This window comes from Emys orbicularis, chromosome 18, assembly GCF_028017835.1.
Source record: "Emys orbicularis isolate rEmyOrb1 chromosome 18, rEmyOrb1.hap1, whole genome shotgun sequence".
Classification (NCBI taxonomy): Eukaryota; Metazoa; Chordata; order Testudines; family Emydidae; genus Emys; species Emys orbicularis.
The window spans coordinates 20,504,389-20,565,336 of record NC_088700.1 but is presented as its reverse complement, the minus strand read 5'-3'; the positions used below and the strand labels follow the sequence as shown (position 1 = coordinate 20,565,336).

Here is a 60,948-nt window from a genome sequence, read left to right as displayed (position 1 = left end):
GCTTTTATCTTCTGTAGGCCTTGAGCCACGAGGGGGCAGAGGCACACGTGCACATTAGCCAGTTTCTTGCAGCACAGTTAGATTAATTCTGTCTCTTAAAACTGAAATTATTACAGAAATAACAGAGCACTCAATATTGCGGGCAAGCAAATTCAGTGCAGGTTTATTGTGTATACTACGTAGTAATGATTCAAAAAGGAAACAAATTCCAGCTTATGCAAAATGGGCTGTTGGATCTCAGTGCAGTTCCTAGTGGACAGGTATATTGCAAAACAACCATCAGAATTGGCACTCTTCAGGCCAGTCTTAACAGCCAGGGAAAGTACTGATGCATGTAGCTTTGTAACTGTGATGCTTTGGATTCTGAGCACTTCAGGGGCAGCTGCCATTTTGTGAGGCGGACCTGACATGATGCAGCATGTTACAGAGGAGATGCATACACTGTGCTCTCTGAGGGAGACTTAACTTTTGTTCTTTCTTGTTTGGTTGTCCCCTACCCCCCAATCTTTAAAAGCAAAAACACTTGGATGGAAAGTGTATGGTTACTCTTTGTACGTGTGAAAAATGTAACAAGACTCCTCTCATCCCTCCAGGGAGCTCTTTCCAGCACTGGTCTGGGACATATTGGCTAAGCAATGTATGGAAGCTTGCATTGCTGCTGCCTGTGCTGGACCTATGCTGTGGATAGGTACTTGGCTTCAGTTCCCCATGTTTCCTTTATTCCCTAAAGAAAGAGCACAGGTTCATATCCTTGTTTCACTAGATGATCACACCCAGATCAGATTGCCCAGTTCAGTTATTGGTTTTAATTATGCACTGTTAGAAGAAAATACTCCAATTCCTCATCAAAACTCCATTATAAATATACTGTCAGTCACGCCAAAGCATGAACCTGGCACAGATGATAGAGTATGTAATTGATCTGGGTGATGTATTTGTTATGAATTTAATAAATTATTTGGTGTCTAAATCTGTTGCCTAGCAATCCTAATTTCTACACATGGATTTGTTCTTTGTAAGGGATTCAGTGAGTAGTTTGAAACAATTGTCAGGTGACAGATCATTCAATTTTAATATTTGTTATTTATGCTGTGACGGCTGGTCACGTCAAGTCACATGATATTGTTTCTGATCTTTAATTGGATGAATGAAATGTGAAGAACAGTCGAATGATGATCTGGGTTTTTAAAATATTTTACCAGCTGTAGTATGTAATATGGATCTGCCCTTTAACTTGTATAATAATAGTGTATTGAAGTAGTGCCTAGGAGACAGACAATGACAGGACCCCAATGTGCTAGGTGCTGTACAAACACAGAACAAGAAGATGATCCCTGCCCCAAATTGCTTATAGAGATCTACAGGAGCTATACAGTCTAACCTATGGAATAACTGAAGATCCCTGTTCTGTACATTGGAAATGTGCATCAAGAAGTCAGAATTTACAGAAATTTCATCTAGCTGTTAGGGAATCTTTAAAAACCACTCGCTGTATCATGATTGTTCTCTGCTAATGCTCTCATCGTCTCTCCATTGCAGTGAATGGCACCACAAAAGCAGGTGCAGATTCTGCAGTGAGAAGTATTAGCAGAGGTCTCTCACCTTTTGGTGCAGGGGCCCATTATCACCTTTTCCTCCCGATTGGAAGAAAATGGGAAAGATGCAGCTGGACTGGAGTAACCTGCTGGCTCGTTAGGAGAATGGAGGCTCTTCTGAGCTACACATTGTGTATATGTGCTGTGCAGAAGTATCACGGAGGCAATGTACAAGCAAATGGATAATGGAAAGAAGAGATAGCTAAGACACCTGTTTATACCGAACCCTCTTATATAAAAAAATCCCCATTCATCTAAATTGAGCTGGATCCACCAATGTACATCACGTGCAGTGGTGCAAGTAGATTTTAACTCTTACTGGTACAGTACCGACCCTGCCAGCCCTGCCCTGCCCCCTCACAAAAAATGTTCCATGACTAGAATCCTGCGGGAATGCAAATTTATATTCGCGGATAGAAACCGCAGGGCTCTCCCAGGAACCGCAGCGGCGAAAGGAGCAGAATGGGGGGCTGCTGCTCCCAGGAGCCAGCGCTCTGTGCTGCCAGCTCCTCCGTACCACGCCCAGCCCGTCCACACGGCTGCATCTCCTGTCTGGGGTCTGGACAGCCCTACTGGAGGACAGGGCTGGGGGCAGGGCTGCGGGTGGAGGAGCTGTTCCAGGGGAGCTGCTGGTGCAGGGTGCTGGTTCCTGGGAGTGGCAGCCCCACATTCTGCAGTTCGCCGCTGCGGTTCCTGGGAGAGCCCTGCAGTTCAGCAGATACAGATTTCTATCTGCATCCCCCTGTCTGTCGGAAGAAAGGAATGAATAATGAAAGTATTTTGTAAAGAGCTTTGGATCTGGAATGTTTCCAAGAAACATGTAAACTTGTGCATCTGTCTCTTTGGAACTTATTTTCCAGTTAAATGAGTCTCTTCAATTGAAGCATCAGGTGGATATTTAAAATGATCGTCAGTGTTCCATGTAGCCACCAGATGGGCCCAGTACGGCAGGGATGGGGGAACTTAACAAGTTCAACTATGTTTTAGAAATGGAGAGGAGACCAATGTGCAGAGAAATCCATGCTCACAGCAGGATAATACTGAGCTTTAAAGGACCAAGATACACGGAAACTGTGTGCCACAAAGTGTGAAGAGTCTCTTTTGAAAGAGGAAAGGGAGGCCACGAGATTGAAGGAGCGAGACAATTCTCAAAAGCAGGTAGGAGAATAGAGCCTGCTCCGTAGCCTGTTGAAGACAATGGGAGCCTTGCTATTGACTTCAGCGTGCTCTGGGACAGGCCTGTAATTCTAGATACCATCCATGGCTCTGGGGAGTGCAGGCCGCAGACGAGGCTCCACCACCCTTTAAAGGAAAGCGGGATGTCTTTCTTCTGCAGCAGCTCAGCTCTGCAGTCCCTTTAAGATCAGTGAGCCGGTCTTCCAGTGCCACCAGCCTGGAACAGTGAGGATGGTACTCCACAGGGCTGTGCTAATGGGTGGCTCCTGGCCCCTGACCCTCTTGACTTCAATGGGACTTAGGCACATGTTTAAACACAAGCACTTGATTAAGTGCTTTGCTGAATCAGGGGCTAAGCAGGGGGTTGTTATACAGTGGGTCTGAGAGTCCTGCTCCAAAATGTATTTAAAACATGAGGAACTAACCTCTCAACTTCATTTTTGGACACACAGAATCTCATAAATTGTGCATTTGATATTTCCAACGTGGGGATTAGTCAGATCCATGCAGTTAAAAGCTAGCAAGTTTGTCTCTCGCTCACCTGGGCAGGTGTCCTCAGCCTCTCAAACTGCTGCTGCTAGACAGAGGGTTTGCTGGGCAGCTCTCCCCAGGGCTGGGGCTGGTCTCCGCAATGGCAGCTCTGCTCGTCTTCTACTCCTTGTTGCTGTGTTAGCATCTCAGCCCTGTGAGTGGTTTTTTTTTTTTTCTTAAACTATATTTCAAAAATGAAATACACTTTGCTTCTGGACTGCCATCAGGCTCCATTCACTGGCGCCTGCTACCCAGCTGTTTCTTCTTCGCACTGTTGGATGGAAAGTTTCCCATCTTTAAAAGTGTGTAAACATCAGATTGTGTCACCTCTAAGATTCTTGCATAACTGTCAATGGATTAGGAGCCCGTATCTTCCTGAGTTCTCTTTAAGGGTTGGCTTCAGGGACTTTTTTCATTTAGATCCTGATCAAACTCTGACTGAGGTAAATGGAAAGACTCCCATTAACACTGATGGGAGTTGGATGAGGCTCCAAACTCCCTTATGCTGCGGAGTTAAGGTTTCATTCAGATGTGTCTGTGTGAAGGATCATTAACAGAACTGCAGTAATAAGGCATGGAAAGCAGGACACCAAATAACTGACCCCTGAAGAGAGATACTGAGGGATTCTGGGGCACACAAAGGGAGCTCTATACATGAGGTAACTAAATCAGGAAGGCCTTGTCCTTCAGCCAAATGAGGGGACACCTCAGACTTTAAGATTTCAGACCATGAATCTTGCCTACACCACACCATTGTAAGTCCCACTTGCCATGGGGACAACATAAATGAACTAATCTCCTTCAGAAGCCCCAGCATTTTTGCAGTAAATTTCCCCCCTTCCACAGGTATTTTTGTGGAAGTGCAAGTATACGACCAGGGGAAGAAGGAAAAATAGCTTCTCTTGGAACTCTGCGGGGTGGGACTCAGACTGCAGAATGGAGTTGGCCAAGTATGAATTTGGCCAGGTGCCAGGGATAAATATTCTGTGCTTTAGGAAGGAGCCAGGGAGTCATTTACTCAACATGAGCTACCAGGGCCTCTGGTTTTTGTCTTATCCAAAAGATGGGCCCTTTGGAAGTACAGTGATTCTTCAAACAATACTCAGGCTTTGGTTCATTTCTAGACGTGTGGTCAGTACAGATGCAGAAAAATAGTTCTCTCATGCTTGTGCTGTGGGGAAAACCCCCCTAACGTGTAGACAAACTCACCCATGTTTATTGTACCTGGAGTGTGATGAGGGCATCAAAAACACAGGACAAAAATACAGTCTTGATGATATTGTATTTACTGGTTCTTCCCTCCCACCATGTAATGCCTAGAGCTGGTTGAGAAATTATTTTGTCCACTCAAAAATGTTGAATTTTCCTTGAAAATTGTCATATTTTCATCAAAAACACAAAAACTGAAACTGAACACAGGAAAAACTTTGGTTTTGGGATTTGACAAAAAAAGACAATTTTGAAGAAACAGAAATATTTCCACCAAAATTTCCATTTGACCAAAAAGTCATATTCTGTCCAAAAACAAAAAAAACAAAAACCCCTAACATTTCCAACCAGCACTAGTAATTGCGTTGATATTGACAGTTACTCCTGATTTACACCAGTGAGGTGAAAATCCAGACCTATAGCTCAGGCCGGCCCTCACTCAAACACACCTGCTGGAGGGGTGTCAGGGGTTGGCTGTGTGCTCTGTGCTGGCAGCGGCAGTACCACCTAATGACGATACTCCGGGGAGTCATGCCTCATAGCGAGAGTCCAAGGGTCAATTTACCTTGTAGTTACAGGGGTTAAGGGGAGTGTCACCCACTGGTGAGAGGCCAGAGGCCGCCTCGCATAGCAGCTATGATTCAGGATGCTGCTGCCCACCAGCGAGAGTCCAAGGGCCACTTTGCCTAACAGCTATAGTTCGAGATAGTGTCGCCTACTGGCAAGAGTGCAGGGGTTGGTAGGGGAAACCTGGCCCAACCTATCCACCAGGCTCTGATCAACCCTCACACAGGGCTCCGGGCCCGATACCCCTAAGTGTGCTCCCTGGGTCACTTCTTACCCTTGTTCCAGTCCCTCTGCCATTGTCATGAGTCAGACTTGGGGTCCTCACCGTGTTCCCCTCTGATCCGTCTCCGAAGTCTCTTCCACTAGCCACAGCGAGTTATCACCTTCTGCTCCCGCAGTCGTCAGGCTTCCAGCGACTTGTCTATGAGGCTCGGTCCTGGCAGAGTGGAGCCCTGGTGGCTTCCCGGAAGGAGTCTGCTGCACTCTACTGCTCTCCTCTCCCATCAGCCCAGACTGAGCTGAATTGCTCTCTTTTAAATGCTCCCTCCACGGGGAGCATGCCCAGCAGTGGTGAGAGGGCGTGGCCTCTTGGGCGCAGATCAGTTCTTTAACCCTCGCTTCACCAGTGCAGGGTTGGTACATCTCATCACAAAAGTTAAAAGCATGAGGGAAAATAGGATGTTTTACACTCAAACACCTTTATCAGCTCATCCAGTCTGACAAGGGAACCTCTTCTCACATTTTCCTCAAGAGTCCTGGACAATGAGGACATTTTCCAGTTATTATCCCTTTGCTTTCCCCCCCCCCTCTAGCTTTACTGATGAATTGGTGATTGGTTGATTACTATTGATCTCTTAGACCCCAGTGGACCGTAAGGGTTTGGTGTCCTGATGGCTACAGCATCAGGAAAATTATTCTCAGTGTCATTAGAATGAAACCCTAGAAGCACACAAGAAACAATTGCAATTCAATCACATGTCCCTTTATTAACAAATCCACTTAGCAGGAAAATAATCCCACAAACACTGAAATACAATAGCAGAGAGAGGGCTAAACACTTCGAACTATGGCTGGCATCACTTGCATCTCCTGCTGGGGGACCATGGAGTTTGTTATTATCTTTCTCATCATCATCACTTTGGGTGTCATCCTGGCATCTTTCCGGGCATGTTTCCTCCACAGCACACAGGCCAGGCAACACTTTCTTATCCTGAGTTATGCTCAAGCCTACTAAGGCTCATACACATACATAAGAATGGCCGTACTGGGTCAGAGCAAAGGTCCATCTAGCTCAGTATCCTGTCTACCGACAGTGGCCAATGCCAGGTGCCCCAGAGGGAATGAACAGAACAGGTAATCATCAAGTGATCCATCCCCTGTCGCCCATTCCCAGCTTCTGGCAAACAGAGGCTAGGGACACCATTCCTGCCCATCCTGGCTAATAGCCTCCATGAGCTTATCTAGTTCTTTTTTGAACCCTGTTATAGTCTTGGCCTTCACAACATCCTCTGGCAAGGAATTCCACAGGTTGACTGTGTGTTGTGTGAAGAAATACTTCCTTTTGTTTGTTTTTTTAAACCTGCTGCCTATTAATTTCATTTGGTGACCCCTAGTTTTTGTATTATGGGAAGGAGTAAATAACACTTCCTTATTTATTTTCTCCACACCAGTCATGATTTTATAGACCTCAACCATATGCCCCCTTAGTTGTCTCTTTTCCAAGTTGAAAAGTCCCAGTCTTCTTAACCTCTCCTCATACGGAAGCCGTTCCATACCCCTAATCATATTTATTGCCCTTTTCGGAACCCTTTCCAAGTCCAATATATCTTTTTTGAGGTGGGGCGACCACATCTGCACACAGTATTCAAGATGTGGGTGTACCATGGATTTATATAGGGGCAATATGATATTTTCTGTCTTATTATCTATCCCTTTCTTAATGATTCCCAGCATTCTGTTCTTTTTTTTTTTTGACTGCCGCTGCACATTGAGTGGATGTTTTCAGAGAACTATCCACGATGACTACAAGATCTCTTTCTTGAGTGGTAACAGCTAATTTAGACCCCATCATTTTATATGTATAGTTGGGATTATGTTTCCCAATGTGCATTACTTTGCATAAGGGTTCCAATCCCTTTTTCCTTATCCATAGTTTCACACCCCACTAATTTAGGAGTGCCCCATTTCTCATGGGCTATCCCCTTAGTTCCACCTATTCTCATTAACATCTGTGTCAATGAGTTACCATAGAAACTTGAGGTTATTATAGAATCCCCATAAAATGTTACTACCGGCATATAGTGGTATTAAGTAGCACATTGCGGCATATTTTCCAGGCTATTGCTTCATAGTTTCCAGAACATCAGCACTTAACACATCCTTTACTGTAATCTTACCAGGGCCGGCTCCAGGCACCAGCCGACCAAGCACGTGCTTGGGGCGGCACCTTAAAAGGGGCGGCCAATGTTGGGGTGGCGGGGGGCGCTCGCGGTGTTTTTGTTTTTGTTCGGTGGGGCGGCGCTCAAGGTTTTTTTTTTTTGTTTTGTCCGGGTAGCACGGGGGGTGTTTCGGTGGCGGGGCGCTGGGGGCGGGGGTTTGGGCGGCCCAGTCCGGCCCGGTGCTGCGGGGGTTTGGGCGGCCTGGTGCAGCGCTCGGGGGGTGGGCGGGGATTTGGCTTGCCCGGCCTGGCGCGGCGCTGGGGGGTGGGGTGGGTCGACGGCGCAGCGCTTGGGGTGGGGGGGTGTTACATCGGGGCAGCGCTCTTCTTTTTTGCCTGGGGCGGCAAAAAAGTTAGAGCCAGCCCTGAATCTTACCCTACTGGTACAGGGTTATCTTTTGGTCAGGTAGTCATGCCAACCTGTTTCAGACCTAAGACATTGTGTGGCTAAGCTGTAGGCCCTGTGTTACCATATTCATTCTTATATTTAGGGTACAGAGATGAAATATACTTCATATCTTTTATTCTTGGCTACACCTCCTTGACTGGTTAACAGGGCTCCTGTGCTGACTCAGATTCCTAGAAGCATCATCCTCACTGGCAAAGTGAAAAGTGTAAATTAGGTTTGGCAAAGAAAGTTGAAAATTAGACTTTATTCAGTTTTAAAACCTCCCAGAATCCTCTGGAGTTCTGGTTCCCCTGATTTTGACCAAGCCCTTTTCCAGGTTTATACAGCTCTCCTTGCCTCATGTAAGTAGTGTTTGCCCCTTATCTGCCTCTCCTCCCATTCCTCCTTCACATCACAGGACACCACTGCAGACATGCTACTGTACAGCTTGTGGGCAAGTGTTTCCTTGAACGGATTCCCTGCTCTCGCGCTGATCCCAGGCCTGCTCTCTAATTGTACTTGATCCCTGGAAGAGATGGTATTCGAGCAAGGCAGCCCAGTCACTACCAGAACATCACAAGAGGAAAAGGGAAGCCTTAAACCATGAGGAATCCAAGAGGCATCCAGAAAAAGTGTGGTCTGAGGAGATCCCTGAGGAAGCTTGGTCAACAGCCATTGGGGGTAAGCAGGGGAGAATGACTATTGGTGGGGAATGTTGTGGTCCTCAGAGACAGGGTAACCACCCATGGCTTGTTTTTCCTGTGGGGTGCTTTCCTGTTGACTTCACATCTCTTCGATAACATCTGACTTTGTATGTAAATAGGCATCCATTGTCTTAGCATACAATGCTCAATTTACATCCCAACAGAAAGACACATTACTGACCTTCTGTCTGGAAGAAAACCTGTTCTCCACCTCTGCTAGAGACTAATGCCTTGATACAGACTTTAAAAACATATTTTCAGTATATATACTTAACTCCTTATATAGTATCTGCACATACCTTTCACAATGATATTAATGACCAGTGTGACCCTGGTTTTGCTTGAAGACCTCATATGACATTCTCTAGCCTACCGGAATGTACGTACCAGAATCAAGATATTTTTGTAATGCCCTTGCCAGTTGGCATTAGGGAGTTCTTGGGTCATACAAAATTGGGTTTCCCATACAGAATGGATCATTAAAGGCTCTCTTGGGCTTGTTACCTGAGCATGCTAACTGCCTGATGAACAACAATGTGAAGGTAATGCCAAATACATTGGAAGGGCTGGACTTTCCAGGGAAATTAGTGAAAGGGCAAATGGGGATAGTCAAGTCAAAGGTCACGATGGCCAAAGAGAAGATGCACTTAAAGAGGCTGAGGGGATTTCTGGTAGAATCATTGTCTCCTCATTTACTGGCCTGAGGCTGTGAGGGGCTAGAATCTGAGAATCTCAGGGGTCGCTGTTGACTGACTGAGGGACGGATTAACCATTTGTGTTACTCACTGTTGGAGTTCATAATGTTGTCCCCTGGCCTGCTCATCCTAAAAGCAGGAAGTAAAAATCTTGTCCCCACCTGTGTCTGGCCGCAATGTTCATAGGAGCAACGGGGCTCCCTGTATTGGATCTTTTTTATTGTTGCCACCCAGTCCCTAAGCAAATTACCGCACTGAACTCATCCGGGGGCTGTTGAACTTCTGCACAATGACACTGAGAACAATGCTCTGCTGCTGGAGGATTAGAAAGGTGGATAGTTAAGGAACTTTAACCATAGCGATGTGATATGTAACTGATCAGTGCAGAGAGATGGGAGGTGGGAAATGATCTAAAGGGAAATACATATCTCGTGAACGTAACTTGGAGAATGAGGCTTCCACTGCAAGTGTGAAGGCTGCAATCCAGGCCAACACACCCGGCACTGAAACAGGGACCTCCAGAGCTAACAGCACGAGCTGCTATAGCTTGAACTAATGAGCCAAGGCTCCCCAGCCACTGTTGTAACAGACTCCTATCCTCTGTGGGTTGGGCATGGAGAGGGACCTGTATCACACACTCACCAGTAGGTTACACAAGCACACATTGTAAAGTGGTTTTCAGTGAATATTCACTCACAATCCCTTTCTGAATGTTCCTGAGAGTAAACTCATTCATCATGATATTCGGGGAAAGCTAATAAATGAATTCCTTTCTAAATGCAATAAATATCTGTGAACATTTTTTTTCTCATTTCTTAATTTTCTTATTTTTGAAGAGTTTCCACTTTTTAACAGAAGGTGGCGCTGAGCTCACTTTGCTTACCCAGGCACAGCATGGAATGTGTCAATGATTCTCAAATGTGTCAGAGTTTAACAAAACAAAGAACAAAGCCCATAATACAGAGTGGACAAAAGATACAATCTTGGTTACGTTTCCATATCACCGCTTCCTCCTGTATGTTGACGTCTACTCAGAACCTTACATAATCTTCCATAAACAATGCCTGTCAGCATAATATTTGTAGTTTTTCCCCCCATTATTAAAGTAGGGCTTTTAAGCGATTAAAAAATTAATCGCACAATTTTAAAAAATCACGATTAATCGCGTGATTAATTGCACTGCTAATAATAGAATACCATTTATTTAAATATTTTTGGATGTTTTCTACATTTTCAAATATATTGATTTCAATTACAACACAGAACACAAAGAGTACAGTGCTCACTTTAGTTTTGATTACAAATATTTGTGCTGTAAAAAAACCAAAAAAAGAGTATTTTTCAGTTCACCTCATACAAGTACTGTAGTGCAATTTCTTAATCATGAAAGTTGAACTTACAAATATAGAATTATGTACAAAAAATAACTGTATTCAAAAATAAAACAAAGTAAAATTTTAGAGCCTACAAGTCCACTCAGTCCTACTTCTTGGTCAGCCAATCACTCAGACAAACAAGTTTGTTTATATTTGGAGGAGATAATGCTGCCCACTTCTTGTTTACACTGTCACCTGAAAGCGAGAACAGGCATTTGCATGGCATTGTTGTAGCCGGCGTCACAAGATATTTACATGCCAGATGCGCTAAAGATTCATATGTCCTTTCATGCTTCAACCACCATTCCAGAGGACATTCGTCCATGCTGATGACGGGTTCTGCTCAATAACAATCCAAAGCAGAGCGGACCGACGCATGTTCACTTTCATCATCTGAGTCAGATGCCACCAGCAGAAGGTTTTTTTCTTTTTTGATGGTTCAAGTTCTGTAGTTTCCGCATCGGAGTGATGCTCTTTTAAGACTTCTGAAAAAATGCTCCACGCCTCGTCCCTCTCAGATTTTGGAAGGCACTTCAGATTCTTAAACCTTGGGTTGAGTGTTGCAGCTATCTTTAGAAATCTCACATTGGTACCTTCTTTGCGTTTTGTCAAATCTGCAGTGAAAGTGTTGTTAAAATGAACATGTGCTGGGTCATCACGCAAGACTGCTGTAACATGAAATATATGCAGAATGCGGGTAAAACAGAGCAGGAGACATACAATTCTCCCCCAAGGAGCTCAGTCAAAATTTAATTAATGCATTCTTTTTTTAATGAGCGTCATCAGCGTGGAAGTATGTCCTCTGGAATTTTGGCCGAAGCATAAAGGGGCATATGAATGTTTAGCAGATCTGGCACGTAAATACCTTGCAATGGCAGCTACAAAAGTGCCATGCAAACGCCTGTTCTCAGTTTCTGGTGACATTGTAAATAAGAAGCGGGCAGCATTATCTCCCATAAATGTAAACAAACTTGTTTGTCTTAGCGGTTGACTGAACAAGAAGTAGGACCGAGTGGACTTGTAGGCTCTAAAGTTTTACATTGTTTTGTTTTTGAGTGCAGTTATGTAACAAACAAAATCTACATTTTGCAAGTTGCACTTTCACGATAAAGAGATTGCACCACAGTACTTGTATGAGGTGAATTGAAAAATACTATTTCTTTTGTTTATCCTTTTTACAGTGCAAATATTTGTAACAAAAATTATAATATAAAGTGAGCACTGTACACTTTGTATTCTGTGTTGTAACTGGAATCAATATATTTGAAAATGTAGAAAAACATCCAAAATATTTAATAAATTTCAATTGGTATTCTATTGTTTAACAGTGCGATTAAGACTGCGATTAATCATGATTAATTTTTTAAATCACAATTAATGTTTTTGAGTTAATTGCGTGAGTTAACTGCGATTAATCAACAGCCCTATATTAAAGTCGATAAAGTGCAGCTACTTTCCTGAGAGTTTCTTCTGCTCTCCAGATCTTCAGCACAGAGTGCAACCGTTCCGAGGCAGACAGTTGTGGCTAGTGGCTGGATCACAGAGCTACAAACCAACGTCTATCCCTGACTCTTTTTGATTCGATACATATAAATTTGGACAAATCATCTAAACTATCAATACATCAATTTCCCCTTCTGTAAAACAGGAATAATGCTACTTGCCTGCTTTTGTCAAGCCCTTTGAGATCTTCTGATGAAAAGAACCCAGTATTTATTTTCATTTGTTTTACGTTATTAATATAATAATCCCCGCCAATGACTGGGAGGGCCATGGTGAATAAGCCAGTAAGAAAACTAGTGCAATGCAAAAGATGTAATCATGCCACACAAAATGTACTTCACATGGCTGGGTAAACATACTTTATTAATTTATTGTGACATATGGAGTTTTCTTTTAACCAGTGAGGATTATGCTTCATAGTATAGCATAGCACTACTGCAGAGATAAAGGGGTCTTAGTAATCTAATACTTCACTATAGAGCTCTGGGTGCCATCCTGGCCCCACTGAAATCAATGGCAAAACCTCCATTGACTTCATTGGTGCCCGGATTTCACTCCTGGTATTCAATCTTTGCTGGGAAGTGGGGAGAGCTTAATATCCTTGGTGTAAATGCAAATTAGCAAGGGGCAAATATATTGCTTTCTCCAGGCTCATGATCTTAAAAAAACCAAACAGGTTAAATTTTTTTGATCTTTTGCAATTAACTGCAGACGCATCATCATGCTATGACCTCTGACGCAGTAATGTATTGAGTCACCAAGTGCCAAATCTTAAAACCTTTACTCAGCTCTTACTATGGCAAAACTTTCACTGAAGTCAGAGGGATTTTCCTTTAATTTAGCAGGAATGAAAAAAGGGACGTCAGGATGTGGCTCAATAATTGTGACAAATGATCAGCGGCCGCTCACAGCTTGGCCGCTGCCCTGCCTTTTGGCCACGCTCTCTCTCATCTGTGCCGGCAGCGCTGGCTCTGTTTTGGTTCTAACAGAAGTAGAATGGAATGGGCTGGACTGTAAGGTACCTGCCGTCACATTTGAACCGAGAGCTCCTGACAACTCAACGTGACCAGGAAAAGGAAAGGGTTGGTATTAAACGTCAGTGTGTTTGCTTGGGTGCTTCCAGCTATGGGCCTCATCTGATGTCAATGGAAAGACTCCCATTGACTTCACTGGGCTTCAGATCAGGCTCTAAGGCCCAGATCCTTTAGGCACGTCCATGGAACTTCCATGGAAATTAATGGGCTTTAGGCATCTAACTACCTGTGAGGGTCCATTCCCATACGTTGCTGGAGAGCGACCTCGCGCTGCACTTTCCTTGTGCTAAACCGGCCTGAACTTCATCTCTGAGACTTTGTAGGAGTAGTGAGCCCCTTTGCCTGTTGCCCAGATGACACTATCTGCGTAGCTCTCATGGGGCCCCAGCAGGTACAGCCCGTTCAGATTGGAACCGTGACACTTGTTGTACCACCAGCCTCCCTTGTACAGCAGAGCACAGTTCCCCAAATACATATCATTGTCGTTGTCTTTGGTTGTAAACGTCATATTTCTATGGCCAGACAAGGAATCACCTGTTAAAACACCGGAAGCAAGAACATGATTGTGTGTACAACGCACTGTCAGGTTCCGATAGATGTCCTGCTCCCCTGAATGTGACTATTAAGTAACAGGGATTCTCTATTCCACACTTTGACTCTACAACTATGATTCCTTTTGTTTAATACGTAATGTGCCTCTAATAGCTCCTTTTCCCTTCCCAAACAATATTTAAAAATAGGAGGCTAGCTGTGGGAAAAGACCTCCGACCCAGCAGGGCCTCACTTTATTAAGTTCCCCCAAACCAAACATCCTTTTTCTAGACTCTGGAGGACCAAGAATTCTGAGTTCAACTCCAGTTAACATTCTGATTCCACTGTGCACAAGTGTGGTGAAAAACATCATGCCGATGGCCTGCGTTGGAATGTCACATGGACTTTCTTCCCGCCTCCCCTTTCAGGTAGTCTCTGAGTTGGTAGAACTGCCAGAGATACTCTGCTTTTGATGGTTGTTCATGATACCTCCTTTGTACACAAGGTGCAGGATGGGCCCCAAACTTACCTGCAGTGCCTGTAAGATATTTTCCTAGGTTCAGTCTGTATTTGTCAGATTGTCCTGAAATGCTGAAGGTCTCATAGTGGGCGAAGGATTTATTGTTTTCCACATCCCTCAGATCGACACGAAGTTCACAAGTTTCTAGAGGCAAAACGGAAACACAAATGTCAATCACTTTCCATTAACGTTCTGCCTGATCTTTGTAAGGAGGGGTTGAGACATGGAATACAAGCAGATGAATCACTTTATGTATCCTGTCTCCAAGGAGATGGTTTGGCAGAGAACAAAAACCAGAAAAGAATCCATCCATGATTTTGTTACCAAGGGATGTTAACAGGTGGATATTGTCATTCCCCAGCCAGAATTCCGTCAGCTGGTTCCCAAAACCCTTCTTGTATGAATCCCAGTCACGGAAAAAATCCACCGAACCATCTGCGCGTCTCTGGAAAACCTGCAAGGAAATGAGAGGGTGCAAGGTGGAAGACTGCGCCATGGTTTCTATCCATCATAAAACAGCTGCCTGACATACCGTTACTTCATACCTGCTCATGCAGCCACTACACTTTGCATTCACGTAATGCTTTCCAATATATCTCCCTGCAATAGATCCTGCTCTACAAACATGGGCACCACTACCTTCATCTGTAGAGAAGGAGGAGGAGGAGGCTCAGAGATGTGATGTGACCTGGCCAAGTTCAAAGAGTGACTCTGGCTCCCATCAGCTCATTTAACTGGGCAAATCCATTTCTATCTACTTCTTTTAACTGCACGTTCGATGGATGGAGCTAACTCTTCAGGCTAGGAAGTGTTGCAAACCCCCTCTTAGCTGGTAACCTCTCTGCTCCATGGCCCCTCTCTCTTTCACTCCGTGGCTTGAAGAACATAAAAACCCTTCAGTAGTTGGGATATGACAGAGTTACGGCCTTGCAGTCTTTTGCCGTCACATAAGGGTCTTTCACGCCTCGGCCAGGCTGTCCGGTGCTGACAATGCTGTAGGCAATGTGCTTAAGCTCTGGAGATGTCTGCATGGCTCCAGCCAAGACTTGAGCTAGCCATCCGAGCTCAGACCTTGGGGGTCCAAGCTGCCACTTGAGCGACTCCGTCGCACTGCTAGTTGTAGGGTGGCGGGAGGCTCGTTCCCAGCTACTGTGTAGACATACCCTGGGAGTGCCCACACCTCATGGGCTGATGTAAGGAGTGACCAGCTCCAAAGGAAGCCAGGTCAGCAGATAAAGGAAGCCCGTTGTAGCCCTCCCAGCCACTAGAGGGAGACATGGTCACATGTACTAGGCAGGTTATTACACCTAAAGTCACCTGTAGAGTCTTCCAGGCTAGACAAGACCTAAATAGCAAATGTGAATAAACCAAAACCTAACAAATAAGGAAACTTCCAGGTTTCCACAAACCCAGTTTCTCCTCTTTGAACTGATGGGCTGGCCTGGATATGAAATCTGTGATGACATATTTGGGGCATAATTGGAGGAATTATTTCAGCTCTGTCTCAACATTTCCTCAATTTAGGACGGAATTACAGCTGCCAGCAAGTGGCAATCCTCGCACCTCTGATTAAAATCAAACGTGTTCTCTATACCACCCTCCTCCCCGCCACACTCCCTCTCACTTACAATCCAGCCTCCGCCATCTGTATCCATGTCACAGAAGACAGTGATGGAATCAACAGCAACTCCTGGGTAGATGGCGTACCAGCCGCTCAGCGTTCTCCCTTTGGCTAACAGCTCCTTGCAGTTTCTGGGTCCTAGACAAAATGGAAAATTAAACATGCATTGATTGAAAGCGCGGGACTGGATCTGATCGGGCAAGGGATGGGTGAAGAGTCAATGCGATCTTGGGGCCTTCAGAACTAAAAGCAGGCCCTGCTATGCTTTGAGCTAAATGGTCAAGGCCCCTGACACCAGACCCCTACTCCTATCCTGTGTGGCTCGGGCACAGAAGGGGACCTGTGACACGCACTCGCCAGGGGGTTAACTCAGCAGAGTTTGTGCTTTTTTAGACAGCTGATTTGTTTCATCTCTTTTCACTAGGGAGAGGCTGTGCCTGGCCCTGGCAGGTGAGTAAGCGAAGGGGAAGGCCCCTGGACCGTCATGCCCTACTCCTAAGCGCCGTCCCTGCCCCCCTGCTCCGAGAGCAAAAGGGCTGCTCAAAGCTAATGCCAACAGTGTCCACAAAGGGCGTGGAGAAGAGTGGGGTTACTCTGCCACCCATCAGTGGGAACGGGCTGGCACTTCCACACAGAGCGTCCAGGAGGCACCTTTCACAAGGGCATCAGGGACTGCTCCGGCCACCTTAAATAATATCATGACTTAGTGGGTCTTTCTGAACTATGACTCATTCTGTGCCTTGGGTCACTGTCCTACTGGGGCAGGGGAGGCAGCGTGGGAGCAGTAGTTCCGACACTGAAGAGGGAGAAGGAAATGTTTTGGTAATAGGTTGTTTTGTTTTGAAATAGCGGCTATTTGAGAGGTTAACCATCCTCCTGAAGGAGATGGATCGGAGACAGACTGCAGCTCACAGGTGCCTGATAACAGAATGTATCCCGTGGCTAACACAGCTGCTATGGTCAGTTAAATCATTCTTCTGCCATATGGGAGAGTGCCAAGGTTCTTACCTGTTGTTTCTGGTTCTCCGGGCTCTCCTTTCTCTCCTAAAATGGAGCACAGGGTCAAACCCTTGCATTAGTTGGAGATCACACTCTAACCTCAGCACTCATGGGGTGTCAGCCTGTCTTGTTGCAGGAAAATACCCTAATGCCTTTCCAACATCTCCAGAGCTGCATGAATTTGGCATTGATGGTACAATACAGAATATGAGGGCAGAAGAGGGGCATTACATTTAGAAGCGTGTGAAGTACATAGACATTTTTTTTAAAAAAGTTAATATTTGGGGGTTTATTCTCCGTTTGTACAAATTAATTCACTTGGGAAAACAAGATGAAAGTAGCTTGGTGCAGAATTGCTCCTGGCTGACTGTCCAGGGACTTCAGGCAGCCAGATACAATGGGTAACATTTTCAAAAGCACATAAGTAACTTACGAGCCTACGGCCCATTAAAAAGCAGAGCTGTCCGGAGCATGACAATTCCATTTCGCGGCAACTTTGGAGGTTTTGAATTTTGGTTTCGTTCCACGTTAGCATGAAAAAAAAACCTTTTGAAGGTTTTTTGTGAAAATGAAATTGTGTTGAGATGTCCATGTTCCGATCGAAACCTGAGCTTTTCTATTCGAGAATGTTTTGGGGTACAAGGCTCTCTGGTTACTTCTGACAAGAGAGACTCTCTCACACTTTACAGCCTAGTGGTTAAGACACTGGGATGTGGGAGAAGGGAGTTCAAGTCCCTTTTCTTCTTGAGTCAGGATGATTTGGGATGAAAAACTCTGCTCTTAATCAGCCAGAGAAGAGACTTGATCCTGGCTCCCCTACATCAGGGCTTAAATTCAGCTGGAGCTGTCCAGAGCTCTGCTCTGGTAAATATGTCTGAGCCCCTGTGCACCTTACAGGGCTTCAGCCCTGAGCCCCAGTGCCCCCACCCCTGTGGGGCTAAGCCCCGAGACCCCCCCTCTCCTCAGCTGAAGCCCGCAGCCCTGCCACTGCTCAGGGCAGAAGCCAAGACCATAACAGGGTTCAACAAAGAACTAGATAAGTTCATGGAGGATAGGTCCATCAATGGCTATTAGCCAGGATGGGCAGGAATGGTGTCCCTAGCCTCTGTTTGCCAGAAGCTGGGAATGAGTGACAGGGGATGGATCACTTGATGATTCCCTGTTCTGTTCATTCCCTCTGGGGCACCTGGCATTGGCCACTGTCGGTAGACAGGATACTGGGCTAGATGGACCTTTGGTCTGACCCAGTAGGGCCATCCTTATGTTCTTATGTAGAAGCCCTGAGCTCCCCCCCCACCAGCCCAGTGGCTGAACCCCCCCCCCCCGCCCCCGGGGCCTGGAGTTTTTATAGCATGTTGGGAGAGGGTGCGTAGGGGGCTCCGGGAAATAATCTATGAGAATATGAGCTCTGTCCCACATCACAGGCCAGTGCGATGATCACCAGCCTATGAGAGTCTTGCTCTCTAGAGAGCCCTGGCCAGTTTCTAAAACGTCATTTTGGTGAAAATATTCCAACCGGTTCTATTCCTTAGGCGCTTTTGAAAATTGTACCTGATGTTCCTTCAAAACCCAGAGCAAGTTCTAGATGCAGACTGGAATAAGGGCAGCTACATGAACCAAAGCAGTGGGTGGCTGCAAAGAAAGATGAGGGTAAAATGGTATTTATACCAAGCCTCAATCACAGTCCCCCTCATGTACAGGATTGGATTAGCTGAGCATGAATTCCTGTAAGTGCTAAGAAATATTTGTAAGGACACGCAGGCCTTTGTGAACCAGCGGGCACTACGGAACTATTGCACCATACGTGCCTGTCACTGTGGGTATGTCTCCACTGCTGTGATTTGCAGCTCGTGTAGACGTACTTGTGCTAGATTTTAGCTTGCTGACAATAGCCGTGAGGATGCAGTGGTACAAGATTCAGGATAGGCTGCACAAGTTTGCACGACCCCTCTGGCTACATACTCACATCTGTAGCTTAGCCCACATAGACATAGAATATCAGGGTTGGAAGGGACCTCAGGAGATCATCTAGTCCAACCCCCTGCTCAAAGGGAGACCAATCCCCAGACAGATTTTTGCCCCAGATCCCTAAGTAGCCCCCTCAAGGATTGAACTCACCTCCCTGGGTTTAGCAGGCCAATGCTCAAACCACTGAGCTCTCCCTCCTCCCATGTGTTCACTTCTGTTGTTAGCAAGCTAGCTAGATTAAAGCTCATGTGGGTACAGCTACATGAACTGCAAATCACCCCCCCGGCTGCAGTGTAGCCATCCCCTGTATGTCATTAAAGTACAGAAGGGCCACAGCTTTGCAGTGAGAAGAATTATTTGAGATGATCAATCACCTTTCAGTCCAAGGAGGCCAAGCATCACCTTTTTTCTCTTGGTTAAACAGCGGAAAGATTTATCTGAAGTGCAACAATTTCAGTGGGGGGCTCAGAACTGAGGTTCTACTGGGGTAAAAAGTTTTCACAGATGTAACCTGAAGATAAGCATGTTCAGAAACTATTACTGTGATGTAATCAAAGTGACTCGCTCTTTCTTGCTTTACCTTTCTCCCCTGCTGGTCCCATCTTTCCAGGGATCCCTGGAGCTCCCCGTTCTCCTACAAACACAAGAGAGTAAATATTTGACAGCGCAAGCCCTGAAAAATTCAAACATACCAACTAGAAGTGAACTGAATCCCCACATCTGCCATTTCTGATTTGACTCATGAGGCTGTAACTTAGAGTCCAGAGAGAGGATCCTGCCATTATCAGTGGACAATTGGGGTATCCATCCCAGAGAATGTATCAGACCCTGCTTCCACTAAGCCTTGTCATAGCTGCTATCTGAGTTGCACCCAGCTCTTAGTTTTAACAAACCTCTCTACATCAGCGTTTCTCAAACTGGGGTCCGTGAGGGTACTCCAGGGGGTCTGTGGGCCCTGCTGATCAACTCCTCCCCCTCCCTCCCTCAACTTCTCCCCCTCCCTTCCAGCGCCTTCTGCACGCCGGGGAACAGCTCTTCAGTGGTGTGCAGGAGGTGCTGGGAGGGAGGGGGAGGAGCGGGGATGGGATGCACTCGGGGCAGGGGGCAGAAAGAGGCGTGGAAGAGGAGGGGCCGGGCTGGAGTGGGGGCGGGAAGAGATGGGGTGGGCGTGGGGCCTTGGGGGAAGGGGTGGAGCGGGGGGCTTGGGGGTCCGTGAACATTTTAAAATCAAAATGGGGGTCCTCGGGTTGCTCAAGTTTGAGAACCGCTGCTCTATAGGGTCAAATAGTTTATTGGCACATGTGAGTCCTGGCAGATAGATCTGTAACCACAGGCGAGGGAGGAGGTCAGTGTGTTACAGCAGCAGATAGCGGCACTTGGCCCTTTGGCTCCTGCTCTATCAGCTCACACTCTTAACTCTGGAGATCCCTGGTGTGCTGGCCAAGGTGGTGGCCATCAAAGATACACAGCTGGCCTCCCTTCCACAGCAGCCCCCAGGCTACCATTGTTCTGGCCAGAGGAAAAAGAAATTGACAATGTTTCAGAGCCAGCTTCTTAGCTCTGGCCCCTCAATGTGGAGTTAGAGACTTGCATAGTGACCAGCCTGCTTGAGGCACCTTTTCCTCATGTTGGGGACTCATAAGGATCTCCAAGGGCTGAACTATTATAACATCAGTCATTCATTTTTCTGCCATCCAAAGCAGAGTCTCCCTCCGCCCCTGGGCACATACCTCTCATTCCTGCAGGTCCAGGGTCACCTTTGGGCCCCATGGCACCAGGAATCCCAGGGCAGCCTTGGAGAACAGCAAGCTTCTCTGAACCACTGAGACCCACTATTTTCACGTCTGGAGAAATAAATGACATGTGAGGAGGTCCATAGGATTGAACCATTCTGCAGATCCCTGAGAGAAATAAATCCTGCAAATGAGAATCTCCACAAGCTAGCTTCCTTTTCCTTTTCCTTTTCTAATACAAAAACCACAGCCTCAATTTGAGGAATTAAGAGGCTATTTAAAACGTTCATGGATTTGCATGTATTAAATTAACCACCAGAAGAGACCGGACGGCAGACACTGGAGAATCTCAACAAAGATTTTCAAGTGACACTAAAACTGGTGGATTAGCAAGGATCTGGGTGAAAACTAATCACACTGCCATGTGACCTGGATAGATGAGAGCAGTGGGGCTGCAAGCAACAAGAGAAGACTCAAGGCTTGTAAATGTGAAGTCAGTGGGAGTTTTCTCATTGGCTTCATTGGGAACAGGATTGTACCCCTACAGCTGGGGAGAGGAAATCAAGAAAGCTACACAGGATGTAACCAAGCAGCCGCACCTACTGCGTTAAACACAAGCCGCAGTCATTACTTTCCCCTTGTCTTATTAATACGATCCCAGGGACTTTTTCCTACAACCATGTACTGCTGCAAGAAAGGGAAGTAACCAGGGTTCAGGAGGCTGGGAAGAAAGTATCTTTGAGCAGCTCTTAAGAAGTGTGAAATAAGGGAACATTTGAGAAATGCCACAGTATTGTGCACGTGTGAATTTCCATAAACTTTAGAGACTTTCTGACTTTCACATTAATTCCAAAGATCTGAATAATATCTCCCTAGGAGCAAACCAAAAGTAGCTATGGGTAGAGGTATCTATTCTATTCTAGTTTACTTCTTATATCAGACTTATTCTGTTCTATTCCTTACATCAGATCTGTTCTATTCTCACTTGATATCATGTGCATCATATTCTGTTCCTTTTATTAGGTCTATTCTATTCTATCCATCATATTCTATTCCTTATATCATCTCCATCTCTGTAGTATCTGAGCTCACTGGACAGAATCAGTAGAGAATGGAATACGGCAAGATTTTCATTTAATCAGATTATTCTTTAACTGGAGAATGTTGCTGTTCGAGGACTGCCAAAGAATAAAATCATGGCTGATGTAATAAAAAGCATCTCATCTCTTCTCCAATCTAGTAGCTGGGGGTTTCACAGCCCCTTTGCTCTGTCTCATACTATGCCATGGAACAGCCCAACAGCAATGGAAAGGCATTAGTTATACAGTGCATATGTGAGCCGTCTTGTTTCTTGATTAAAAGTGATTTAATTAAGGAAGAAAATTAGAAGGGCTAATATTAAACTTCATATTCTGACTGATGAGGAATTCTGTGCATTCTAAATTCTGCATCTTAAAATGGGAACCAGTCAGATCCATGTTATTAAGACCAAAGCAGATTGTGAAGAACTTCAAAAAGATCTCACAAAACTAAGTGATTGGGCAATAAAATGGCAAATGAAATTTAATGTGGATAAATGTAAAGTAATGCACATTGGAAAAAATAACCCCAACTATACATACAACATGATGGGGGCTAATTTAGCTACAACGAGTCAGGAAAAAGATCTTGGCGTCATCGTGGATAGTTCTCTAAAGATGTCCACGCAGTGTGCAGAGGCGGTCAAAAAAGCAAACAGGATGTTAGGAATCATTAAAAAGGGGATAGAGAATAAGACTGAGAATATATTATTGCCCTTATATAAATCCATGGTTCGCCCACATCTCGAATACTGTGTACAGATGTGGTCTCCTCACCTCAAAAAAGATATTCTAGCACTAGAAAAGGTTCAGAAAAGAGCAACTAAAATGATTAAGGGTTTAGAGAGGGTCCCATATGAGGAAAGATTAAAGAGGCTAGGACTCTTCAGTTTGGAAAAGAGAAGACTAAGGGGGGACATGATAGAGGTATATAAAATCATGAGTGATGTTGAGAAAGTGGATAAGGAAAAGTTATTTACTTATTCCCATAATACAAGAACTAGGGGTCACCAAAAGAAATTAATAGGCAGCAGGTTTAAAACAAATAAAAGGAAGTTCTTCTTCACGCAGCGCACAGTCAACTTGTGGAACTCCTTACCTGAGGAGGTTGTGAAGGCTAGGACTATAACAATGTTTAAAAGGGGACTGGATAAATTCATGGTGGCTAAGTCCATAAATGGCTATTAGCCAGGATGGGTAAGAATGGTGTCCCTAGCCTCTGTTCGTCGGAGGATGGAGATGGATGGCAGGAGAGAGATCACTTGATCATTGCCTGTTAGGTTCACTCCCTCTGGGGCACCTGGCATTGGCCACTGTCGGTAGACAGATACTGGGCTAGATGGACCTTTGGTCTGACCCAGTACGGCCTTTCTTATGTTCTTATGTTCTTATGTTAAAAGGTAACAGGTTTGTCTGTGACTCACCTGGGCAGGTGTCCTGAGCCTCACAAACCATAGCTGCTAGACAGAGTAAGGCGAGGAGGGTTTGCTGGGCAGCTCTCCCCATGGCTGGTGCTGGTCTCTGCAACGGCAGCTCCACTCGTCTGCTCAGCTTCATGCTGTGTTAGCATCTCAGCCCTGGGAGCCTTTCATATCATATGAAAATACAAGAAATAAACTCCACCTCGGAACTCTAATCTCCCTTACACCCCAGTTCCCACGTTCCAGCTGTAAAATGGCTTCCCCTTGGCTTGTTGTGCAGACACTTTCCCAACTTCAAGAATCTGATAAGAAAGTTTCCTGTCACATTGTACCTCCTGTGTGACTCAGTAAATATTTTGGTGCCAGTGGTCTGCTTCCCATTAATTTTACTTGCTTTCCTTTAAGTGTTGGTGTCAGCAATTCTTCATTTAACTCCTTTATACCAAAGAGTTGAGATTATTTTCCAGCTAGAGCTTCATTCCACGGATGTCAGGGTGGAAGATCAATCTGGCCAAGAAGGATATGTAATTATTTTTCTTGACAGCCTAAGCATTGCAAAATCTCTGAGAGTATGTTTACACCTGCTCCAAGACAGTGGCGCTGTTAGATCATTAGATCCCGAGAAAGGATTTCACAGGGTTGAACACATATGTTCATATCCTGGTTTTTACTTGCTACCTAGTGCTTTACACGGTGAAGAACTGCAGGTTTGATATTGTTGTAGTCTTCAGATTGATCTCAGTTCTAACTACTTGTTTGTTGTTAAATTGTTCATAGAATCATAGAATATCAGGGTTGGAAGGGACCTCAGGAGGTCATCTAGTCCAACCCCCTGCTCAAAGCAGGACCAATCCCCAACTAAATCATCCCAGCCAGGGCTTTGTCAAGACTGACCTTAAAAACCTCTAAGGAAGGAGATTCCACCACCTCCCTAGGTAACCCATTCCAGTGCTTCACCACCCTCCTAGTGAAAAAGTTTTTCCTAATATCCAACCTAAACCTCCGCAACTGCAACTTGAGACCATTACTCCTTGTTCTGCATCAGGTACCACTGAGAACAGTCTAGATCCATCCTCTTTGGAACCCCCTTTCAGGTAGTTGAAAGCAGCTTTCAAATCCCCCCTCATTCTTCTCTTCTGCAGACTAAACAATCCCAGTTCCCTCAGCCTCTCCTCATAAGTCAGGTGCTCCAGCCCCCTAATCATTTTTGTTGCCCTCCGCTGGACTCTTTCCAATTTTTCCACATCCTTCTTGTAGTGTGGGGCCCAAAACTGGACACAGTACTCCAGATGAGGCCTCACCAATGTTGAATAGAGGGGAATGATCACGTCCCTCGATGTGCTGGCAATGCCCCTACTTATACAGCCCAAAATGCCGTTAGCCTTCTTGGCAACAAGGGCACACTGTTGACTCATATCCAGCTTCTTGTCCACTGTAACCCCTAGTAATCTCCTTTTCTGCAGAACTGCTTCCTAGCCATTCGGTCCCTAGTCTGTAACAGTGCATGGGATTCTTCCATCCTAAGTGCAGGACTCTGCACTTGTCCTTGTTGAACCTCATCAGGTTTCTTTTGGCCCAATCCTCTAATTTGTCTAGGTCCTTCTGTATCCTATCCCTACCCTCCAGCGTATCTACCACTCCTCCCAGCTTAGTGTCATCTGCAAACTTGCTGAGAGTGCAGTCCACGCCATCCTCCAGATCATTAATGAAGATATTGAACAAAAACCGGCCCCAGGACCGACCCCTGGGGCACTCCACTTGAAACCGGCTGCCAACTAGACATTGAGCCGTTGATCACTACCCGTTGAGCCCGACCCCATGGACTTGTGCAGCACATCCGGCCCCATGGACTTGTGCTCGTCCAGTTTTTCTAAATATTCCCGAACCATTTCTTTCTCCACAGAGGACTGGTCACCTTCTCCCCATACTGTGCTGCCCAGTGCAGCAGTCTGGGAGCTGACCTTGTTCGTGAAGACAGAGGCAAAAAAATCATAGAGTACATTAGCTTTTTCCACATCCTCTGTCACTAGGTTACCTCCCTCATTCAGTAAGGGGCCCACATTTTCCTTGACTTTCTTCTTGTTGCTAACATACCTGAAGAAACCCTTCTTGTTACTCTTAACATCTCTTGCTAGCTGCAACTCCAAGTGTGATTTGGCCTTCCTGATTTCACTCCTGCATGCCTGAGCAATATTTTTATACTCCTCCCTGGTCATTTGTCCAATCTTCCACTTCTTGTAAGCTTCTTTTTTGCGTTTAAGGTCAGCAAGGATTTCACTGTTAAGCCAAGCTGGTCACCTGCCATATTTACTGTTCTTTCTACACATCGGGATGGTTTTTTCCTGCAACCTCAATAAGGATTCTTTAAAATACAGCCAGCTCTCCTGGACTCCTTTCCCCCTCATGTTATTCTCCCAGGGGATCCTGCCCATCAGTTCCCTGAGGGAGTCAAAGTCTGCTTTTCTGAAGTCCAGGGTCTGTATTCTGCTGCTCTCCTTTCTTCCTTGTGTCAGGATCCTGAACTCGACCATCTCATGGTCACTGCCTCCCAGGTTCCCATCCACTTTTGCTTCCCCTACTAATTCTTCCCTGTTTGTGAGCAGCAGGTCTAGAAGAGCTCTGCCCCTAGTTGGTTCCTCCAGCACTTGCACCAGGAAATTGTCCCCTACACTTTCCAAAAACTTCCTGGATTGTCTGTGCACCGCTGTATTGCTCTCCCAGCAGATATCGGGGTGATTAAAGTCTCCCATGAGAACCAGGGCCTGCGATCTAGTAACTTCTGCTAGTTGCCGGAAGAAAGCCTCGTCCACCTCATCCCCCTGGTCTGGTGGTCTATAGCAGACTCCCACCACAACATCACCCTTGTTGCTCACATTTCTCAACTTAATCCAGAGACTCTCAGGTTTTTCTGCAGTTTCATACCGGAGCTCTGAGCAGTCATACTCCTCTCTTACATACAATGCAACTCCCCCACCTTTTCTGCCCTGCCTGTCCTTCCTGAACAGTTTATATCCATCCATGACAGTGCTCCAGTCATGTGAGTTATCCCACCAAGTCTGTTATTCCAATGACATCATAGTTCCTTGACTGTGCCAGGACTTCCAGTTCTCCCTGCTTGTTTCCCAGGCTTCCTGTATTTGTGTATAGGCACTTAAGTTAACTTGCTGATTGTCCCGCTTTCTCAGTCTGAGACAGGAGTCCTCCCCTCTTGCGCTCTCCTGCTCGTGCTTCTTCCCGGCATCCCACTTCCCCACTTACCTCAGGGCTTTGGTCTCCTTCCCCCGGTGAACCTAGTTTAAATGATACTGCTTCTAGAGCAGAGGAGGCTTTTGATTCCATGACATCAGAAGTCTATTCTATTCTATTCTAATACCCAGTAGTGCATTATGTGACATGACTGACATCTGTCACGTGTGGTTTGTTCTCTTGTATCCCTTCCCCGGGGGAGACTGCGTGCAGTGGAATGTTTTGGCAGTGTGTGGGGTGTTGTGGGGTGTTTATTAATGTACATGTTATTTCATATTTATATTAGAACAGGCAGGTTGAAGAAATGTACCTTGTATTTGAAGTGGAGGCTGATGACGTTCATGACGATTTTTAGTTGAGGGGGCGGGGGGAGGGAATTGACACAGTCTCGGCCTGCCCCCAGAGAAGGTTTTGTCTTCCACACAGAGGAGCTTTGCTGCTGTCAGTCTGAGAGGCATGTAATGTATACACCTCAGAGTGTGTGTGTGTGTGTGTGTGTGTGTGTGTGTGTGTGTGAACTCTGCATGTTTAAACTCAAGTAGCTTCCTCTTAATTGTTGTATGGGGGGACAAAGTTGAACTGAATCTCAAATAATGCTCACCTGTTGTTGCTGGTGACCCAGCATTTCCTTTATCTCCTAAAGAAAGAAGTTTCAGATCTTGTGTTATCTGGATATCGCATCCTGATCTGAGTGTGCAACCCAGCATTGGTATTAATCCCAGGCTAGGGCCCACGAATACTGATGTTCCCTTTCACTGCTCTATTAAAAACATCTAAGCAACATTTCCAGGGTGGTGAATTTGCCTCGGAGGCTCAGGCTGTAAGGCCAGCTTGCCTTTTAACCCAAGAGCTGTATTAAAATGCCTGTTACGTGCAGCATGTTGGGAATACGTGTCAGAAAAGCAAGATTTCAGAAGTTCCTTCCTCGGACCATGTGAAATGACAGGTACTATTATTACAGCCCAAACCCCGAAGAATCTCTTGGTGCATTGCAGCGAAACGGAGCCGCTGCCATCAAACTCCAGGATACAGCCCTGGGATGCTGCGTGACCCATTGGATGGATCCAAATGAGATGATAAGAAGAGATGGGGAAGAGGGAATAACTAAAGCAGCAGATGACTCACACAGGACACACAGCAGCTCCCCCACAGCACTGCATCATCATCAGGAAGCGATTGCAGGGGAACAGACAGCGCACAAGCCGCCGGGTATGGAGGTATTTGGAAAGCAGCCACCAATCCCATGACACTGAGTTCAGAGGCTCCTGCACGTTGCAAGTGAGGTATCAATTAATAGAACATTTGGTGCAATCTTTTGAAAATTCTAATGAGCCATTCTCAGCCTCACGGATGCGACGTGGGGTTTGTGACCGCTTGTCTTCTCTCTGTCCCTCTAGCCTGGAGCAGATGGCAAGGGCAGGTCACTTCTCCTAGGACGTGCATTTGCATGTGAGGGCCTGGTCCCGCCTTTGTTGCTCTGCTTGTGCCTCCCTTGTGGCACCAGTCCTCTGGGAACAATCCTCAGGTAATACAACCACGATGTAATCATTGCCTTGCATGCCTATCCTGTGCTGCCAGTGCCATGCTCCCTGTCTCTCTGGCCTCAGCTCAGCAAAGCACTGGAGAACGGGCTTAGCTTGAACCAGGTGCTTACTGATGTCAGTGGAACATAAACATGCTTAAAGTTAAGCAAGTGCTTAACTGTTTTGCTGAATCAAGGCCTCTCTCAATGTGAGTAACATCAGAAAAGCAGGTGCACCCTCCCCCGAAAGCGCTAACCCTTATGTCCAGGGAGGCCAGTAGCACCTTTTCTCCTGGTGAAAAAGGGAACTATTGAGCTGAGATGCAGTGGCAGAGCTCTGAACCTGCTCACCTGTGCAGGAACAGGAGGGGCCTGTATAAAGTCCGGTAGCTGGCTACGGATGCAGGGCTGTTGCTGGGAAAGGCTGCAGTCGCTCCCTGAGTGGAGGGAGTTGGGAGGCTGGCAAACCCGCCTGGGGGAAAGCCAGATATGGAGGAAGAAGCCTAGGGAAACAGCAGCAAGGGGTAGGATTGTATTGGACTGTGGCTGCTTGTTATAGGGTCTCTGGGCTGGAACCCAGGTGTAGAAGGCAGGCTGGGTTCCCCTACCAGCTGCCGGGAAGCGGTACAGGGTGTTGGAGGTGCCAGGCAGCCAGTGGGTCTGGAAAGATGGTGAATTCCCCAGAAGGGGAGGACATCAGTGACCTGGCCGGAGGGCCAAGCCACGAGGAGGAGACTGCAGTCCTTGGAGCGAGAGGGGCCGCAGGGCAAGACAGCACGGGAGAAGACATCACCGGAGCAGAAGCACGGGGTCTGGTATAACTAATACTCAGAGGACAGCCAGCAGGAGGTGCCTTGAGCAGTGAGTGGCCCCTGTGCCATAAGGGTAAAAACAAACAAACCACAAGAATGTTGTGATTATTCCAAACCCAAGTCTGACAAGCCCCAAAAATTCAGAGTTAAGGTTTCCTAGATTCCAAGGCCAGAAGGGCCCATTGTTATTGTCTATTCTGACTTCCTGTATAGCACAGGCCAGAGAACTGCCCCAAACTAATTCTTAGCGCAGAGCTTTCAGAAAACCATCCAGTGTTGGCTTAAAAATGGTCAGTGATGGAGAATCCACCACAACCCTTGGGAAATTGCCCCAATGCTCATTGTCAAATATGTAGGCTTAACTTCCAGTCTGAATTTGTCCAGCTTCAACCTCCAGTCATTGGATCGTGTTACACCTTTCTCTGGTAGATTGAAGAGCCCCTTATTAAATATTTGTTCCCCATGTAGGCACTTAGACTGTGACCATGTTTAAAAGGGGACTGGATAAATTCATGGTGGCTAAGTCCATAAATGGCTATTAGCCAGGATGGGTAAGAATGGTGTCCCTAGCCTCTGTTCGTCGGAGGATGGAGATGGATGGCAGGAGAGAGATCACTTGATCATTGCCTGTTAGGTTCACTCCCTCTGGGGCACCTGGCATTGGCCACTGTCGGTAGACAGATACTGGGCTAGATGGACCTTTGGTCTGACCCAGTACGGCCTTTCTTATGTTCTTATGTTCTTATGACCAAGTCAACCCACAACCTTCTCTTTAAGCTAAATAGATCGAGCTCTTTGAGTCTATCACTATAAGGCAGGTTTTCTACTCCTTTCATCATTCTCGTAGCTCTTCTCTGAACCCTCTCCAACTTATTAACGTCCTTCATGAATTGAGGGCACCAGAACTGGACACAGGATTCCAGCAGCAGTCACACCAGTGCCAAATACAGAGGTATAATAACCTCTCTACTGCGACTCAAGATTCCCGTATTTAGACATCCCAGGATTGCATTAGCTTTTTTGGCCACGGCTTCACACTGAGAACTCATGTTTAGCTGATTATCAACCATGAGCCCCAAATCTTTTTCAGAGTCACTGCTTCCCAGGATAGAGTCCTCCATCCTATAAGTACGGCCTACATTGTTTGTTAAACTAACCGAGTGCAAAGCTGAGATTATCCCAAGGGCATCACTTAGAGGTGGTTAAGAATTTTCAGTCAAAGCCATTTTTCAGACGAAAACTGGGTTTTCAACAAAATAATATTTTTTTTTTTGCAAAAAAGTGTCTGCTTTCAGTGGAAAATCTTGAATTTTCATTAAAAAAAAAAAAGGAGCGTCCCCAGTGGTGCCCCTGTCATGATGCGCTGCCTCCCCTCACCAAGACAGAAGATTGTGGTGCCTCATGAGAAATGTAGTCTGATCAGTGAGTCCAGCCAATAGAGGACAGTGGGAGTATGAAACAGCTGAACCACAACTCCCAGGAGGCACCATGGTGGCATTTCAGAATTGAACTATATCATTTTTTGGGCAGAAATATTTCAGTTTTTGAGGTTTTTTTGGTGAAACGCCATGTTCCAACCAGCTTTCGTTCCATAGCAAAGAGCACTGTGTAGATATTTGCATATGCTAATGGCATAATTGTCCTTGCCTTTGAAACCCAGTCTCACTGCATCTTTTCCATCACTAACTCGTATGAGTGCACATTTTAGGTCCAGCGTCCCACATAGTGTCCGGACCCTGGGTGTGGCTAACAGCAGCAGATAAGAGGAGACAATTGTCAAGAGAATCTGAGACACCGTGTACTTGTTATTTAATACAGAAACAAACTTTAAAGAACCACCCCATCGGCTCTTCATCATCCAACTGGTCTTGACCTGATAAACTCTCAATTCTGTGTTTGCTCGGTAGGGTCTAGCCAGAAGGGCCATACTGTTAAAGTGACTCATCTGTCACTCACCTGGGCAGGTGTCCTCACAGAGCCCTGCCGCCAAGCAGAGTAAAGCTATGAGGCTTTGCTCTGCTGCTCTCCCCATGGCTGGTGCTGGTCTCCGCAATGTCAGCTCAATCCATCTCTGCTTTAGCAGTTCAACCCTCTCTTAGCCTTTTATATGCAATAGGAATAGCTGCCACCTTTGAACCCTCAACTCCCATCATCCGTAATTCCCACTTTCCAGTCATTTCCCCTTGGAAGATTGTGTGGAAACATTTTATTTATTAACGAGGTGGAGGCTGTTTGTTTCCTGGGCCTGCTTTGTCATCTGTTACCTAGTTGATTGCAAAACTGCTGGGGATGTTTGGTCTTATTTCCAACTGGAGAGCTTACCTGCATGCTCACAGGGCTTCAATGCACATTGTACGGGTGCAAGTGGGGAGGAAGGGGTGTGTTGGCTCTCTGCACAGGATGATTTCCCCCCTAAATCTTGTCTAGATAGGGGAAAAGGTTGTTTGTTTTCCGAGCTCTCCATCAATGATCAGAATTAGATGGCTCCGTGAACAGTCTGACAACGCACAGAAGCCTCAGTCCTGGCTGACAATAGAGCTGGAAGGGCAAGAGAAGGAGGAGATGGGATCATCTCATTCCAAACTCAGACTGTCTCTAGCCCATCACCAAACATTTTAGTGACACACTGCGAAGGAAACGATACTGGACTGGAAACGGGGTGGTTCTGTTTGAGTGAGAGCTGCAGCCTGGCATGAGAAATGCATGTGCCTGCACATTCTGATGAGACACTAATTGCTAAATATTCCCTCGTTTGCCCAGCCTTTGGGGAGAATACACGCTTGGGCCTGCTGCTTGGGCTCTGGGTGGACTGGGGATAGGGTGTGTGTGGTGGGAGGGTCTTCATTCTCTGGACATCTTGAATATGCAGGCATGGAGAATGACAGATGATACCAGGCCATTTAGAATCCAGGCTGCTGGTTCATCCATAGTTTGGAACCTGTGGGTAATGGCCTAAGCCCCACACCTAGGGCCAGATTTTAAAAGGTATTCAGGTGCCTAAGGATGTAGACCGGCATCTAGTGGGATTTTCTAAAGAACCTAATGAGGTTAGGCACCTAGGCACCTGGTGGGATTTTCAAAAGTTTCTGCAGCTTCAGGCACCTAAATATCTTTAAAAATCTGGCCTTTAGGTGTTTTTCAACCTTTAGGTGTTTTATTATTTGTATGGTAGTAGCACCAAGGAACTTCAGTCATGGACAGGGCCCGTTGTGCTAGGCACTGGACAGACACAGACCAAAAAGATGGCCCCGGTCCCTACAATCTACATATTTTAAAGCCTGCTTCCCCTTTCTAATGTGTCTTTTCATCCCATTCTGTTTCCTTGCTTATTTTACCTTCTCGCTAATTAGTTCCAAACAGGGTTAATGTGGAGATTAAATCAGCTTTAGTATACCAGCCCTGGCAGGCTCAGGAAACCCCTGCTAACTCCTTTGGCAGGGTGCGGCAGAACCTGGGGGAGAGAGCGTGCTGTTTTCTTTAGCGAGCAAAGCGAAGGCCCAGACACCAGCAGCATAACAGAGCTGTGGGCTTCTTTTTCTTTAGCGTGTTGCATACAGTCGGTTCAGTTCCTGATTGGTAAAAGGTGCACAATTCACAGATGTCCTTATTCATGTTATGGGAATGTCCCAATTTCATCAATTTTCGGAGCAGCATCTATAATCACAGGATATGAACCACCCAACCTTTCACTCCCACTTTGATACTTATCACCACTACTATACGGTACAATTTATTTATGTTGTGTTTTCGATGGTCAAACATATTATTAACTTTTGGAAACACTGTTACATGAAACCGGATGGAGAACATGCATTCTGTACAAGCACAAGGGAAACTCATACCAAATAAGGGCCCAGTCATGCCAACGCTTATCAAGCATAGTACCTACTAGTGTCTGCAGTCACATTGAAGTCAGCGGGACTATATATGTTAGTATGCAGTCTGCATGGTACTAACTGTGTGCAGCAGTGATCCCAAGAGAGAAATGGGAGGGTTTTTATTTAATTTGGCCATTTTAATTTGACATCGCTATATAGCCAAACTCCGGTTGAAAACGCCTATATGGATATTTCATCTATCCACGTCCCTGCAGCAGCTGAACCTAAATCTTGCAGCAAAGTCTCTGGATTCTGCAGTGCTCTGTTGCAGCAGACTAGAAATTTGGTGGCAGTTTCATTTAAATGAAGAATGGAGGCTTTTATGATTTTGGTATGAAAATGAACACCACTATCAATACAGCTGCCCTGGTGTTAGTTTTGACTTACCCCCGCCTGCAAAATCAGTTTGTTGGTTTTCAACCAGCTCTGCCATTTAGATTACCCGGTTTCACATGCATTTAGCCTCTGATGTGTTTACTTGTCCACTCCTTTTAACACTCCAAACTTTCCTTAATTGGAGGGCATCTCAGAACACCCCTTCTTTGACCAGCTCACTCCCTGCCCCAGGCCAAGACGTGCACGGCTCAGGATTCCCCAGGCAACCCAAATGAAAAAAAGATTTGCCAGCTAATAAAAAGGAAAAAAGAGAATGTAAATATGGAAATTCACTGACACTCAAACAGGCCCAGAGTTACCTGGGAACCCCGCTCCGTTCACTCACCCAACTCAAACCATCATGACTCACCAACAACACCCACTTCTGCCTCCTTTCCTGGTTCCCATCACCTTGCATCCCAAACGATCCCTTCCCACAGCATCTCCTCATTGTCTCCTCAACCCACCGCATCCCAAGAGCAGCACATGAGTGGGAAAGAGCTCCACATGCCCAAAAAGGAGGAGATGCCCGTGTCTTGGTGGGATGTGGCCTGTAGCTGTCGGCCCATGGTTTTCACATGGGCCGGGCTCTTAGCCTGTGTGGATTCTCTGGTGTGTAATAAGGTTTGAGCTCCGGCTGAAGCTCCGCCCACAGTGGGCACAGGTGTAGGGCCTGTCGCCCGCGTGGGTCCGCTGATGCTGGAGGAGATTGGACCTTGCGCCGAAGCTCCTCCCGCACTGGGCGCACTCGTGCTGCCGCTCCCCCGTGTGGATCTTCTGGTGCTCGCTCAGCTCTGAGCCGCGGCTGAAGCTTTTCCCGCACTGGGCGCACTGGCGGGGCGCGTCCGCCGTGTGGAGTCTCTGGTGCCTGATGAGGGCGGAGCTCATGGAGAAGCTCCTCCCACACTGGGCGCACTGGTAGGGCCGCTCGCCCGTGTGGATGGTCCAGTGCTGCATGAGGTGGGAACTCAGGCTGAAGCTCTTCCCGCATGCGCAGCGGTAGGGCCGCTCGCCCGTGTGCGTCCGCTGGTGCTGCACCAGGTGGGAGCTGACGCTGAAGCTCCGCCCGCATTCAGCGCACACGTAAGGCCGCTCGCCCGTGTGGATCCGCTGGTGCCGGACCAGGTGGGAGCTGACCCGGAAGCTCTTTCCGCACTCGGCGCAGTCGTAGGGCCGCTCGCCAGTGTGGATCCGCTGGTGCCGCAGGAAGGTGGAGCTCTGGGTGAAGCGTTTCCCGCACTCGGGGCAGGCATAGGGCCGCTCCCCCGTGTGGGTTCTCTGATGGATGATCAGAGACGAGCTCTTGTTGAAGCTCTTCCCGCAGTCCGTGCACGTATGGGTGAGGCCATCGCCCACCTGAGCAGATTTACCCCGGCTCTGTGCCGGCAGGTTCCTCCGCCGCTTTTCTGATCCGCACCGAGTCTCCCGGGCTCCTCCCCACTCGGGGCTCTGGGATCTTGTGGGTAAAGTCGCGGGAGGCTCCACCACCTCAGGCACTTCATGCAGGGGCTTCTGCTCCTCATTCTTTCTCGGCATCCCATCACCTGCTGGAATGAAAAGGGAATCCAGCCATGATTTGCTCCCTGCGCTGGGGAGAAAGAGACCCTCAGGAGTAGGAAGGGCAGTGGGGCTTGTCATGAATATTAAAAGTCACCAGAACTAAACTCCACAAGAACCCTTCGCCGGGAGGGGGACTTATGCTGCCTCAAAGTCCCACCTGAGCCAGAGATAAAGGATGGGCGAGGGGAAGGACCCCTGTTTCATATCAGTTTGGACGGGTGGGAAGCCCTGAATGTCTAGGATATGGTTACTGCAGTGAAGGAGGCAGGATGACAGAATGGCGAGGTCTTGCAACAGCTTGGGTGGAATTCCACAATTCTCCATTCACTGAGCTTTGGGCTCGGTGCAAGCTGCTTACTCCTCACCTGTGTGGGCACCGTTCACCATCGCCTCACGGCCTTGCATATCGGGGACCCGCAGCTCTTCTCCTTGTTCTGTCTGGGATCACAGCGGGTCTCGGAACGGGCAGTCCTGCTCAGGGGAAAGGAAGTGGGTGAGGTCAGTGTTTGTCACACGTTTGCAGAGAGTTTGTTACAAAAATGGTGCATGGTTTTTAAATGATCCTTCCTTTCTGATGGCGAGTATATCTCATCTTAACAGAGGGGACAATGTTCTTGGAGGCTGGTGGTGTAGCTAGGAGTGGAAAGGTGAGTGGGCAGGCAATGACCGACTCGCGCTAGCTCAGCTCGAGGAGACGTTGTGGCATGGGCTAGCTGCCCGAGTCTAAGCCCACCCGACCTCTTGGGGCTGAGTTAGGGAAGAAGCAAGAGAAAACTAAACTGGCTGAAGGAAGCGTCTACCCCGGATGCACGCACCGCTCCGGGAGTGAAATGTGGGTGAGATGCAGCTTGTCTCCCTTGAGGCCTAGGAACTGCCCTGACACCTGCACAGGGAGCAGGAGTCAGCACTGGGAGGGTTCTGCTTCCTGGGGGCGGCTCTCTATCAGTGGGTGGGGGGGAAGCGACCAGGCTCCCAGCTCTGTGGGGAAGGGTTCTGGGTAGGGCAAGTCCCTGTGGGTGAGTGGGAGGAAGCCATTCCCATTGGGGTGTCAGGCCCCACTCTCCAGTGTGTATGTCACTGTCCAGTTTCTGTCCTGGCCCGGTGTGGAGGGGCTTCGCCTGCCGAGTGGGGCAGGAGCGTGGGGTTCCTCAGAAAATGACAAGCCAGAGGTGCTAGAGTGCAGTTCAGGTCCCGGAGCGATGCTCCAGCGGTGCTCCAGCCCTGCTCAGATTTGGGTAGGGCTGGGTGCTTAGTGGGTGGGCCATAGACTGTAAGGGGGTGGTGGGAGCTCAGAGCCAGCCAACCATATTCCAAGGTACAGCTCTTTTAGGGAGATCCTGTGGTACACTCAGGGCAAGGGGTGGCTGAGGATTCAAGCACACCCCTAGACGGAGGTTTGTGGAGACCCTGCACCCAGGCTGGAAGGAATGGCTTGAGGCTGGAAGGGCCAGAAGAACTGTAAGTTCCTAAGAACGGCAATATTATTTCAGAACTCCTGGCTACACCTCCCTTAACTGGCGAACCAAGTGGGGGACACTGAGGCGAGCTGACTGCAGTGCTACACAGTGAGGTGGTATGCTCTGCAACCAGACCGTTTGGGAACCTCGCCTCTCTGCTGGCAGATGCATTGTGCTCCCTTGTAGGAAATTTGGAGACCTCCCACTGAAGGGGACCTGATGACTTAGGCAAAAATCAAGTACGAAGCCTGTTGCTTGTTCATGAGTGCTGGAACTGGGGGGTGCTGCAGCACCTCCTGGCTTGGAGTGGTTTCCATTATACACAGTATTTACAGTTTGGTTCAATGGCTCTCAGCGCCCCCACTAGACAAATTGTTCCAGCACCACTGTGCTCATCTCCACACCTGCAGAGACCATGGACAGGCCCGGTGTGGAGAGGAGACAGGAATTCTATACACCTGAGTGACTGCACACACACTACAGTTCTGTCCTCACGGAAAGCTCTGAGGACAGGGAAATTACCCTCCTATTTTATTTATCAAGTTCTGGCAATGTCCTCAGCCTGATGCAAAACACAGAGGTGAAGCTAAAGAGCTTACTAAGAGGCAGACACAAAGAACGCAAAACTGGGACTTGCCAGACCGAGTCAGACCAAAGGTGCAGCCGGTCAGACATCCTTCCCGGACAGTGGCCAACCCAGATGCTTCAGGAAAAAAAAACAAAAAACCAGGGGGGAAATTCTTGAAGTCACGGGGGCAGGATTTCCTCCTGTCTGTAGAAATATTAAATACTGCCCTTTCATGAACAAAGCGCCGTACAACAACAGACTAAAAGGAGCCACTCTGGTGACATTGTTCCCCCGGGCAGCACATTGCCTCAGAAGCACGTTTACTCTGAAGAGGAAGGGAACTGGCTTTGATTTTTGTTTCCCCCGCTGGTTAAAAGGAAAGCAAACTGGCCCAATGCTGATGCAGTTGCTAGATCTGGGAGCTCATATCTTGGCCCTTATTTCTCCTTCTGCCCCTTTCAGTCTCTTCTCTCCTTTCCCAGTGCCACTCGCCCTCCAGCTGGGAGGTTGATCGCTGTTACATTTCCAGTGTGATGTGATCCCTCTGCCCAGACAATAACAGCCGGGGTGGGTCTGTGCAGTGAGCGGATCTGGGGCTCAGGGACACAGGGAGCAGCAGTGGGGTAGGGGGGAAGGAAAAGGCATTTACAGATACTTTCCTGCCTTCTCTCTCAATTACCTGCAGTTCCTGGCTCAGAAGGTGACTGTAGAATCTGTTTGCTTCCCAAAGACAGTAGTAACAGCCTGGGACGGGGCCCATGTTTGGTTTGCAGTGGCACTTTAAATCATGTCTCTCAGCAGCCCAGGGCCCCTTGGAAATGGGAGATTAGCTGCTCCTTGCTCTGGGCTCTTGGACAGAAGGGAGCTGGGTAGGGACCTTCTCACCCGGGAAGCTCATCCTTAAAATCCCGAGGACAGGCAATCCAGAGGCAGAAAGAGAAGCAGCCTCTTGCCTTTTCCCAACAGCCATCACCCTCTAGTGGCAACAGCTAGGGGAACACTTGTGAATTTTGCCCGGTTCACAGGGGGCGAGGAGACTCTGTGAGCAGATCAGCGGCACCCGCACACACGGAGCGTATGCCGGGGGTAATCCGTTATTTGTGGGCAAGGTCCAACTTTCTTGGTCAAGGTATAGTCAAGAGCCAGACTCCAGAGAGAATAATACAAAAATAATAACTCATGATAATAAGTAAATTAAAAGATTTCGAAAGCGGCTGGCAGGTAGGGCTGCCAACTTGGTAATCGCACAAAACTAAACACCCTTGCCCTGCCCCACCCCTTCCCCAAGGCCCTGCCCCGACTCACTTCACCCCCCCTCCCCTCCGTTGCTCATTCTTCCCCACCTTCACTCACTTTCACCGGGCTGGGGCAGAGGTTGGGGTGCGGGAGGGGGGTGAGAGCTCTGGTGGGGAGTGCAGGCCCTGGGATGGGGCCAGGGATGAGGGGTTTGGGGTGCGGGAGGGGGCAGGGGATTGGGATGCGGGAGTGGGTGCAGGCTCCGGTAGGGAGTTAGGGTACGGGAGGTGGCTCAGGGCTGGAGCAGAGGATGATGGGGTTTGGGGTGCGGGAGGGGGTACAGGCTCTGGCTGGGGATATGGGCTCTAGGGTAGGGCCAAGGATGAGGAGTTTGGGGTGCAGGTGGGGTCTCAGAGCTGGGGCAGAGGGTTGGAGTGCAGAAGGGGGTGCAGGCTCCAGGAGGGAGTTTGTGTGCGGGAGGGAGCTCAGGACTGGGGCAGGGGGTTGGGGTGTAGGAGGGGGTTTGGGATGCGGGCTGGCTCCTAGGTGGCGCTGACCTCAGGCAGCTCCCGGGAAGCAGCAGCATGTCTGGCTCCTAGGTGGGTGATGTTACCTCAGGCGGCTCCCAGTCGGCGGCACAGCAGGGCTAAGGCAGGCTCCCTGCCTGCCCTGGCTCTGTGCAGCTCCCAGAAGTGGCCGGCATGTCTGGCTTCTAGGCAGAGGAGCCAGGGGGCTCTGTGTGATGCCCGCACCCACAGGTGCCGTCCCCGCAGCTCCCATTGGCTGCAGTTCCTGGCCAATGGGAGCTGCGAAGCCAGCGCTTGGGGCGGGGGCAGCACGCGGAGGCCCCTGGCCACCCCTCCGCCTAGGAGCCACAGGATATGCTGCCGCTTCCAGGAACCGTGTGGAGCCGGGGAGGCAGAGAGCCTGCCTTAGCCCTGCTGTGCCATCAACCAGACTTTTAACAGCAGTGTGACCGGAGCCACCAGGGTCCCTTTTTGACCGGGTGTTCTGGTGGAAAATTGAACACCTGGCAGCCCTACTGGCAGTCCGGATTTGGCCCGTGGTCCGCCTATTGATTCCCCCAGCATATGCCATGCTCATAGTGACTGAAGCATGCGTCTCTGTCCGGAGGGCAGAGCGGAGAATCCAGGGGAAATTCCTCCTAACTCCCAATAGTTCGAGGTTGGCTTATGTCAGGGGTGGCCAAACTTACTGACCCTCTGCGCTGCATACGATAATCTTCAGACATTCGAGAGGCAGGTGTGTCTGCCAGGGCTCAGGGCTTCTCCCTGCTGCAGGGTGGTGGGGCTAGGGACTTCTGCCCTGCGGGGCGGGGGGTCTCAGGGCACCTGCTGAAGGAGAAGCCCTGAGCTCCCTCCCCACTCCAGTCCGGTAAGCGGAGAATGGAGGAGAGGGGTGTGGAGGGCTCCGGGAGCCACACTTTAACTGTAAAAAAAACTGAGATTTTGCCACCTCTTATACCCTGAAGCATGAGGGTGTTGGGGTCCACTAGGCATAGCTACCAGGTAACTCGAGAGAGCGGAAGGCCAAAGTGTCGATGAAACTCTTTTGCTCTGGGCCTATCTGAACCCCCAAACTCCATCTTGTGAACTCTCACCTACTTCTGTGTTAACTGCTTACAGGCTTTGTAGCAAGCTGAAGCAGAAATGTAAGGGTCAGCTTTTCTAGCAGGCAGCTGCTGTAAACAGGCCTTGCAAGGCCAAAAGATAAGCAGACGAATGGGAATTTTTCTAATTGTAACTGCTAGAGAAGGGAGGGGGGAGGGGTAAGAGGGAGTAACAGAACAAAGGCTTACACAGAAACTGCTTGGAGTATAAAAGGTAAAAGTTGTTTGTATTTGTTGCACTGGATTTGAGACATGCTGGTCTCCTAGTGCCATTTCAGAGCTCTGAAATAAACTTGGCTTGCTTTCTCCCCTCGGTGTCTTTATTGGTGCTAAGCACACCGGGCCACGGACCTTTGTTGTCCCCTCGAGCCCCTTAGGCGGGCAACAAGGGTTTGTATCATTTCCAAGACTCCTGGCTTTAGGGGTGATTATTTTGTTATTACATCACACGATATTCTTGTTACACATAGAACAATCCTTCTTTAAATTCCACAGAGCTATCTATTTTACACCCCTGCTAACATAGTATCTGAGTACCTCACAACCTTTAAAGTGTTTATACTCTTTGAGGTAGGGGAGCGCTACTATTCCCATTTTACACGTGGGGAGCTGAGGCACAGGGAGATTATGACCTTCCCCAGGTCACACAAGACGTTTGTGGCAGAGCAGGGAACTGGGAATTGAATCCAGCTCTTCCAAGTCCTAGGCTAGTGCCTTAGCCATTGGCCATCCTTCCTTCTCTGTTTTTTTTAAAGCTTCTATAACATGTTGTGGCAATGAGTTCCACAGGTTAATTGTTCATTCTCTATAAAAGTATTTCCTTTTGTCAGTTTTGAACTGACCACCTGTCAATTTCCTTGAATGTCCCCATGTTCCTGTATTATGAGAAAGGATGAATAGAAGCTCCCAGTGTACCGTCTCTAGAACATTCACTAATTTTTATATAGTGTTTTCTCTTGGTTTCTCATGTCCTTGTTTAGAAGATGGGGCTCAGCTCCCATTGTTAGGCACTAGCCGTTGTTTGTTTCTCTTCCAGGGGGGGACTCTTCCTCTTGCTGCTGGGTCAGGGTGTTGTTGCTCTTGAAATTCGGGATGGGGAGATGTTTGGGGACTTTACAATCTAGTTTAAATTTAAAAAATCGCATTACAAACTTTTTAAATCCAGCTTGTTACCCTGTTTCCTTCCCCCCCACCCCCCTTTCTCCAGCTCCAGGAGAGAGACTGGCTTATTTGCCCCTTATTCAGCCCCACTCAGTAGAAATCATTTGCTTCTCCAGTGGAAATTTGTGGCAGGCTACAAGAAAACAATTCCTAATGATGAGGAGACTTTGGCCACGTGAAATAGTCTCCTCCTCAAGAGAAAAGGCATCACTAGCGCTTCTATCACTAGGGACATTGAAAATCTACGTAAAATTAGATAAAGTCCTGGAAAATAGGCTACAGACCAGGGGTAGGCAACCTATGGCACGCGTGCCGCCTTTGGCACGTGAGCTGATTTTCAGTGGCACTCACACTGCCCGGGTCCTGGCCACTGGTCCGGGGGGCTCTGCATTTTAATTTAATTTTAAATGAAGCTTCTTAAACATTTTAAAAACCTTATTTACTTTACATACAACCATAATTTAGTTATATATTATAGACTTATAGAAAGAGACCTTCTAAAAACGTTAAAATGTATTACTGTCACGCAAAACCTTAAATTAGAGTGAATAAATGAAGACTCGGCACACCACCTCTGAAAGGTTGCCAACCCCTGCTATAGACAATTCTACACAGACCCCCAGGAGATGGGAGAGAGGGCCTGAGAGATTCAGAGAGGGGAACTGCTGCGGGATATACCTGGGATCGGGGGAGGCTGAGAGAAGCTTGGCAGAATTCAATTTTTTTTACAATTTTAATGGATAATATTGATTTTTATTTTTAAGCACTGTCTTTGATTTTTATCCAGCTACACTTTCGCCGTTGTAGGGAAATTAGACATGGCGGGGACCAGACAAGAATTGTTTAATGACAGCAGACACTGACATTCATAAAGTTAAAGCTTTGTAACCACTGGGAAACACAAACTGTCAACATCACGTGTCAAGATACACGAAGTAAATATATTTAAACCAAACTCAAATAAGTCCTCAAGCGGCATTTTTCTTACTTTGCCTATCTCTACATTTTGATAATTGATGGAAATACTTTTGCGTCCGTTTGCGTGTGTCCAGTGAAATCGACGTTTATTGATGCTTGCGGTGTTGTAGCAAAAACTGAATCCTTCTAAGCCTAGTTATAGAGAACAGAGACTTTGTGGGAGACAGAGAGAGGGTCAGGTCAGAACAAAGCGACCCCTTTTAAAACCATCAGGAAGAGCTCAACAGGAGAGATATTCACTCACACACCCACACCCACACCCAGCCCAAGCCTCTGACAGAAGTGAGGAGGGGATTTGGTCTGGAGATCCAGCCCTGTTCCAGGGGGATCCTAAACTAAAAGAGATGCTGGGCTGATGGGAACCTGGTCCGGGTGAGGCTGCCCAGCCCTGGAGGACAGAGCTATGCCTGTCACATGCTGTTATTTCCCCTCTGATTTTCTATTAGTTAAACAATGAGGAAAGGATCCTGGACTGCTCTGTGGGGGAGGCTGTGTCCAGGTTTCTGTAGTGATGACCGCTAGAGGGTGGCGGTTATTGTGGCAGGAGAAGCTGTGCCTGTCTCTCCTCTTGCTAGTTCCTGTGCTTTGGATACCAGGGGTTGAGCTTCCTGAGATGTAGCTGCTGCTGCCTGTAATTTGCAATCGCAACAGCCTCTGCTGTGCCCAGAGGCCTGCCTGAGCTGCTCTGCTGCCTCACCCCAGGGAGAGATCTCACAGCAAGGCCCTGTTCCTAGCCAAGGTGGGGCCTGTCTCTGGCTCTGACTAGTCCTAGGGAGACACAGGTAATTGAGAGAGAGAACTCAAGCACTGACTGGTGTTGGGCAGCAAGGGGACTATGTAAAAATGGCTGTGCCTTCTCCCCACCTCAGCTCCTTGTGTGCCCCTGACACACACAGGATCTCAGTTCTGTTGGCACTCGCCGGAGCCGGTGCAGGTCTGAGAGACCAGCACTTCCAGGAATGGAACAATAACCCAGGCTCCCAGCCAGAGGAGAAATGAGAAATGCTCCCTCCCCTTTCCCTAAGTCAGTTTTCTGCTTCTGTCTAGTAAACATGCTGATGGAACTGGTTTCACCAAAACAGCTTCTTTTCAGTCTGCCTTTGCAGGGCTGGTAAAGGGAGGGTTTAAAATATTTTGGTGTTCTTAGCCCGGTGACAGGTGCCAGATCTGCACTATCAAGCATTTTACCAGCACCACACAGCCGGCAAATTTTGCATGCAGACAGAGACTGGAGAGAGGACCGGGCTTTAAAATGGTCGGGAGCCCGGCCTCATCTCTCCCCATTTGCCCTCAGTGCCCTGACAAGCTGAGGAATAAGGCCCACCTTTTGATCGTTTCAGGGGGACAGAAAAGAGAAATGGCTACACCGGAGCCAGCTCAGGTAAGGCATTTTCATGGGGCTGGGGGGGCTTGTTATTAGGGTGACCAGATGTCCCGATTTTATAGGGACAGTCCTGATATTTGAGGCTTTTTCTTATACAGGATCCTATTACCCCCACCCTCTGTCCCGATTTTTCACACTTGGTCTCTGGTCACCCTACTTGTTATGCAGGGAGAGGACTAAATATACAGGAAGGTGGAGGAGGGGAGAGAGTGCAGCCTGCCAGGATGTGTTCGAACCAGGGGCTGACTTGTAGGATCAAGGAGATGATTAGGGGAAGGGAGAAATCCCTGAGCTACAGCATATGGATCAAATCCCAGCACTTTCCTCTCTGTGCTGGGCAAGGGCTGCTGGGAATTGTTTCTGGCAGGATGGGTGAATAATAGAGCATCATTGAGAAGTTTCTGATTGAATCTCCCAGTCTTGCCAAGACCCAGACGTGAAGCCACAGATCCCAAGATGGGGGCAAATTAATGGAAAAGTGCCCGGAGCTCAGGACACAGCCACAAAGACATTCTGCCTCTGGGCTTCCCAGCGTTGGCATTTCGGAGTTCAGTGACGTCTGAGGCGGGTATGGAGTGCGGGGTGGGTTTACACCTGGGGGAAAGCAGGCCTGCATTGAGGGGTCCCGTGAGAACGTGGTACCAGGTGAGTCTAACCGGAGCTCTAGATGAGCTATTGCCTTGCCATGCCACAGAGCATAAGGTACGGGAGACTGGGGCACATGGCTTGGGTGGTGGGATTGTTCATGAACCAGCAGGTACTGAGTGGGCAACGCTTGTGATTTCAGGTCCCGGTGACATTTGAGGATGTGGCTGTGTATTTCTCTCGGGAGCAATGGGGCCTTTTGGACGATATGCAGAGGGCCCTCTACAGGGACGTCATGCAGGAGAATTACCAGACTCTGGTCTCACTGCGTAAGGATTAAGCTCTTCTCGTTTATTTGAAGCTCTGTGGAGGAGCTTGTGTTTGTGGCCTTGGTGTTTCCAAGCCCATGCTTGAGCGTCCACACTGCATTGTAACCTAGACTTACAATTGCGAAACCCAGATCTCACAGCCATACCAACGCATTCATACTGCACCACGCAGACCTTCTGACTCGGGTCTGTGGCTTGGCCTGCGTTCAAAATAACAGGGCTTGGACCTGAGCCACAGCAGGACTTGAGCTCTGACCCGCCCCACTAGCAGGGTCTAGGACTCAGGTACTTGCTGATGTGAGTCAGACTGATTTGTGTGTGGATGGAAGTGGGGCTTGGGCTGAAACCTGAGTCAGAGCTTGGGTTTAGTGTGCAGTGTGGACATACCTTAGAAGTCTGGGGATCCAGCCAGGCCTGGAGTGGCAGGGGGAGACCCCAGACAATACCTTTCAAGTAGCCCGTAAATGAGTGAGCACTTTGCGGGGGTGGGGAGGGATTGAACCCTCGTGGGTATTCCTCCCCACCCCCTTATATGCAAATGTTATCCACGTGGATTTAATTGTTACATTCTCACTGGCCTTTCTGTTACATAACTTGTTTAAAACATGACCCACTCTCTCCCCTTTGGGGTTTTCTAACAAAATGAAAAAGGTGTGATATTCAAAATGATGCATAATTAGGCAGGGAAATCATTAAGGCCAAGAACTTAGGATGGGACATTTATATGCATAATAAGATAAAAACATAAAACTATTACTGATAAAATTTTCAGGGGCCACAAAGATTGGGGAAGTTGTAAATAATGAAGAGGACAGGTCATTGATACAGAGCAAGCTGGATCCCTTGGTAAACTGGGTGCAAACAAAATATTTATTTTAATGAGGCCAAATGTAAAATTATACATCTAGGGACAAAGAATTTAGGTCCCACTTACAGGATGAGGAGACTCTGTACTGGGTAGGAGTGACGCTGAGAAAGATTTGGGGATCGTGGTGGATAACCAGCAGAACGAGAGTTCTTGGTGCAATCCTAATGCAGTCCTAGGGTGTATAAATGGGAATATCAAGTAAGCACAGGGAGGTTATATTACTTCCCTGTTTGGCACTGGTGTGATCATTACTGGAATACTGTGTCTAGTTGTGGCATCCATAATTCAAGAAGGATGTTGATAAATTGGATAAGAGCCAGGAGAATGATTCAATGATTGTAAAACTTGCCTTTTGATTAAGGAAGTCACATGGCCTGTGTTATCCAGGAGGTCAGATGAGATGATCACAGGGGTCTTGTCTGGCCTTATACAACCCTCATGCTTCAGGGTTTAAGCTAATCTGTAGAGATGAGGGTGAGACCTAACATGGGGAGCAGATTATTCCATATTTGCCTAATGCAAAATTGCTTGTTCCATCCTCTGGAACAGCCGGTTCAGGTGACTGGCCTGGGCACTGGACTACATGGACCTTGAGTCTGATCAGTCTGGCAATTCCTATGTTCTGCTCTTCTTTGTATTTCACTACATCACGTCTCCCTATTTCTTTCTCTTTCTTTTTCTCTCTGGATCCCCCTTTCCCGCCCTTTGCGGTGCTCTTTGCCTTCTCTTCCACTGTTCTCCTCTTGCGTCTCCTCCTTCCTCCCACAATCCTTCTTTTCAATCATCTCCACACCTTCCCTCCGCCTCCCCTCGGTCCAGTGTCTCCCACAGCTCTCCAGTCACAGCCACACACCCTCAATCTAACCCTCACACGCCACAGTCATTCTCTGTCCCTCGACAAGCATATACAGCACCAGTCGTACGCAGTCAGAGAGACACGCCCACTAGTCACTGGCTTCTCTGTCCAACTCACCTTCACCGGACACCCCCACCCCCATCAAGACAGTTGCAAAAGCCTCTTGAGGCGACGCTGGGTTTGCTCCGGGTCACAACCCTCCCCGCTCTGCAGAGCAGCTGGAGTAAGCAGCGCAGGGAAGTCAGAGTCCCTTCTTGAAGACGGGGGTGGCTGGGCAGGATGCATGAACAGCAGCAGATGTGATGGCTGCCACCTTGGCCAACACGCCAAGCTGCGGGAGAGTCTGCCACCTCCCCGTCTCCTCCCATAGGGAAGGCTGTTCAGAGACAGAACACTGTCCGGGGCTTTCAGTGGGGAGAGAACGGTGTGATTCCCCTATACGTAGGCACTTCTACAGAGGCTCACCATGTCCCCTCGCCTCCTTGGGCTGGTTCCATGTGCTGAGAGGCCCCGGTCTCACTGCAGTAGAGATAGCAGCAAGTACCAGGCTTATTAGTTTCTCTTTGCCTAAGTTATGTGCAGGTCCCTGAATCAGCTATAAGGGGCTCAACACATCTCCCAGACACTGTGTGCCTTTCCCAAGGGCCCCGGGGAACATCCCCCATCTATTCAGGTGAAACGGCTCCTCCCAGCAGAAAGAGGAGCTGGGTTTAAATCAGGGGCCATTCTTCGTAACGAACAGTCGAGGAATATTTGACAAACGCTGATTTCCTTTCTCCCTGAGCAGGATCTTCCATTCCCAAACCTGACGTGATTTCCCAGCTGGAACGAGGGGAAGAGCCCTGGGTCCCAGACCTCCAGAGCTCCCAGGAAAGGGAGGTCCCAAGAGGTGCCCGAACAGGTGAGAAATAGGCTAAACCACCTCAGGAGCTGTCAGTGGAATGAAGATCTGGGAATCCAGCAGCACTTTCATATCTTCTCATCTCCCTCTTATCTCTTCCACTATCGTATCTGGTGTGGGTGATGCCCACATGGCTGATGTCAGTCAGGGCTGTCTACCCATCCTAACTCACATCTGGCAGGGGTCTGTCCCTTCACCCATCCTTTCAGTGTAAATTCAGGGGGTGTGGCATCAGAATTGTTCCCTTTCCCTCTGTCTTCGGGGGACAGTTCAGGGATTCGATTCCTGATTTTCAGTCCCATTGCAAGAAACCCTGCTTGTCACTAGACATTGCCAATTGGAGTTGCTTTTTAATAGACGAATTTAAAAAAACCAACAACCCTTTTTCTGATCTAGCCTTCTAGCAGTATGTCCTAAAATTGGAATATAGGGTTTCCTGCTCCCCTGGTTATATCTTGAAGGATTTTTGGATGGGCCTGCGAGCAAAACAGCCAAAGATTCCCAGGCCCCCTCGCTCCTCTCTGTGCACACCCCTGCCTGCTGCTGGCGGCCTGTTCGGTGTCATGTCTGCTGCTGCTGTTACTGGTAAACAATCTCTGGCAGAGATGTCAGACTCTCCCCTTCTCATCTCTTTCTGTTCTGATTGACGACTGGGATTGCAATAGCACCCAAGAGCCCCTGGCATGGGCCGAGACCCCCTGGTGCTCGGTGCTCTGCAAACACAACAAAAACCGCTGACAACAGACAAGAGGCAACAGATGGATACAGAGAGATGAGGGGAGCCCAAGGAAACAGTCAGACGATGGGGTTACGTGTAGGAACAAAAGGGACCCATGGCTTTTGCAAGTTCAGTTCCCTTTTCACAGGTTTCCTTCCTGCCCCCCCCCCCTTTGCAGGAAATCACAGGCGCTGGTTTCCTCCTTTCCCCAGGGCTGCTCAACCCCCATTCAGCCCCGGGTCCAGTCCCCACCCCACCCCCTCCCCCAAGACCCCACCCCGACCCCACCTCTTCCTGCCCCCGCCTTGCCTCTTCCCGCCTGGTTCCGTCCCCCTCCCCCGAGCGTGCCCCACTCCTTCCCCTCTCCCCCCAGCGCCACCTGCGGAACAACTGATTGTGGCAGGCAGGAGCCGCTGGGAGGGAGGGAGAGTAGTTGATCAGCGCATGGGGCTGTTGGTGGGTGGGAGGCGCTGGGGGGAGGGGAACTGGCTGCCGGTGGGTGCTAAGCACCTACGAATTTTTTTCTGTGGGTGCTCCAGGGCTGGAGCACCCATGGAGTCGGCATCTATCAGGAAATGACTCATGTCTGGATTCTCTTCTTATTCCAGCAGGGGACGACGTCATCGCCCAGAGGAATCCCGCAGGCGATAGGCCGACCATATGCAATGAGTGCGGGAAGAGCTTCAGAGGGAGCTCAAACCTCGTTCAGCATCAGAGGATCCACACGGGGGAGAGACCATACAAATGCGCAGCCTGTGCGAAAAGCTTCCGCCAGCGCTCGCACCTCCTACAGCACTGGAAGATCCACACGGGGGAGAGACCCTTTGAATGCCCCGACTGCGGGAAGAGCTTCAGCGTGAGCTCCGCCCTCATTAGGCACCAGAAAACTCACACGGGCGAGAGACCCTACGCATGTGCCGAGTGCGGGAAGAGCTTCAGCGTGAGCTCCGCCCTTACTAGGCACCAGCGCATCCACACGGGCGAGCGGCCCTACGTCTGCGCCGAGTGCGGGAAGAACTTCAGCGTGAGCTCCCACCTCGTGCAGCACCAGCGCATCCACACGGGGGAGCGGCCCTACGTGTGCGCTGAGTGTGGCCGGAGCTTCAGCCAGAGCTCCCACCTCCTCCAGCATCAGAGGGTCCACACGGGCGAGCGGCCCTACGAATGCACCGAGTGCGGGAAGAACTTCAGCCAGAGCTCGGACCTCATCAAACACCAGAGAACCCACTCGGGAGAGCGACCCTACGAATGCCCTTGCTGCTTTAAAAGCTTCACCTGGAACTCAGTGCTCATTAAACACCAGAGAGTGCACATGGGACAGAGACCCTATGAGTGTGGCTAGTGCGTGGAAAGCTTCAGCCCTCATCATCCCTCAGAGAAACCCACACGGCACAAACCCCACTGATGGAGCATCAGGACACGAGCCAGTGTAATGCACTTGCTCTTATGAGCAAGTCACTTCAGCTCTCTGTGCTGCGTCTTCCACCTCTGCCTAAAGGAAAATGGGAATAATGGGATTCTCTGGTCCTTGTTTATAGGAGAGGGCTCTGCTCACCCATCACCAGCTGGGACTTTTCCTGGAATTATAGGGTTTAGGAGGTTTCTTTTCCTTTTACTATAGAGTGGGTTGAGTGCTGTTTCTGGAAATTCAGGTTTAGGAGGTTTTCCAGTGAGTTTGGTTCCAGTTTCAGTAAAGTCTTTATTTGTAGCAGTGGGTCCTTGGAATTTGGGTTTGAAATGTTAAAAATTGTCAATAAAAGTTTGCATTAAGATACCATTGTCTTGTAAATTTTATTAGTACTCAGAGTGCCAGAGGCTAATTTCTCCAGATCAAATTATTCCCACTTTTCGGTATGCAGCTCATTTACCAATAGTGTCTGTGAATGTCCAGGAGACAGGTACGTGAGACCCCCAACGTGGTGACTCAGAGAAATGTAGACTCTTCCAGCAGCAGATCCACTCTTGCTCCCTGGTACCAACTCGAACTTTTGTCTTTTTTTTTTATTCTTATATTATATTATAGTCTCTCCTCTCCAGATCATATTTAACTTCTTTAGATCCCATTTCAACAAAGCACTGCAAATGCTTATGTCCTGTTGACATCAGTGAGACTTTAGCAACTGTTTAAAGTTAGTAAGTGGTTTGTTGAGTAGAGATGAACATTAGCATGTGTTTTAGAGTTTTGCTGAATCAGAGTTTAATTCCCTAAATTCCAGGACTGTCAGTTCGACAGTGGGATTGTTTATTCAGGGTGGGTTTTCAAAAGCACCAGAAGGAGTTATTGAATTTCAATGGGAGCAGGGCACATAAATCACATCTTAATAAGGGTAGTCGGCGCAAGGTGGCAGCGAGGTTTCACAGAAGAGAGATGGATTGGAGCTACATTTTTAAACCACTGCACAAAAAATTACATCCTCTTACTTGTTCATACCGGTTGTTATGCTTGTAAATTTGGAGATCATTGTGATGAGTCACAGAATTCCTGTTAATTAATTAAACCAACCAAACCAATTAAAAAACCAAAACTAAAAACAAATCAATGGCCCTAGAAAATAACCTTTGTCTACCCCAGTGGGATGCAATCTGGGGGATTGTGCTTGTGTGACTCCTCAGTAGACAAGGTAAGACAGTTAGCCCATGTTTTTATGTCAATAAATAGACTAAGCCTTGGACGCTCTGCACTTCCTGGGACAGTGCGTTTGAGAATTGTTATGTTGTATCAATACAATGTCTGTTGTTATAGTGGGTGAACCTGAGGCTCTAGCCCAGAGCAGGTATTAATTTTGTATCCTATCTCATCCTCTCCAGAGCTCATAAAGTAACAATACATCGGTAAACTGGTGGAGATCAACGGAGCTTTGTTGATATACACCAGCTAAGAATCTGGCCCCAAACATTTAGTAGCAACAAGGTGGAATTTCAAACTAGGTTCAGAAAGCTTGAAAATGCTTTTGAAATGTCCCTAGTGAAAACAATCCAGGGAGATTTGGAGGCAAGCTATCAAAGCAAAAGATATAAGCATTTAACCCCTCAGCGGTTCAGGTGGGATTTTCCAATACAGTGTACGGGGCTCAGTTTCTAGTTTAACTGCACATTTCCCCTAACAGATTAAACATAGTTGTTGCAGATGAGGAGAAATATATTTTGCTTCTGCCACAGGACGTTGTACATCTTTCTTTGCTTTGAATTTTTTTCTTCTTTTATGAAAGGGGCAGAATATGATGAGAACCTCTCTGTATCACCACTAAGAAATCAAAGCATGTATTTGAATGACTTGTAATTGACAAAGTATTTGTTGTTTTCCAAATATCTGTGATTGATGTGCAGTTCATTATTTCCTGGTGGAAATGAAAAATTCAGCATATCCCAGTAACTATTTGCCCAATCTTTGTTTTTCTTTCTGGTGGATTTGAACACCTGAGTATGGGCAATCTTTCAGCTACTCTGTACGGATTCCTTTAGCAGTCCAATTTCCATCCCTAAAATTTCACCTGCCCATTAGCAAATGCCGTAGAAGCACCGTTCCCCAGCTAGAAAGAGAGAATCTAGGGTCTGGTTTTTCAAAGGTTTTGAGTACCTCTAGACCACACTGACTTCAAGGGAAGTTGAGGTGCCTAAGATCTCTGAAAAATCTTTTAACCTCAAGTAGTGTCATTCCTCACAAAGTAAGGTACCATTCAGTGTGAGTATAGGTGGAACAAATGGACATTAAAGGAGTTTGCAGACATTGTCACCTATCATTCCAGTTGCTGAGTCCAGAGTCTCCTGTATCTCTTAAAGGAAGAACAAGGGTAAGTATTACTTGAACATCCTACTCTGATCTGCGTGTTTGCCTCAGCAAATCCTGCCCCTTCCTTCAAGGATAGAGAGGGAACCTATTGCAGTGAAACCTATTCTAAGGCTTATTTTTTTGCAGTGTAGACATACCCTAACTTCCTTGCTGGTTTAGGCTTTCAAAGCAGAGTAGAGTCCTGATCCAGCCTCCATAGAAGCCATAGGAAATCTAGCCTCACAACTTGTATCCCAACCAATAGCTGTTGTGTGGCTAAATACCCTAGTTGCTTTTGAAAAATTCAACCTTCTACACCTCTACAGAGCTTTCCCCACCCTGCCAAATGAGTTATTTTCCTTCCTTCCTGCAGGAACAAACTGTCACAGGGTGGCTGGCCCTTGTAACTGAAGTAGGTCCAGTGCCCCTGGGCCAAAACAGGTGTTCCCACTTGCCCCAATTAAGGGCTGCACCTGGGGCTATAAAGGGTCAAAGAGTGAACAAATGAATGAGAGCTGCTGGAGAGAGAGCGAGCGCCAGGAAGCTGCAAGAGGCAGGGCTGCTATAGTCCCCTGGCAGGTGAGGCAGTGAGAATGCCTAAAATGTAAAGGGTCAGTTGAAGGCCTGTGTTTTGTTTGTTTAAGATTGTGGATCTGCTTTAAAGAGATCATGGGTGTGGCAGTGAGGCCTTAGTGAGCTGGGGAGATGCCCTGCCTTGTTGCAAACACGTTAGCTGGGTATGAATGATAAGGACCATCTTGTGGGGTTTTGGAAGGGTTAGCAAGGGCCTGGTTATAGCTGGGAACATTCAGCATGGTATGAAACTGCTCCCACCAAGCCAATGTTGGCTTACTGACTTGGCCTCATTTCACTGGCTGTGGGCATTTTCCCTACAGTGTTGTGTAGGGGGCTGCTGCTTGATATTTGCTTGCTGGAGTGTTTGTGAGGCCTTCAAACCAGGGGAAGAGATTTTAAAGCTGAATAACAATTGTGGAAATTCAAGAAGACAAGGACCCTCCTCCATTGCTATGGTCAGAAGGGTGTGATTGACTTGTGGGATTCAATCAACCTGTCAAAAGAGAGATGTAAGCAAATGCTGCTGTTGGAGAATCCTTAGTAGTAGCAAAAGAGTATTTTACCAAACTAGGAAGGAATGAGAGGCCCTGATTCAGCAAATCTGGAATATCCGGCCTTTTCTAAAAATCACTGATTCTGTTAGGTCTGTCTCTGTAATGTGTCTTGCTCTGAGCCTTCTCATCTGGTGATCCAGGCCAGGAGGTCTCTGTTCTTAACTCCCCGTTTGTAGGCTCATTGCTTGGCGTGTAGAATACAAAGTTTGGCTCGCCATCAAAGCTATATATTTTGATATTCTCTATCACGTCTCTTCTACGTGCTAAGGGTCACTGAGCTGTGGGCACAGCAAATGATCACATTTAGTATCAAGAGGATGTGGGTGTGAAGAAGTGGGACTGTTAATGTTTCCTCTGAATACTGTGTGGGTGCCTCAGTTTCTGACTGACACTCTGTCGCCTAGCAACTAATGGCCAGGCCCTTCTCCCCCCCCTGCAAGGGGATGCTAAAGGTGTGGGAGAACAAGGAGGTCAGGTGACCTCCTGGCCTGGGAAAGGAACTCAGCAGAGAAGGAGGGGCTGGAGGGGGTTGGAGTTTGGAGCTGGCTGGGGACTAGGAGTGAGGGCAGACGGCATAATGGACCTGGCTGAGGGGTCCGGTTCTCTGGACCTACAAGTTCTGTTTTAGACCATGTTCCTGTCATCTAATAAACCTCTTTTTTACTGTCTGGCTGATTGTCACGTCTGACTGTGAAGTGGGGGTGCAGGACCCTTTGGCTTCCCCAGGACCCCGCCTGGGCGGACTCGCTGTGGGAAGTGCACGGAGGGGCATATGCTGAATGCTCCAAGGGCAGACCCAGGAGGTGAAGCCGTGTGAGCTTCTTGCCCTGAAGACAGTCTGCTCTATGGGAGAGGAGGCTCCCCAAAGTCCTGTCTGGCTTTGTGGGGAGCAGTTCCAGAGCATTACCCGGGGACTCCGTGACAGTGGGATAGGCAGGAAGATATCGAGGGACAAGCAGTGGGCCCATCATATAGGTACTTGCCACTCTCAGACCTTGGCACTTTCCACACAAAAAAAGATATGAGCTACAGATGAACTGGTCCCAGTAGCATGACTGGAGATGAATGTTCCCTACAGCACAGTCAGTCGTCTTACTCATTTAAGCAGGCGTACATTTCATCTCTGACAGCTGGTAAGAATCTATGTACCCTTTGCCTGTCTTCCAGCATCTGCATTGCTCTCCTTGGCTTTCAGGCAGTACTTCCCGTTCAGGCTGGTGAAATGACAAGAATTGTACCACCAGGCTCCCTTAGAGACCCAATTGCGTGACTGTTTAGCATTGTTGCGGTCTATGGTTGAAAGCTGTGTGTTTAAGTTACTAAAGGAATCACCTGGATTAAAACAACATTAACGACTTGCTACAAATGGTTACAAGTCAAATTGCCCCAAAGGCCTGACCTTTCAGGTAGATTGTGTACAGTACGAAGGGGTTCTTCAGTAGCAGAGAAAGGCGTAACAAGAACAAATGGCTGGAAATTTAGGCCAGACAAATTTTAAATTAGAAATAAGGCACACATTTTTACAGTGAGGGTGATTAACCAATGGAAGAAACTACCAAGTGAGGTGGTGATTCTCTCTTGCTTGAAGTCGTCAAATCGAGACTGGGGTTTGTCTACACGGCTCTGTAGTGAGGACTACATGGGTGTGATTTGTAGTGCACACCGAAGTGTTGCTCTATAACTGCACCATGTAGATGCTGCTCGCTCACACTCAAAGGTATCTAGTTCATGTTAACATGGTCCTGTTTCTGATAGGATTGTTATTGTAAACTAGGCACTTTTAGCTCACACTAGCAGGTCTACATGGTTAAAGTGCAACACTTCAGTGCGCACTGCAAATCACACCCGTGTGGCCCTCACTATGGGGCTGTGTAGACAAGCTCTGGATTACTTGCACGTCCTTGCCTTTCAATCTAAAGGAGCCAGCATCAGCTTTTACTCCTGATAAAAAGAAAAGATGCAGAAATATCAATGAGGGGAGGGGGAAGGCTCACAACTGAGGTCAGGATAAATATTTCAGGCTAAATCTTCATGCCAGGACTCAGCCAGAGTAGCCGAGCAGGAGATCCAGGGAACCAGCAGATCCACTTCCCAAAGGGTATTTCAGGCCTCCACTCAGGCTGTGGCCCTGCCCATGCTCCGCCCCAAGGCCCTGCCTCACTTCCCTGAAGCTGGGGTGGGCTCAGCTCCAGCCAGCAGCCTGGAGCTCGGGGTCAGGCCAGCCATGTTGGGAGGGGCAAGACCTTGGGCGGAAGGGGCATGGCCAGGGGCTGGCCTCCCCAAAGCGGGGGAGGTGGTTCATCTGCTGTCTATGTTTCAGACTATTGGCTGATGTGGCCCTCTGCACCTTAGCTGCAGGGTGGAAGGCCAGGGAATCAAAGCAGCAGCAAATGAACTGTCTGCACCCTGAGGCTGTCGCTGCCCCACGACCTGCCTCTCTGCACCTCTCCAAATCTTACCTCCTCGCTGAGGGCTACTGCGGTGGTTCTGCTGCCAAGCAGCCCTCCATGGCCACCAGGGAGAGGCTCTGCCTCACTGAGGATAAAACACTTCACAGAAATGTGCCCTGAAGGGTGCATCCAAATATTTACAAATCTCTCCTGGTATTTCAAGCACGTACTGCACAAACACCATTATTAGCTGTTCTTTGTTACTTTACCTTTTGGCTCTGCTGGCCCCACCTTGCCTGGGATCTTCTGAGCAACTTTCTCCTGAAAGGCAGATGAAGACTTGAATATTTTATGATGCTTGTGATGTATTGAAATAATTGTGACGTATCACTTTCCAGGGTTTTCCTGGTCCTGACATGCTCTGTAGGGAAGTGTGCAATCTAGGCCAAGCAGCAGTTCGCTTGCAGATAGACCACCGAGAGCAAGGTGGGGTGCATTGTGCCTCTGTTTTAGGGAGCAGCCTGCTTTGTCTTTCTCTGTTTTGGGGTTCTGGTGGTGGTTTGAATTATTTGAAGTAACGTAGTGATGTTGCAAGAGTCTTATGTTTTTATCTAAGTTCTCTGTGTGTAAGCTGTGGAAAATAACAAAGCTGAAAACTTTACATGCACCAACTGAAAATGAAGCACGCTCCCACATCTGCTGTCCCCTGGCCTCAGTCTGGTCTCCTTTACCCAGTGTAACTCCACTGTAAAAACCTGTGCAAACCACTATGTGAGCTAAGGATGGGGTCCTTTAGCTGGGAGTCCTACAAACTAACTGCTATGAGAGTCTCTAGCAGACTGATGACATTTCAGTACATGCTAATGCTACAAATAAAGGCACATGAGGAGAAGAGCAGGGATGTACGTCTAAGTCTGAAATACAGTAGACTTGGGGAAGAGCCCCTTTTAAAAGAGCAGGTTGGAAAATGGTAAATAACTTGTTAAAATAGGGAATGTTCTTCTCAAAAGGCACAGCTGTTAACACATTTGCGCAACTACCTTCCTGTTTTGTCTAGTCTTCTGCATGATAACTTGTAGGCAGGAATCTTCAAACTCCATAGGTTGCTCTGAAAACCCTAGCCAGAGTGTCCTGGTATCAGATACACAAGAAGCCTGCCTCTAAGCAGCACGCTCCCCCATGCTTCTATTGTTCTGTGGCATGATAAAGGAAAGGAAACAGTGTTTCAGAGCAGGGTCATTGTGCAGTTTGTGTCCTTCGCTGCAGGGCAAGAGAGGCTTGTGCTGTGATCAGGATGTTTTTTAGCATTCCCTGCACATCTTATTTCCAGGGTCCTTGTGAGGTTCTCTGGATAACTTGTGATAAATGGAGTTCTATGACAGGAGAACTTGACATCAGCATTCTGGGATCTGGCCTGGCTTCTGGGTGGAATTCAAAGTGTGTGTGTGTATTAACCCATAAAGTCCTGAGAGGTCTGGAACCTGGTTCCCTGAGAGACTGTCCCTCCACTGCCACTACTGCCATAGCCGAGATCTGCCTCCTTCCCCAGGAGAAGGTAGGAGCGTTGGGCAGGCTATCAGAATCCCTCAATTAGGGGATTCATCCCCTGCCTTGGATTTGCTAAGCTCTCGGGCATGCTGCAAACCCCTTTTCCCCAGGTTACTTGGGAGGGAATGGGCTGTGGAATGGAGGGGTTGTCGTTTACTTCAATTATCCTCCTCAGAGTGTTTGTCAGGATGAGCCTGATTTGGAGCAGGGACTTGAGCTCACATCGCAGCTGGACACCTTAATCAGCAGGCTATTGGCTATTCTGGGGTAGGCCTCTCTCCTCCTCTCCTGTTGGAGCTGTCCCACTTTGTATAAATAATTACATATTAATTGGAGCAGGGACTTGAACCTGACTCTCTCCTATCCTACCCTAACCATTGCTCTGTAGTCATTCTTGCTCTTTAGCCCAATAAATATTTATTTTATACAAAGTGGACCAGCTCCAACAGGCGAAATTGACACCCACTGCAGTAAAGCCGGGTGATTAGGATGCTCACTTGGGATATAGGAGACCTGCACTCAAGTCTCTGCTCCAAATCAGGCAGGGAAGGGATTTGAACTTAGATCTCCTACACCCTGACCACTAGGCAAAGGGATGGATGGGAGCACTGATACTCCAGTGTTCTGTGTGGGTGAGGTGTACTCTGACCATGCCTATATGATTGGGCCCCATGGGTCAGCTGTGGGGGGGACTCCTAGTGTGAGAAGCTGGAGAATTCCCTTGTTAGCTCTGGGGAGGCATCGATATTTAGGTGGCTTTGTGTGCGATTACTGGTGGCAACTTAAGCACCTTGAGGGTAGGCAGCTGCTGAGCGGTGGTTTTGAGAATGTCAGTGGCACTAGGGTGACCAGATGTCCCGTTTTTATAGAGACAGTCCTGTTTTTTGGGACTTTTTCTTATATAGGTGCCTGTTACCCCCTCCCCCCCGTCCCATTTTTTCACAGTTGCTATCTGGTCACCCTAAGTGGCACCTACATGGTGGATTCAGGTGCCTTAAAAGGCAGTTAGGCACCTAAGTACCTTTGTGGATCTAGCCCCAACTGCTGGAATTGTTTAACCCTCCTCTCATTTCTACAGCTCCAGGTTCTCCTTTGGGACCTGCAGCACTGGGTATCCCACGGCATCCGTGGAGACTGGAGAGTTTCAGTTCACTGAGACCCACAATCCTCACCCCCTGGGAAAAAGAAATGGTACAGGAAAGGTTGCAGGAGCTGAAATAACCTCAAAAGCAAGCTTCCCTTTGTCCTGTTCATTGGCTATAAATCTAGTAACTGTCAAGCTCAGATCTAGGAGTGACGTCTGTAATATACAAACATCACAATTATAAGAATGAAGGCAATAAAAAGAACAATGGCAAAGGTTTTAGGATCAGAAATGTTTTGCTAATTACCTCGGGGCAGGGGGGACTCAGTAAATTAGGATGTACAGTTTTATTTTTTTGGCTGCTTATAAATGCTACAGAAGTTGACTGTGGGGGGAGGAATTAGATGAATCTTCACAACTAAAGGAACATTATTGTCATGTACCATTGTGCTAGGCAGTGTACATACACATACACACACTGCCCCAAGTGTTTATAATCTAAATAGAAAAGAGAGAAGAAAAGCATTAATATCCTCACATTACAGACTGGGAACTGTAGTGGGGCAGCTGCCCCACTAGGGCATGGAAGGGGTTAAAGCAAGCCAGAGAGGCTGTGCATAGCCCCAGCCAATCATGGAAGGGTTTATTGGGAGCCAATCAAGTGGAGGCTTGAAAGCCGCCAATCAGGGCCAGGCTGGGCCCTATAAGAAGGCTGCAGGACAGAGAGGAAGGCAGTCTCTCCCTCTAGGGAGAAGAACTGGCTCTTAGAGAGTGAAGCAACTAAGCAGAGCAGAGCAGGGCTGGGCTGGGCTGGGTAGGGTCAGCTGAGGCTGCGGGAGCTCTAGGCTGACATCTGCCAGACTGGGACTCTGACACAGTGGGGCAGAGAAGATCCTGGGGCAACAGGGAAGTGGCCCAGGGAAGCAGGCAGTAGAGGAGAGTTGGAGGAGGGCAGTCAGTGGCTGCCGCTAGAGGGTCCCTGGGTTGGGGCCCAGAGTAGCAGGCAGGCCTGGGCCCCGCCACTTGCCAGTGATGAATGGCTAAGCCAGACTGCAGTTTGCCCTTGAAGGAAGGGGCTAGATGAGGACTGCAGTGAGCCACTGAGGCGAGTGATAGAACCAGAAGCTGCTGGTCTCCCAGAAGCAGGGGAGAGCCAGCGGAGGGGGCATAGCTGGAGGGCAGTGTCCAGAAGCAGATGCCGCAGTCCGGGAGTGACATGGGTCCCACTGTGAGGATGGTGGACACCGAAGTGAAGGCACACTGCTGAAAGAGCTAATTCCCAAACCAACCACCAGGAGGCGCCGCCATGTCTGGTACCATTACAGGAACTAAGGGTACGTCTTCACTTCCCGCCGATACGGCGGGTAGTGATCGATTTATCTGGGATCGATATATCGTGTCTCGTTAAGACACAATATATCGATCCCCGAACGTGCTCACCGTCGACTCCAGAACTCCACCAGAGCGAGCGGCGGTAGCGCAGTCGATGGGGGAGCCGCGGCCGTCGATCCTGTGCTGTCTGGACCCCAGGTAATTCGATCCAAGATACTTCGACTTCAGCTACGCTATTCGTGTAGCTGAAGTTGCGTATCTTGGATCGATTTCCTCCCCCCCTAGTGTAGACCAGCCCTAAAACAGAGATTAAGGTCACACAGGAAGTCTGTGGAAGGGGTGAGATTTAAACCCACATCTTCAGAAGGCTAGTTTAGTGCCTTAACTGGAAGAGCATCCTTCCTTCTAAGTGAATTACTTGGTTACCAGATATACTAGTTCACTAACTTGGGATTTTACAATAAAATGCTTAGCTAAATAAATGAATTTAAAAATCTAAATGTCCCTGAACTGTGGGAAATTGACCATTTTCATTTCATACAAACTGTTCCCTGGATTGTATCCCTTTACCTCAATAAATCAAACTGGTAAATTTTCATTCTGAAGCACCTCTACTCATAAGTGGGCTTATTTTGCTGTAAAATGGCCCAATTTCACATGAAAAATTCATATACCCAAGTGAAGTTTTTATGAAAATTGGCCTATTTTTCTGCTTTCATCTCTCATTGTAATAGAGAGAGACGCCGCAGGAAGCACTGGGCCGAGACTTGAACCAGAGGCTATGAAAAAGGCAGGCCATGTATTAAAGCAAAATACATGAACTTGGCAAAAGTTGTTGCTAGTGTACGAGGCACTAGATATTAAACATATTCTAGTGAATACAGATACATTTCAATGTAGTACAAAATAAGATGGTTTGACAAAATAATCAGTAGGGATGTTTTGTTCAAGGTATTAGGAACAAGGAGAGGTAATAAACAAATAGTATGACTCGCATAAGGTGACACGTAAGTTGTTTATTTCAGTTGTTTGTCTTTGCTGTAAACAAGTAGAACTAGACTTACTATATCTGGGCTGAGACTGGTACTGGAGGATCTGCTCTTGAAGATTTTAGGAGGGTGTCAAATATCCTTTCAGGAGGAGAGAGAGCCAGATGTCTCAATCTCCACTGGAAGAAGAGTTTTCAAAGGACTCTGCTCCAAAGACATTAGCTATTGAGAGTCAAACCCAAAACTAAGGTGGTTTCCATGTTAGTTTAAATGTCACCAATCCTTTGGGTGCTGATGGATAGCAGGCAGCTGAACTGACCACCAAAAGGTTGCAGTCCAGTCCAAAGGTTGTAGCTACATGGAAAACTTCTTACATTCATCCCTGTGGTTTGACACCAGAGACATGATGATGATTATGTATAAAGGACCCAGAAATGCGCCAGGCCCTTTATGGAACAAATGAAAACTAAACAGTATATAGTTCCTTCCTGACAGATTAACAAGCTCATTTGGGGTATTGCAGCCTAATTAGATACAATTAGCACATGAGGAAGTAGTCTTCACCTATCATCAGGGCCGGTGCAAGGATATTTTGCGCCCTAGGTGAAACTTCCACCTTGCGCCCCCCCCCCCGTAACATCAGTTCATTGAGGGGCAAATCCCAACAAGGCTTTATAGACCCCCAGGGGCCAGCCATGCCCAGGGGCTGCTCCCCAGACCAGGTTTTCCCCCCTCCCCGACCCCTGAACTCCCCTGGAGCGTGCACAGCCCCCCCCACCCCGCAAGCCCTCCCCACCCTGGCAGCCCCCACCCTGAGTCCACTCACTGGCTTTGCCGGGCTTGGGCGGCTGCAGCAGCTCAGCAGGGAGGAGCTGCCTCCTGGGGGCTCCTGCAGCAGATGCATGTGGGCAGAGGCCCCCGTGCACCCCCTCGGCTACCCCCTTGCCACGCTCGGGCTCTGCGGCTCCTGGGAGTGGGAGCCGCCGCTGCCCTTCCCCCTCCCGGAGCAGTCTCCGAGCCCCGCGCCCTTGCAGCGGCTCACATGCCCGGGAGCCGCAGAGCCTGAGGGGGGAGCTGGGGGGTGCATGGGGGGGGCCTCTGCCCGCATGCATCTGCTGCAATCTGCAGGGGCCCCCTGGGGGGGGCACCAGGCCGCAGCCTGGGCGGGAGGGGCGGGGGGTGTGGCTGCTCACAGTGGTGGAGAGTCACAGTTCCCCGCAGAGACCCTTGTACCCTCTCCCTCATACAGAAGGGACATGCAGAACGTACCTAATTAAAAGCACTAAACTTGGGAATAAAAAATGTCAGTCAGTGTTTTGATATGCCCTGAAGTTTGTCAGACATTTATTTGCAAACCCTCTGTAGTAAGGGTGAGTCAGCTGTCTTGCTGAATACAACTTTAAATATTATGGAATACATGATGCAGCTCTTCTGTTTTACATTTTCTTAATCAGTATTTCTAAACTGATTTTATATTTTAAATGTACTCTTAAACCTTCACAAAGTAATCATTCCAGATTTAAAATTTTTATTAAAGTGAATGTTTAAAATTAAA

The 60,948-nt window shown here is 47.9% G+C and overlaps 4 protein-coding genes across 4 annotated transcripts; 2 read left to right on the top strand and 2 right to left on the bottom strand.

Annotated features, from left to right (window-relative positions):
• Positions 1-13,501: 13,501 nt before the first annotated feature.
• Positions 13,502-23,223, bottom strand: LOC135891156 (ficolin-1-like). Its single transcript, XM_065418650.1, has 8 exons — positions 23,091-23,223; positions 20,585-20,698; positions 19,435-19,488; positions 16,896-16,931; positions 15,895-16,025; positions 14,591-14,720; positions 14,276-14,410; positions 13,502-13,749 (listed from the first exon to the last, which is right to left on the bottom strand). The coding sequence occupies exons 1-8, from the start codon at positions 23,221-23,223 to the stop codon at positions 13,502-13,504; spliced, it is 981 nt and encodes a 326-aa protein (XP_065274722.1).
• A 10,288-nt stretch (positions 23,224-33,511) lies between these two features.
• LOC135891439 (zinc finger protein 436-like) lies at positions 33,512-34,456 on the bottom strand. The gene has a single exon (XM_065418994.1). The coding sequence runs from the start codon at positions 34,454-34,456 to the stop codon at positions 33,512-33,514; it is 945 nt and encodes a 314-aa protein (XP_065275066.1).
• Positions 34,457-43,464: 9,008 nt separating this feature from the next.
• On the top strand, positions 43,465-43,819 carry LOC135891437 (zinc finger protein 620-like). The gene is made up of 2 exons (XM_065418993.1): positions 43,465-43,539; positions 43,682-43,819. Exons 1-2 carry the CDS (start codon positions 43,465-43,467, stop codon positions 43,817-43,819), a joined length of 213 nt encoding a protein of 70 aa, XP_065275065.1.
• A 3,177-nt stretch (positions 43,820-46,996) lies between these two features.
• On the top strand, positions 46,997-48,493 carry LOC135891436 (zinc finger protein 3-like). The gene is made up of 2 exons (XM_065418992.1): positions 46,997-47,018; positions 47,760-48,493. The coding sequence occupies exons 1-2, from the start codon at positions 46,997-46,999 to the stop codon at positions 48,491-48,493; spliced, it is 756 nt and encodes a 251-aa protein (XP_065275064.1).
• Positions 48,494-60,948: the final 12,455 nt, after the last annotated feature.

What these genes read in the sequence shown, in the direction of transcription:
- LOC135891156 (XM_065418650.1), bottom strand. Translation starts at nt 23,223, where the DNA reads ATGAAGCTGAGCAGACGAGTGGAGCTGCCGTTGCAGAGACCAGCACCA. An exon ending in TGGACCTGCAGGAATGAGAG is followed by an intron (nt 19,489 to 20,584) that starts GTATGTGCCCAG and finishes TTGTGTTTGTAG; the next exon opens with GAGAACGGGGAGCTCCAGGG. An exon ending in CGGAGAACCAGAAACAACAG is followed by an intron (nt 16,026 to 16,895) that starts GTAAGAACCTTG and finishes CATTTTGTCTAG; the next exon opens with GACCCAGAAACTGCAAGGAG.
- LOC135891439 (XM_065418994.1), bottom strand. Translation starts at nt 34,456, where the DNA reads ATGCCGAGAAAGAATGAGGAGCAGAAGCCCCTGCATGAAGTGCCTGAG.
- LOC135891437 (XM_065418993.1), top strand. Translation starts at nt 43,465, where the DNA reads ATGGAGTGCGGGGTGGGTTTACACCTGGGGGAAAGCAGGCCTGCATTG. An exon ending in CCGTGAGAACGTGGTACCAG is followed by an intron (nt 43,540 to 43,681) that starts GTGAGTCTAACC and finishes TTGTGATTTCAG; the next exon opens with GTCCCGGTGACATTTGAGGA.
- LOC135891436 (XM_065418992.1), top strand. Translation starts at nt 46,997, where the DNA reads ATGTCTGCTGCTGCTGTTACTG. An exon ending in GTCTGCTGCTGCTGTTACTG is followed by an intron (nt 47,019 to 47,759) that starts GTAAACAATCTC and finishes TTCTTATTCCAG; the next exon opens with CAGGGGACGACGTCATCGCC.